The 72,089-nt window shown below is 32.3% G+C and overlaps 3 protein-coding genes and 1 long non-coding RNA gene across 4 annotated transcripts in view; 2 read left to right on the plus strand and 2 right to left on the minus strand.

The window, feature by feature from the left end:
• Positions 1 to 2,340: 2,340 nt before the first annotated feature.
• LOC134706424 (26S proteasome regulatory subunit 8) lies at positions 2,341 to 39,758 on the minus strand. Its single transcript, XM_063565344.1, has 13 exons — positions 39,653 to 39,758; positions 34,943 to 35,020; positions 34,677 to 34,746; positions 31,065 to 31,162; positions 29,490 to 29,615; positions 27,297 to 27,458; positions 26,747 to 26,910; positions 26,288 to 26,364; positions 25,726 to 25,802; positions 24,611 to 24,709; positions 24,157 to 24,267; positions 22,557 to 22,643; positions 2,341 to 2,478 (listed from the first exon to the last, which is right to left on the minus strand). The coding sequence occupies exons 1-13, from the start codon at positions 39,701 to 39,703 to the stop codon at positions 2,425 to 2,427; spliced, it is 1,254 nt and encodes a 417-aa protein (XP_063421414.1). The 5' UTR covers positions 39,704 to 39,758; the 3' UTR covers positions 2,341 to 2,424.
• On the plus strand, positions 39,730 to 51,875 carry LOC134706423 (chondroitin sulfate glucuronyltransferase-like). Its single transcript, XM_063565343.1, has 6 exons — positions 39,730 to 40,656; positions 43,378 to 43,503; positions 43,919 to 44,058; positions 46,120 to 46,238; positions 46,866 to 46,979; positions 49,626 to 51,875. Exons 1-6 carry the CDS (start codon positions 39,910 to 39,912, stop codon positions 50,720 to 50,722), a joined length of 2,343 nt encoding a protein of 780 aa, XP_063421413.1. The 5' UTR covers positions 39,730 to 39,909; the 3' UTR covers positions 50,723 to 51,875.
• Positions 51,876 to 58,104: 6,229 nt separating this feature from the next.
• LOC134704880 (uncharacterized) lies at positions 58,105 to 60,078 on the minus strand. Its single transcript, XR_010105427.1, has 2 exons — positions 59,896 to 60,078; positions 58,105 to 58,467 (listed from the first exon to the last, which is right to left on the minus strand). It is a non-coding gene; the product is annotated as an uncharacterized LOC134704880 (long non-coding RNA).
• A 10,951-nt stretch (positions 60,079 to 71,029) lies between these two features.
• The window catches only part of LOC134706425 (acidic mammalian chitinase-like), a 9,178-nt gene continuing 8,118 nt past the window's right edge, over positions 71,030 to 72,089 (plus strand). Inside the window, exon 1 of the mRNA XM_063565345.1 lies at positions 71,030 to 71,096. The gene's annotated coding sequence lies outside the window, so the exon portion shown is untranslated. The remainder of the gene's footprint in view (positions 71,097 to 72,089) is intronic.

A 72,089-nucleotide genomic window follows, 5' to 3' on the forward strand; every position in this document is an offset into this window, starting at 1 on the left:
AAGAGTGATCTTGCTAGACAAACCATCATACTGACACAGTTGCCAGTCATACTGACAGAGTGATCTTGCTAGACAAACCATCATACTGACAGTGGCCAGTCATACTGATAAGAGTGATCTTGCTAGACAAACCATCATACTGACAGTGGCCAGTCATACTGATAAGAGTGGTCTTGCTAGACAAACCATCATACTGACACAGTGGCCAGCCATACTGTACAACAGTCATACTGACAGAGTGATCTTGCTAGACAAACCATCATACTGACACAGTGGCCAGCTAGACTGTGCAAGTCATATTGACATTACCATAGCCCTTCACCAACTTTGTTTGGAGTCTTTGGAGCAAATAATTAACAGCTGTCATTTTTCTAGTAAGACTTTATTCACAGTTTTTCTTGTTCTGTCAGTTTTTGTCATACTTGAAGTATGTTTTTTATAAGTTGTCTGATCTATGGTCGGGTGGTTGTCGCTTTGACATATTCACCATTTCCTTTCTCAATTTTATTTTTATAAGATTTACTTTTTGTGTGAATTTTTTCTCATTTTGACTGTTTATAGGAGGTTGAAACTGTTATGCAGTCCATCAAATTCATTTGTTCTATTCATGTTATTTCCAATACTAGAGGCTGTGTCGCTCACCTTGGTCTATGTGAATATTCAACAAAGGACACAGATGGATTCATGACAAAATTGGGTTTTGGTGATGGTGGTGTGTTTGTATATCTTACTGTACTAAACATTCTTGCTGTGTACAATTATCCCATCTATAATGCTAGGCCCAGTAGTTTCAGTGGAAAATGTTAGTAAAAATTTACAAATTTTATGAAAATTGTTAAAAATCGACTATAAAGGGCAATAACTCCTTAGGGGGTCAACGGACCATTTTGGTCATGTTGTCTTATTTTTAGTTCTAACTTTGCTGTAAATTATTGCTGTTTACAGTTTATCTCTATCTATAATAATATTCAAGATAATAACAAAAAACAGCAAAATTTCCTTAAAATTACCAATTTAGGGGAAGCAACCCAACAAAGGGTTGTCAAATTCATCTGAAAATTTCAGGGCAGATAGATCTTGACCTGATAAACAATATCAACCCCCATCAGATTGGCTTTAAACGCTTTGGTTTTCAAGTTATAAGCCAAAAACTGCATTTTACCCTATGTTCTATTTTAAGCCATGGTGGCCATCTTGGTTGGTTGGCCGGGTCACTGGACACAATTTTTTAACTAAATACCCCAATGATGATTATGGCCAAGTTTGATTTTATTTGGCCAAGTAGTTTCATGGGAAAAGAGTTTTGTAAAAGATAACTAAGATTTACGAAAAATGGTTAAAATTGACTATAAAGGGCAATAACTCCTAAAGGGGGTCAACTGACCATTTTGGTCTTGTTGACTTATTTGTAAATCTTCCTATGCTGAACATTTTTGCAGTTTACAGTTTATCTCTATCTATAATAATATTCAAGATAATAAGAAAAAGCAGCAAAATTTCCTTAAAATTACCAATTTAGGGGCAGCAACCTAACAACCATTTGTCCAATTCATCTGAAAATTTTAGGGCAGATAGATCTTGACCTGATTAACAGTTAAACTCCAATCAGATTTGCTCTAAATGCTTTGGTTTTTGAGTTATAAGCCAAAAACTGCATTTTACCCCTATGTTCTATTTTTAGCCATGGTGGCCATCTTGGTTGGTTGGCCAGGTCACCAATTTTTAAACTAGATACCCCAATGATGATTGTGGCCAAGTTTGATTTTATTTGGAGGAGTAGTTTCAGAGGAGAAGATTTTTGTAAAAGTTAACGACGACAGAAGACGGACGACAGATGACGACGGACGCCAAGTGATGAGAAAAGCTCACTTGGTCCTTTGGGCCAGGTGAGCTAAAAATGTAGTTAACAATCCATATTTAGCCTTTGGTTGACTGAAACCTGGTATTTTTTGTTTAGATTGCTGATAAAACAATGACAGTATTTGTTGGATATCTTTACATGTGGTTTAATGCAAAAATGTAACATAAACAAACTTTGCCAATAAAGTCTAGATGTTCACATTTGGGTAGCCTTAATCTTCCAATCAGATATGAGCTTTGTTCCATGTAAGATGGTCTTAATACATCTTTAAAATGAGGAACAACAATAAAATTCATGTTTTTTGCATTTTATATAGTAATGTGTTATGAATAAACTATCACATATCCCTCCATTCCAAATATTACTGAAACATTGATATTGAATAGTGTTTCATGTCATGGAATCTTTATGTTTTTTGAATAGCATATAAAACTGGTCAAATATTAACCTCAGACTTATCCGCACAGGAACACAGTAAACAACGTGAAACATGTTTAATTCTGACATAAATGACAAATGATACCAGAGTTGACATAAAGTTATGTATATGTCTATTTATAGCACTACTTCCATTGTTTCTTGATGGACATATTCTTCTCAGAATCTTTCTGCATAACCTGTAATGATAGAAACATGAAGTGTATCTTTCTTTTACATAATATATACAATCTATTTTATAGTGATACAAATGCATTTCTTACCTGGATGATTCTAAATTTAAAATAAATATCAATATGACCAAAATATATAGACAATAACTGTTTAGTGTCTTTAAATATCAGCTGTATTTGTACGAGGCTAGGAAACAAAGTGTATGCTAGCTTTTATGGAGCTATTACACCTGTTTCGAACGGTTTACAAATACAGCTTATATTTAAAGACACTAAACAGTTATTGTCTTTATCCTGCAATTAATTCTGTATATTGTTTGTGTTTTTAAAGGCACAAAAACTAACATATTTAGCATTTGTTTTCGATTTTTAATCCCTTGAGGCCCGCGTAGTTATATCAAAATCACACATTACGCTGAAGACGGGTTCGCAAAAAAAGAATTTCGAATGGTCAACAATAATACATCGGTCAAGGTGAATAATTATCTTTTTTAACATAACAACTAATTTCAACAGTACAAACAAATAACAAAACATTGTCAAATTTGAAACAGAAGTGTACGAGTTGTCCTACGCTAGGGACTTGACATTCACTGAACATGCATGCTGAAATTGACATGGTTGATTTTGTAACACAATCATTTGAAATCGACAATTGTCATTGTAATTGGAATGCAACTGGATTACACATTCTAAGGTCACACAGGTTCAAACAGTACTCAGTCCAGCAGTGGGTGGAGCTTTAAAGCGATATCTGTATGTTTTCAGATACAGCATAGCGATATCTGTAGGGCTGTATCTGTATAGTAGGACACGCAATTGCAGGATAAAAATCAAAATCATGATGGTGGCAGTAACATTGACTTGTGATAAAACATTAACAGCCACATGCCACATGCCACACATCTTACAAGTCTCTTTCAAAAGACAACAAATGTGACAAATGTAAGACAAAAACTTGTGTTGCTGTAAATAAATCAATAATTTAATAACTGGGGATAAATCAGTCAGTATTTTCTAGTATGAGACACAACATCTAACGGTTTTTACAACCACAAGTCAAATATATTAAATTTCTTTTATAGAACTATGTCCTTACTTCAAATCATTGGAACTAACATAACAAAGCTAGCTCAAAACTTATAAGACCTTGACATAAAATAGTCCTGTTGTTCCTTCTATTGCAGAACACAATTTTACGAAGGACTCACCATTTTGTCAAACATCAGACAGGTAAGTGTATGCATAATAGGATCAACAATAGGCAAAATCAAAGAGCTGAATAGCTCTGAGGGGAAAGACGGCCCTTGTTTCTATTTAATTATGTTTTTTGGAAAGGGGGGGGGGGGGGTATCTTTTGATAGTTTTTATATGAAGAATGAAAAAGAGAACAGCTAGAGCATGTAGAAAGGTTGACAATATTGAAATCAATTGTTGTTTATGTAATTTCATTTCCTTAGTTTAGGATTCAATTTGGACCAATGGAAGAGTTCTGCATCTTCTAAATCTAAACATTTGATTAAAGTTGATAGCTAATTATCTAAAACTCAAGGGCCATTAACCATTTTTTGTGACAGTACTCTTGGATTTTTAAGTTTTTTCTTTAGAAAGTGTGGACTGAAAAATCTATTCAGTTTTTAATTTCCTTTGTTAAAGTTCCGAGTTACAACTCTCATCACAGGGAAACAGGTACTAATAAAAAACAATATGAGTGATGTAAACTGTGTGAAGCTTGTTTCCAAATCTTAATTTTGAAATATTTGTAAATAATAAATATGTTTAAACTACAAAATGCAAATTTTTATTAATTTTTTTTTACCATTACAATGATTATGTAGGTACACAAAAATTTAGTTTTAATAGAAGACTACTAATCCAATGAAATGTCACATTTGAAGTCTTTAAATACATTAACTTTTATTTTAGGGGATAATTACTCATCAATTGAGGCAGAGACATATAAATACATTTAGTATACATGTCTCTGATTGAGGTGCTCCTGAATTGGAGGAAGATTCTCAGAATTTTTACAGAAAAAAAATGGTCTCACTAGTTTCCACACTATAACATGTATAAAAACAAAATGAATGATGTGAGGGAGTGTCACTCTGGTCAACCCCATAGGGGATTGACGGCTTGAAGCCTTCTTTCCCCAATAAAAAATCAATATAGATAGATTGATTAATGTTTAATGTCACCATCAGCACTCTTGGTTTTATCATGTTGGTCGGTTTGTTTATCAATGGAGGAAGCGAAGAGAACTAACTGCCGCAATCCATATCAATTTAGATTGAAGTCCAATTCACCTGCCATATATATGCAGGATTGAAAATCACAACAACAGTGTTGACAGGATAGTGATTTAACAGATGAACTTCTTACACTTCTCACCCACCAAGGGCCTTAATAAAATACAAGGATTGTTCAAGTCAGTTCCGGCATTTCAAAATATTTCAGTTTTTAGGGATCTTCATTCTTCTGTTAGACAGTATCCATCAATGTGATGCTTAAGAGTTTTCTTAAGAAACATGTAGGAGGAAGAATTTCCATTTTCATCAGAACACTTAAAGGATTATAAGATGGATGGACACAAAATTTGTGTTTAATTCAAGCATTTGAGATAGCAAAAACTAAAATCCATTATGTAATTTGAGGTTTAAAGATAGTAAGAAGTAGACCTTCTTGTCAGGTGTCAATGTATCACTGTACATGATGTATAGTTTAAATGTACCCCCCAATTAGAATGTTACTAGACAAGTAATTAGTATTATATATCTATAATTTGTTTACTCATTATTATTCTCATACATCATTAGGACATGTCCATTACTATTCTTTCTCCATCCATCAAAATTTCTCAACAATTTTGACAGGACAGAATTTCGACCTAAATGTAAGTTGTCTGTGGTATGAATACCAATCTTTAAAATGAACATCAATAATATGACAAAATTACAATTGGGTTTCAAATACATACAATTATTCCAGCACATTTTGCTTTTGTATTTGTGTTTATTTAGTGTTCGTTATCCATTTGGCAGTATGGATTTTCTGATAATGTAAATACTGGAAAATTGATATCAATTTGTTTTACAACATTGAAACTGACATCCAAGATACAAGTTACATTTCAAGTAATTGATCTGTCAGAAACTGAAAAACTCCTGCTCTTATTTTAACCTTAATTTATTCCAGCAGACAAATGTTCTAGATATATAACAAAACTTAATATATCTGATCTATATAAACCAAAACAAGGATATGGAGAAATTTGGTTAAATTTCTAAAAATGTAAAATATTAAAATATGGAAATCAGAGTAAGAAAACTCTTGTTTCCTAATCTGCATTTTATTTTCAAGAAGTGAAAATTGAAAATCTGCCTACTGATTGTTGTAGTAAAACTTCTCCTAGCTACATAGGCTAAGAGGGCAATTCCTAACAAACTGTTTTGTATCACTTCTTAAATCAACGATACATTTTAAATTGTAAATCTGTAGACCTTAAGGATGTCCAGGTCAACTTATACCTAGCTTTTTTTTAAATATGATGAAATTATCATTTATACTGTACCATTCAGATGAAATGTGGCGGACATAATAACCTGACTGAAATCAGTAACAAGATTTCCGGATGTGAAAATCTATAGACTCGAATTAGTTTCCAAATTTTCCATATTTTTTGGTAGGAAACTATCTTCAATTAAAAATAATTTCTTTGCTATCTCTCAACCACTCCCTTATAAGTGAACCATTAGAAAAGCATATTGACAGAGGTTTGACTTTCTTGTACAGTCAAAACATTTTCTTTTTTCAATAACTTCACTACAGTAGTTTCTGTAACCCATACACCAATATGCCAAATTTCAGCCATTATAAAAAAAAGAAGATGTGGTATGATTGCCAATGAGACAACTATCCACAAAAGACCAAAATGACACAAACATTAACAATTATAGGTCACTGTACGGCCTTCAACAATGAGCAAAGCCCATACCGCATATAGTCAGCTATAAAAGGCCCTGATAAGACAATGTAAAACAATTCAAGCAAGAAAACTAACGGCCTTATTTATGTAAAAAAATGAACGAAAAACAAATATGTAACATATGAACAAACAACAACCACTGAATTACAGGCTCCTGAGTGATCAAGTGATTGATCACTTCAAATCACTTATTCCTTTGTAGTATAAAGACAGAATAATAAATGTGACACTTTAAAATAAATAAAATTGGGGGGAAAAAACACAATTTCTTTTAAAATTAAAAAACAAGTTGACAGTTGAATTACAGTGTTCATTAAGTTTTCTATGGCTAAAAATGAGCTTTCATAAGGGAATGTTATCAATATTTAGGTTTATGATTTATACCAAAAGGGCACTAGCTACAAGATATATAAAATAAATGGGGAATCACTGTGTATCATCGCCACCGGAAATTGGGTACTAATGAAGCGGAGAGAAGCAGAAAAAAAAATAAACAAGTTAAGAATTCATTCAATTTAAAGCATTTCCACTCATTTGATGAGGGTATCGCTTAAGAAATGATTTTCTGATATATAATTCTTTTAATTATTAGGCCAATAAGTACAAAATAAATACAAGATTTTGTGTAATACTCCAAAACTTGCCACGTAGTACCAGAAAATTTCGAGGTCTATCGTCCTCTGTAGCCCCATTCTCAATATATTGAACTGTTTTTCATTATTTTTCCAGACACGATTTTAGATTATTATAGTGTGGCATCATATTTACTGAAATTTGTTGTCAAAAAGATACATTTTAAAGAATATAGACCACAAAAAATAAATTCTAGGGTACGGCAACTTGCTCGTGTTGAAAAATTTACTGTATGGCAACTTGTTTTCAACTGTATGGCAACTTGCTAATTTTAGAATAGTTATTTACCGCGTCCTTTCAAAGAAAATAAAGTATTAAGTTCAAATATCTCAGATGGGGGGGTCTTTTCAAGGTTTAAATTTTTTAAAACTGTTATTTGACTGATAAATTTTAAAAACTTAACTGTTTTCGACCCACTGTCTGTAATCTGTTTTGTTAAAATTTGAAATGATGTTAACTGTTTATTTGAAATTGAGATTCTTGTTATCTGTTACTTTATACTTAAAGTGTTCACTGTTTTTGACATTATTTTCTCTGTTAACTGATCTTAACTGTTATTTACAAGAATCACATTAAAATTTGCTGTCCATCTCTTACTACACGTTGCTTCCGCAAAGGAGTGACATTAACAGCATAATTATATGTAACTGTACATGTCTTTAAAAAAATCTTCAGTGAGTATAATAAATCCTTGATTAAATTGAGAATGGAAATGTCAAAGAAACAGAAGCTCGACCAAATAGAAGAAACAACCCAACGCAGCGAGAAAATTATGCACTAGGGTGGGTGTCAAGTCACAGATAGGAAAAAAACTAAGAATTGACACTCATAATTTTTAAACACCCTCTTTCCTCTTTCCCTTCCTTCCTAATAAATAAGGCTTAATATTTAAGCTATGCATGTGTATATTTATGGAAAGAGAATCGTCCATAGATTTGATTTCCAATAGTAATAATGGTGAAATATAATCTCTTTTTTTGTGTAACTATGGCAACAATGAGCAATTATTTGATACCAAATATTGCAAAATAGGGGGTTGAACATGTCACAAAGATCTGAAAAATTTGGTCCAAAGGAAAATTTCAATCAATAAGAGTGATACCTTTCCTAATACCATAGACATATATCTATCAAGAGGTAAAAAAAAATCATATGCATTTCTGCTGTTTTTTCCCATGAAATTGAATTGAAAAGATCGAGCGTCGAATCTTGGTTGAAAAAAAAATACAAAATTTTCAAAATGTATGGCGGTACAGATAGGAACGCTTGGACGGTCAAACTGAACAATGGCTTATAAAACATGCTAAAAATAATCTAAATGTTCATATAAACCCACTAGGAAGGCTATATTATTATTCAACTATCTAAAAATCAATTCAATTGTACAAAAACGTTCATATTTAGAAAATTCACCATGGCTCGAAACTAAACTTGTATGGTATACCTGAAGCTGTCTCCTAAGTGAGCAATCAATTAACTACAAAAGGGGGTCGAAGTTCAATGTTTGTTTTTTGAAACATATAAATGAACCCAAATTTAAAAAATTAAATAAATACAAGACTTTATAGCAAAGGTTACGGACTCAAGTTGGGTCATGCAGGTGCAACAAATGCGGCAGTGTTAAACATGTTTAAAGATATCTCATGCCCCTCTTTATACGTCTAACCAATGTAGTTATTTCTGGCTTCTTTTTGAAATGTATCCAAAACGTTAAAGGGAAAGGCCACTTCTTATCCAGCTTAAACCCTGGTCAGTCCTATGACGAAAATAATTCACATGTATATGGAATGTTTGATAAGTTATATCGACCCAGAGTACCTGGACGGAATTGTGAAAAAATAAAGTACCTTTTCAATTTGCAATTCGTAAATTAACTGAACAGTGTTGGCCTGGTAGAAGAGGCCGAAAAAAATAGGAATTGGTTCTCAAATTGAAATCAAATTTGCTAGTCTAAGAAATTCAGAATGGATCTAAAGATAGACCAAGGCTTCTTTATATCAGCTCAGATGGAGATGAAAGAGTGCTTCAACTTGTGACACCTTACATGTTACTTTCTGATTTTACACTGGTTTTGATGATTTAAAATTAAAATCAGTAAACCTTCGTAATTCCTTTCAATAAAATCATGTAAGCAATGAGTCGTATGAATACCCTGACTGCAATGTAACTATAATTTATAAAAGCCCCCGTCATTAAAAAAATGTTCGCGCCCTATAGTATTCACTCATTCTATCTGTTTGTTACACTTTCCTACGCCATGACGATAACCCAAGTTTTCTTCGATTGATTGACACAAAACATTTACTCAACAATATGCATAACCAGAAGAAGCCTCCCTTTTGGTGTTTGAAGCATTTTCGATTATTCATGACATACTAGTCTTTTTTCTTAGAGTCAATCACTCCGTCTGCTTTTCCATCAGTTCAATTGTCTGTCCATGTGTCATTAAAGTTGCTGTTAACTCTTATCAGCATTTAAAATTTGTTGTTATCTGTGTTTGCCAAAATCGAGGTGTTGTTAACATGTTAACAGACCCACTACCCCCCCCCCCCCCCCCATCTAATTATGCATTAGATAAAATGCATTAGATAGAAACAGACAAAACAATTAATTCGAAATGCAATTCACGATTTGTTTCTCCTTACTTTCGATGAAAACAAAGTATTTTCTTAATTCAAAGTTTATTTTTACAAATGAGTCATTTCAGAAATTAAATAACTAAACAATTTTATGTGTCTGTCCGGATTCTCGATCTTGTGGTTCGGTGGTTGTCGTTGCTTCATCTCTTTTTTTTCATAAATTGTTTTGTTATGAGTTAGGCCGTTCGCTTTCTTGTTGAGTCCTTCCACATTTTTCGTTAGGTGCTTTGTATAGCCGACTATAAGGGACGAGTTTTCGTTGTTGAAGGCCGTACGATAGCATATAATTGCTTACATAGTTTATTTGATCCTGATGGATAGTTATCTTATTTGCTATCATACCACATCTTAACTGTTTTTATCTAAAAAAAACAAAAAACTAGCACCAACAAAAGATGAATGGACGGTTTATTTTATTGAACTTACAAAATTTCACCCTAACAACAAATAAGACAACATTTACAGTCGTTAGTTGTATAACGATATATATATATTAATGTATTTAGGATAATATGGTTTAAAGTCATAAGAAACCTCAAATCAAAAAAAATAATGCATATGTTTTTTATAACTCAATGGATAGTTTTCATTATAAAACTTATGTACATATACTTTTTTCTGAAGAAAATTCTTTAATTTATTCATATTTAGAAGAAGTTTACTTTATTTTAATTGCTTGCTTCCAGCAACCAATTCCCCCGACATATTTTCCGTATGCAAAGTGACCTCAGTGTGACCCATCTCGTAAAAATCCGGTGATCACAATACGCATGGATGTCCTTAAAATAAACTATTATCTGAATTCACATGTTAAACACGTGCTCTCTTTCCATGCTTTTTTGTTTATTTTTGTCGATTGTTGACAAACAGGTGACCATCGTTAAACTTCGGCTTCAAAATACGAACTTTAATTACCTGCCATATTTACACAACAACACTGACCGATTGAAAAAAAAAATTACGATAATACGAAATTTACACGAAAAAAATGATAAATTCGTGCACAGAAGACTAAGGCCGTGTTCACACCAAAAGCCATGTACAGTAAACATGTTTACATTTAGTTTACCGTAATGCACACTGGTTTCACATTACATTTGTTCACATCTATACACCTTGTTTAGCTACCTGTACATAAGATTTGTTCACACTTGTAAACTATGTGTCATTTAAATGTTCATTACGTAGAACCGAATGCAAATTTTTCGGACAATTTTTCTAGCAGTAAGGGAACTGCCATTTGACTTCAAAATGAGGGGGGATGGAAATATTCCGATCCCCAATTTGATAAAAAAAAGAATCTGGTCATACAGATGATAAAAAAAAATCTGAATCAAGAGTTTCCCCATACATTATAGTGTTAAATATTGAATAAAAGTATTTGATCACCAGCATCGAAAAACTAGAGGCTCTAAAGAGCCTGTGTCGCTCACCTTGGTCTATGTGCATATTAAACAAAGGACACAAATGGATTCATGACAAAATTGTATTTTGGTGATGGTGATGTGTTTGAAGTTCTTACTTTACTGAACGATTTTGCTTCTTACAATTATATCTATCATGAACTTTGCCCATTAGTAACAGAGAACTATATTTGGTAAAAATTTACATAAATTTACCAAATTAATGAAAATTGTTAAAAATTGACTATAAAGGGCAATAACTCCTTAAGGGGTCAATTGACCATTTAGGTCATGTTGACTTATTTGTAGATCTTACTTTGCTGAACATTATTGCTTTTTACAGTTTATCGCTATCTATAATAGTATTCAAGATAACCAAAAACGGCAAAATTTCTTTAAAAATTACCAATTGGAGGGCAGCAACCCAACAACCAGTTGTCCAATTCATCTGAAAAATTCAGGGCAGATAGATATTGACTTGATTAACAATTTAACTTCTTGTCAGATTTGCTCTAGATGCTTTGGTTTCATAGTTATAAGCAAAAAACTGCATTTTACCCCTATGTTCTATTTTTAGCCGTGGCGGCCATCTTGGTTGAATGGCCAGGTCATCGGACACATTTTTCAAACTAGATACCCCAAAGATGATTGTGGCCTAGTAGTTTCAGTGGAGATTTTGTAAAAGATTACTTAGATTTATGAAAAATGGTTAAAGATTGACTATAAAGGGCAATAACTCCTAAAGGGGTCAACTGACCGTTTTGGTCATGTTGACTTATTTGTAGATCTTACTTTGCTGAACATTATTGCTGTTTACAATTTATCTCTATCTATAATAATATTCAAGATAATAACCAAAAACAGCAAAATTTCCTCAAAATTACCAATTCAGGGGCAGCAACCCAACAACCGATTGACCGATTCATCTGAAAATTTCAGGGCAGATAGTTCTTGACCTGATAAACATTTTTATCCCATGTCAGATTTCCTCAAAATGCTTTGGTTTTTGAGTTATAAGCCAAAAACTGCATTTTACCCCTATGTTCTATTTTTAGCGGTGGCAGCCATCTTGGTTGGTTGACCAGGTCACGCCACACATTTTTAAAACTAGATACCCCAAAGATGATTGTGGCCAAGTTTGGATTAATTTGGCCAAGTAGTTTCAGAGGAGAAGATTTTTGTAAAAGATTACTTTAATTTACGAAAAATGGTTAAAAATTGACTATAAAGGGCAATAACTCCTAAACGGGTCAACTGACCATTTTGGTCATGTTGACTTATTTGTAGATCTTACTTTGCTGAACATTATTGCTGTTTACAGTTTATCTCTATCTATAATAATATTCAAGATAATAACCAAAAACAGCAAAATTTCCTCAAAATTACCAATTCAGGGGCAGCAACCCAACAACCGATTGACCGATTCATCTGAAAATTTCAGGGCAGATAGATCTTGACCTGATAAACATTTTTATCCCATGTCAGATTTCCTCAAAATGCTTTGGTTTTTGAGTTATAAGCCAAAAACTGCATTTTACCCCTATGTTCTATTTTTAGCGGTGGCAGCCATCTTGGTTGGTTGACCAGGTCACGCCACACATTTTTTAAACTAGATACCCCAAAGATGATTGTGGCCAAGTTTGGATTAATTTGGCAAAGTAGTTTCAGAGGAGAAGATTTTTGTAAAAGATTACTTTAATTTACGAAAAATGGTTAAAAATTGACTATAAAGGGCAATAACTCCTAAACGGGTCAACTGACCATTTTGGTCATGTTGACTTATTTGTAGATCTTACTTTGCTGAACATTATTGCTGTTTACAGTTTATCTCTATCTATAATAATATTCAAGATAATAACCAAAAACAGCAAAATTTCCTCAAAATTACCAATTCAGGGGCAGCAACCCAACAACCGATTGACCGATTCATCTGAAAATTTCAGGGCAGATAGATCTCGACCTGATAAACATTTTTATCCCATGTCAGATTTCCTCAAAATGCTTTGGTTTTTGAGTTATAAGCCAAAAACTGCATTTTACCCCTTTGTTCTATTTTTAGCCGTGGCGGCCATCTTGGTTGGTTGACCAGGTCACGCCACACATTTTTTAAACTAGATACCCCAAAGATGATTGTGGCCAAGTTTGGATTAATTTGGCCAAGTAGTTTCAGAGGAGAAGATTTTTGTAAAAGATTACTTTAATTAACGAAAAATGGTTAAAAATTGACTATAAAGGGCAATAACTCCTAAACGGGTCAACTGACCGTTTTGGTCATGTTGACTTATTTGTAGATCTTACTTTGCTGAACATTATTGCTGTTAACAGTTTATCTCTAACTATAATAATATTCAAGATAACAACCAAAACAGCAAAATTTCTTCAAAATTACCAATTCAGGGGCAGCAACCCAACAACCGATTGACCGATTCATCTGAAAATTTCAGGGCAGATAGATCTTGACCTGATAAACATTTTTACCCCTTGTCAGATTTGCTCTAAATGCTTTGGTTTTTGAGTTATAAGCCAAAAACTGCATTTTACCCCTATGTTCTATTTTTAGCCGTGGCGGCCATCTTGGTTGGTTGACCGGGTCACGCCACACATTTTTTAAACTAGATACCCCAATGATGATTGTGGCCAAGTTTGGTTTGATTTGGCCCAGTAGTTTCAGAGGAGAAGATTTTTGTAAAAGTTAACGACGACGGACGACGACGACGACGACGGACGACGACGGACGACGCCGGACGCCGGACGCCAAGTGATGAGAAAAGCTCACTTGGCCCTTCGGGCCAGGTGAGCTAAAAAACGGAATAAATACGTACGCGCGAAAAAAATCTTTCTCTGATAAAAAAAAAAAACCACCTCCCCCTTTTTTGAGTTAAGTGGTTGTTACTTTATGAAAGCCATTTTTATAATTTGCAGTAGTTTTAATATACTAGTAGCGTGATTACAGCCGAAAAAAGGATTGAGATATTAGGGATCATTACATTTTTATCTTTTCTGTTTGTTTCAAATGGTATTTCGTCTTCAAGGAGTATTTGGTAAAGGAAATTGGTAAGTTTTATTTTTTTTATTTTGAGTGCTATTTAACGGATCTGAGATACTAGACAAACATACCATTTACCTCACACTTTTTTAGTCATGCATTTATGCATAAATCGTTGTTTGAGTAAAGACCAGTGGCAAATATTTCTGCGAACGTCAAGTCGATTCGGGAAGACCTTTTCAAATGAATTAGGCAGCAACTATTTATTTCATTTTTTTGGGAGGGGGGAGGGGGTGCGTGGGCTATAGATTTTTTCAGGACAAATTTTGGTGACAAGTCGAAATCAATTTTAGCATTATATATATAGTGGCAGCTGAGGGTGAAACATACAATTTTTTTTCAGGGCCAAAAACTGGAAACATTTTTTTTTTCCAAAACAAAATCCATAGCCCCACCCCTCGTGCCTTTATGTTTTATACTCAACTATAATAGGCTCCACCGAAAATCAATTGATTGCTGCCTTATGGGTTCGGCAATGATGCTGCTTTGAGTCTTGATCAGGGGTTAATAAATCACGTTATTTTTTTTTAACAAAAAAAAACTGTAAAATTTAAACAACAATTTCTGTAAAGAACTGTACTAATAATTATCAAAAATATCAACTTTACTCAAAAAAAGTTTCCTCCTTAAAAAATATACACGGTAAAACGAATGTCCTAAATGCCTAGTTTTGTGTACACTTAACCTACACAAGGCCTACATCACGGGTGTCATTCGGTTTAACGAGAGAAATGATCGTGAAAGAATATCTAACGGCGGTCAAGAATTGAGAGACGATCGTGAAAGTTCTGGTAACGGATCGTGAAAGACATTTAATCGAGAAGACATATGAAAGGTCAATACATATTCTAATTTAATTAATTACACAGACAAATTTACGACAAAATAAAACTATCTGTCAAAATGGTTCAACATTATGATCAGTATGTGAGAATATCCAGTTTTAAAAGTAAAAAGTTATTACAAAACAACAAAAGGCAGATTGCTTCTCGACATTTCAATGACATAAAAAGTGTAAACAAACATGATTTTTTCGCAAATTCGACTAGAAAAACTACTTTAATACGAATAAGGGCATTCTATTTGAATTAATCAAATGGTTCTCATAGTTATTTTGTATAAACATAATCTGAAACTTGGTAAATAAAGAACTATTTACACAAAAATTGATTTTTCGGATCGTGAAAGATCACGTACCGCATTTTTGAAGATCGTGAAAAGGATCGTGAAAGATATGATGCTACGAAGACGTTCAAATTATTCTTCAATTATATCAAAATTAATATTTGTTATTTGTATTGAGAAAAGCTATATATATACATAGGTTAACATCCTCAATAGGTTTAAGCTTTTCAAAGTATTAATATTTAGAAAATGAAATGTAAAATAGTTGGATGATTGTAGGATGAAGCTTTTTATTGTCATGTGAAGTACTCACTTATCACGAGTTATAGGATACCCACATTTTGTATATTGCCTTATTGGATCCTATAAACTACATGTCCGTCAGACAGGATTCACCTGACCCCGAATTTGCCTTATTTCATGGATGAAGATTCATTTTTGTGGTCAAGTCCGTATCGCGGATTCGTTAAGCTTTAGGATAACTGTCTGTTGTTATGATTGTGAGGTGTACATTTTCGATTTCTGCAAGGTTTCAAATAACATCGAACTCATTATCATGCATCATTCGGCAATGCTCGTTTTATGTTGTCTAGCCTTTTGGATATATACCTGTATGCTATAGCGCCATGGTATTTCGTGGATGGTGTACATGTCTGTCTGCATGTTTCATATATGACCATGATGACGTCAATTGCATTTGATATATTGAATGATAGTAAGATGTCTATATCTGGCTGTCGGTCAGGGTTCATATACTTTTGACCTTATGTTTCGAATTAATTGGCCAAGCATAACTTTTACATTTGTCAGTTTCTAAGGCACTGTAAGGATCGGAACACATTTATTTGGTCTACGGGATATTTGTAGAGATCTGTATGTCATGGTTCATCTGACCTTGCACTCTTTTTATGAACCATTGACAATCATAATTTAAAAAAGAAGATGTGGTATGATTGCCAAAGAGACAACTATCCACAAGAGACCAAAATGACACAGACATTAACAACTATAGGTCACCGTACGGCCTTCAACAATGAACAAAGCCCATACTGCATAGTCAGCTATAAAAGGCTAGGATATGACAATGTAAAACAATTCAAACGAGAAAACTAACGGCCTTATTTGTATAAAAAAAATGAACGAAAAACAAATATGTAACACATAAACAAACGACAACCACTGAATTACAGGCTCCTGACTTTGGACAGGCACATACATAAATAGTGTGGCGGGGTTAGACATGTTAGCGGGATCCCAACCCTCCCCCTAACCTGAGACAGTGGTATAACAGTACAACATAAGAACGAACTATAAAAATCAATTGAAAAGGCTTAACTCATCAGATGGACAAAAAATACATTAAACGCATTAAGCGCATTTGCCACTTCTAGTAAAACCCTTGATATTATAGATGTTCCAAAAATTAACTATCATAAGTAAAGCAGACGAGACATTACAGCATTTGCGCTCTGGTATTCTATAGTCTGTAGTATATAGTTAAATGAATCCACATCTGCGTTGTATATACAGAACTTAAGAAAGTACTGTTGCACACAATGTTGGTTATCATTCAATCTCAAATTACTCATGAAAGATGCTGTTTTGCTGTAATTTTTTGTTTGATGGATATCATTTTGGTTTAAACGTTGCATATCCATATTATTGGCTAAACAGTGTCGGTCTGCCTGAATTGCACTTGACCGATTCTCAGAGCTGAATCTTTCAAACTTATTTAGAGACGTTTTAGTTGTTGTTTTTTTTTTAACTTTCGAGGTAAAGTGTTGAATAAAAAAAAAGAATAGCTTTAATGTTCATCCTTATCAAATAGTTACAGGCTTCAACCAGTTGCAGGTTTATCAAATGGTAAAAGAAATACTAATTTCTGATTACTAGTAATAAGTCTGGTCACGCATTATCTTTCACGATCAAAATAATGCGTTGCCTGATCTTTCACGATCAAGTTTGATGGATATTCAACAAATTCAAGGTTTTCATATACAAATTAATGCTTTTAATAGAAGAACATACCTTAATTTTACTGTACTATCAGATACACCAAAGATTTAATTTCAAATATATCACGATAAACTGAAATATGACCATTATAGGTACTAAAAGCGTGTTATTTGTAATTAATTTGATAGACATGCATTGCGCCTTTTGTGTTTTTTCATAAAGTACTGCGTATTTTCTTTATCTCATTTCACAGGTATGTTGAGGAAGTTAAACCATTTTGACAGACATTATTTTTTGTTCGGATTTGTTCCGCGTTTTGAAAATTAAGCGATTTTTTTCAAAGATTCTGACCTAGAATTTTCCTTAAATGTCTTTCACGATCCGTTACCAGAGCTTTCACGATCGTCTCTCAATACTTGACCGCCGTTAGATATTCTTTCACGACCATTTCTCTCGTTTAACCGAATGATACCCGTGTACATTGACTATCGACTGTGTGTAGATAAAACATGATTTAAACTACATGTAAACATTGAGTTTTATCAATGGGAACGCAACTGTGTTTAGTTTACGTGTGAGTTACACTAACACAACACCGAATTTAGGTCAATGTGAACACGGCCTAAGTTTATGATGTGTGTATGCATTGGTTCAAGAATTGGAAGAACATAATTTTTCACCGGTCACTCGTTTCTTATGACTTTAAAAAAAAACTTTTTTACAAAATCGAAAAGCGGAAGGCAACGAGGCCTCCTGAACTGAATTAACGGCATATATTTGATAATATTTGATTAGTAAGACATGTTGTATGTTTGTAAGCCTGTAAAGCTTTGATATCAACAAAATATCGTCACTTGATATTATCTAAACAGTGATTAATTTCCTCTTAAAATTATAATATATTGCATGACGCCGTACAGACAAAAGTTGTTATTTTGCAATTCGCCGTACAACGTCCTGCAATTCGCCGTACAACAAACAAACAGTGTTTTTGTCCATATTCTTTAAAAAACATGTTTTTGACAACAAATTTCATTAAATATGATGCCACACTATAATATTCTAAAATCGTGTCTGGAAAAATAATGAAAAACAGTTCAATATCTTGAGAATGGGGCTACAAAGGACGATAGACCTCGAAATTTTCCGGTACTAAGTGGCAAGTTTTGGAGTATTACACAAAATCTTGTATTTATTTTGTACTTATCGGCCTAATAATTAAAAGAATTATATATCAGAAAATCATTTCTTAAGCGGCACCCTCATCAAATGAGTGGAAATGCTTTAAATTGAACGAATTCCTAACTTGTTTACTTTTTTTTCTATTTCTCTCCGCTTCGTTAGTACCCAATTTCCGGTGGCGATGATACACAGTGGGAATGTCTCCTTATGATGATGCCCCCGCTGGCATTTAATGTTATAAGGGGACTTAACTCAAGAACTGTATAGGTGAAGCTGCAAAAATTTGAAATTAAACTGAGTTTAGTGGTAATAAGCATTATATATACATTTCATTAAATTTAGTTAAGACAAACTTATGGTAAGAGATGAGAAATGAAAATATTCAGCAATTTTTCCATTTGTAAATGTGCATAACCTAAGATTAGTAATCCAAGTGCTTCTCAGCACTGAATGGTAAAGATTGCTTTAATTTATCAGTTGGTAGTAAAATTGAATATTGCATTGTGTAAAACATTGGTTTTAGTTGATTCAACTACCATTCTGGACAAAGAAAGATAACTCCAATTTTCAAAGAAAATTTAAAAAAAAACCCAGATTGTAGTTGATTTAACTATAATTATGAACAAAGGAAAATAACTCTAATTTAAAAAAAAATACTTGATTTCGATTTTTGAAATTTCAGCTATTTTTCCATTTGAAAAGGGTCTAGATTAGTGAAAGGGACTGCACCAAAATTCAAACTTGATTTGTATATTGTAGTAATAGGCATTTTTTATAAGTTTCATAATATTTGGTTGAGGCAAACTTAAGCTAAATAATGGAAACAATTTTTCCATTTGTAAAGGGGCATAACTCTAAACCAGTAAAAGTGACGCCATCAAAATTTATACCTGATCTGTATTTAGAGGTAATAAGAATTTTGTATAAATTCTGTAACATTTGGTTGAGAAAAACTCAAGTTAGAGAACGGAAAGCAACTTTGGGACATACGTACAGACGAGCAAGGGTAAAACTTAATGACCCTCTGCTACCGCGGGGGCATAAAAATTTAAAATATGATTATTTTTTTTGTTCAATCATTAATGAAAGTGAAACAGTGAAGTGATAATTCTCATTTAGCAGCCAAATAGTTCAATTTTGTCAAAAAAAGTTAAGAGACATCTATGATGAATTATTCACTTGCAAGTGAATAATTTTACCTCATTGAATAGGTATTCATGTGACCTTCAATTTAACTTAGCCCCTTAGCTAGAGATGGAAAATGCATGAATTATACATGTTCAGTTATAAAAAGGAAAGAATGTGAACATTGAAAGTGAAACCAAGGTAAATAATTTGATTGACTGATTCTATCCACAAAAAGTCATTCTTATACAATTGTAAACATGTATTTTTAACCTATAATAAGAAACTCAATTGCATGAGTTTGCTATCTATTTTTTTATGTTAATATTGCTTAAATGTCTGTCTACAGACTTCAGAGGTCAACTTGATAGTCAAAAAGATGCTGCTTAGAACAAATTGCATACATAACGAAAATACTTTTTATTGAGCCCATGTCTTGTAAATTGTTTATTAGTGACTTTTATAATTTGGATATTCGTTTTAGTATATTATTGATCAAATATGAGAATTTGAGTTCAAATTAATGAACATGAATTTGACAGCCATTGCGCTTTTAAATAATAGAACAGAGTTGCAAGTTGCACATATTTATTCTATTCAAGGGGAATTACTAAATGAACACTTTTTTTCTTTAAAACTTTTTATAAATGTTTTAGAGAAATGAAAGGTCAAAATGCAATGCAATGCACTATTCAATTACTATTTTCAAGAGGCATAACTCTTTTAAAAATATTACAATGAGTGTGTAACTTTGAAAATCAGGGACTAAACTTAACTGTTTTTCTCTAGGGGCCAGCTGGGCCCCTAAGATATTTTTTTCAGGGGCCCGCTTAAAATTTTAGGAGCCCACTAATATTCATACTAAAATAAAACAAAACTGAAAATTACTTAGTATATACTTACTAACAGTGTTCCAGCTTAAATCTCAGGGCAGAAGGGTGCTTGTTTTCTGAAAGGGCACTTTAGCGCAATAACCGGGATTGTAAGGATACTTTGTATAAATAAACTTGAATATTGCTAGCTATAGGCTCAGCTGGAGAACATTAGTTGTATTTAAACCTTATTCAGAAATTAATATGTTCTTGATGTTGGTTCCAGTCAGATTTTTTTTTTATCAGATTATCATACCATGAAGCAAAGCAAATCATTTTGATGTTTATGTTAACAAACTTGTACATTTGTTAAGTGCTCCCACGTAAGGAGGATCATTCATACAAGAAGTAAAACAGGAAGTAGTCTTCATATATATGTTCAAATACAAACTTCTTTGATTCTTCTTTAAATGTATGTTCATGGTATGAAACAAAACAGTTTTTCTAATGAAGCCTTATTGTGAAATCCTACTTGTAGTCTTGAAAATGTTTTCTGTGGTAACCATTATAATATTTGAATTATTGCCACCAGAAATGTATCATAAGATTTGACAATATTTATTTTAGGTTGTTTCCTAACAAAATTATCTCCCTTCAAATTTTCAACTTCCTGTTGACCTTTAGACAATATGGCTCTTTCTTTGAACATTAAATATTATCTCAATCCAAGCCATCCTCTAATAGTGTTGATCAAAATATATTTTTCAATAAGTTTTTAATGAAGATTGGAAATCAAACTAGATATTGGGATTTTTATTTACGAGATTTTAAATTTCGTTTTTTATTAAATATTTTTGTATAAAGCGACCCAGGAACAAGTTACCGTCTAACACAGGCTTGTAATGACTCACAGGACAATAAGAAAACATCCCTTTCACGATGCTTATTGAACAGTAAAATAGAAAACACTGTTCAATAATGAAATTATCGTAGAACTAAGAAAACATGCAGAAAGAAGAAGGTGTATATATATATGCAACATCGTGACTCCGGATTGAAAACATAGCTATTCGACTGGGTTCAGTTATTAGAAATAACCTACTGGTTTTCGGAAATACTCTATATTTCTATATCGCTGTGATAAGACAAACAGGTTTCCTTTTGGGAACAGTCTTTGTTAATATCGCGAGGGAAAGGGTACAAATGGGATTTACTTCAATTTTTTTACAGTCGCCAGCTGGGCGACCATGATGACTAAATATATTCGCCCAGCCGAAAATCTGGTCGGCTCGGGCGCCCGGGCGAGCGTTAAGTTTAGTCCCTGAAAATGAGGTCAATGTTAGATGAACTGGTTTTTTTTAGATATTAACATCTTTACAATGATTCTTATTACCAAGCAAAGTTGGCCTTTTATCACTGGTCTGTGAGAAAATATCCATAAAATTAAGCCACACTTGTTTATATACATGAATATCCAACTTTACCATATAGAAGATGATACCAAAGAAAAGGCTTGTATTACCCTTTAAGGTGGTATGGGTGTCTTTCTCCATCTTTGATTGTAAAATACAGAGAACCTTAGGGTTAGCAAAACTTGATGCAAGAATGATGATTACTAATGTAAATTTTCACGAGAACAAATTTCATAAGATAATAACTTAAAACCTATAATTTTTATTATATTTTTATAAACATAAATCAATATATACTAAGTTTTAGCAAAGTATGATTTTTTTATCAGTTTTATTTAAGACTTCCACGATTGCTGTACAAGCATAACAAGTGGATATTTTATTCATCAACAGGCAACATTTATCATGTGCGGTGAATGCTTTGAAACTAAGCGTGAATGGTTTTTAAAATTACAAAAACTAAAATCTGAAGACAGAAAGGCATCAATTCCATCTTTCATCAGGGCTATACTAAAATCATATTAAACAACAATTTAATTTTAAAACTGCTTCTAATTTTTTAAGGTATAAACTTAACATTTAGCTGAACAATGCAAGTAATACTGGCCAATCTGAAGAACAAATCAATAGAAGTTTTACAATATTCTTGTATGGGGACAAACATCAATTCAACTGTAACAATAATTGATATCATTGCTGCAACAATACCATTATAATTGTGTAACACCCTGTCAATAAGTATTAGTGTAATCCTCAAATGACAAACCTTAGCTACTGCTAATTCAAAATCTTCTTGTGTGACATGTACTCTTCTTTCTCTCAAAGCATACATTCCTGCTTCTGTGCACACTCCCTACAATATCAATTATGTATTTCATCAATTAACGTTTTATGCATGGTTATTTTTCATTCAGATCATTTCTATATTCACTTAGAATAAATGTATACAAAATCTTATAAAGTACTTAAATAACGGCATTTTGAATTTTACACAGCCTAAAGCTTTATCAATCTGTTTTAAAAAACATCTGTACATGATTAAGTTTCTCTGAAGAAATGAAGTTAAGAAAATTAGATATTGTAAGAAACCTTTTCTTCATTAAGCTGTTCTAGACAATACACATAATATAAATTAAAGTAATTCCAGACGGGAGAATTAGATTTCTTGTGATGCAGACGACACTTTTCCTTGGAGTGTTTTGTTATTTTGAAAGAAAAGTAAGAAGATTTAAATGATTCGGAAATCATATTACTAATGGGCCTACTCTAGAAAAAACTAAAATAGACAAATGCTAAAAATCTGTAAATTAGTTAACAATGTTGAATTCTATCATGAACATTTTCCATAAAGGTTGTTATTAGTGGAGAAAAAAAACTGTTTATTTAATAAAATTCCAAACATGGACAGCTTTAAGATAATTGCAATTTATGTGAATGTCAAAAAAAAAATGTCAAATTAATTTCTTCCATTCCAAGCATTCATCTGTTCAAATTCCTGCACATTTACCATGATTTCATAAAGGTTTATAAGAAATTAGAAAAAATGTTCTGTAAGTATAAAGTACATATATATACGAGTCTAAATTGAAAACTACGTTAAAAAGTACATATATATATATATATATACATGATTACTTTGCACTTAATGCCTACTCATTGGCATATACAAAGTCAAATTCTATGTATTATCTAATGTCTATATGCTTGTAACATATAGAGAAATCAACTTTAAATTTTAAAATCAAATTTCATTTTATCTTTATAAGGCCTATTTTGTGAAGCCAAAAAAACAAGTGTTGAAAAGTTGTTACAGTTCAAATAAACTTGTTTGTTTTCACATCTGATAATTATTTGAATGAAGATGCGAAATTTGATGGGTATTGAATTAAATGGTTTTAGTGTGCATTATCCACTGATATCAATTACAAGAACTATTACTTCTCATACAGGGAAGCATTGAATGTTTACCAAAAGTATGTTGAGTTGGAGAAATCAAAGTCATGTTCTATAGAAATAAAGTTACTACTGTACTTTTCATGTTAAAATCAACATAAACTTCATTACATTAACTAGAAAAGCAGGTAAAAATTCAAGAAAAAGATATTATTTTTCAACATTTTAGATACGCCAGATGCACTTCAATGATTAGTACTAACAAAAACAAATTACATGACCAAACTATAACTTTTATATCATTAGATCAGAATTTTAGCAGCAATAATCTATATTTTTTAAAGGAAATTTGTACTACAGATTTTTGACAAAAGGTGATATCTGCAAGCTTCCATTACATTTGTACTTCCCTGTACAGATAATTCATACTGAAATGTGACTTTATGACCTACATTTATATGTTCTACGCTTACCTTGACCTCAGCACCTGAAGCTCCTGGCATCATTTCTGCTATTTTTCTGAGATTAATTCCTCTAGTTAAATTCATTTTTCTAGAGTGAATTTTCAGGATATCTGCTCTGGCCTGAAATTTAAACAAGCGTTTTATAATTACATGTTGGGTTTTCTTTTCCACATGAATCTGAATAAACAACTCTATTCTTATTTCTTAATCTGACAAGTAAATACTGCAATGAATTATTTATAGAAATCTGTTGTAAAGTGCAAGTATAACCAATCATTAAATAAAGGATTTTTTTTTAATGACCTTGCCACAGATGATTATTTTGAACCAAACAATGTATATTCGCCGATCAGAATCTATGCAATTTACTTTGTGTGTGTATATTTTTTTCTGACTTCATTTGCCAGACCAGCTATTCAATGTAAGAATAAATAATTTTGTGTTAGATAAAACTTTTTCTTACTTCTTCATTTGGTGGTGGAAACTCTATTTTTCTGTCAATTCTTCCAGGTCGTAATAAAGCAGAATCTAATATATCTATTCTGTTTGTTGCCATTATGACCTAAAAATGTAAATGCATTTTAATTGAATCAATAACTGCTGAAACAGATAATACATTATTTTCAACTCATATGTTATTCAGGTGGTACATTTGTACTTGTCAATTTCGAAAATGGTAATTCCTTAATTTGAAAAAACTTGGAATTTTGATAAACTTTAAAATAGCATCAAATTTGAAGAAAAAGACCCATAACTCTATAATGATAAAACCTTTAAAACACTACACTGATTTAGAAATGACACAAAAAGCTCCTTTCAACTTAATAATCATATTTTGATTAAATGAATTTTACAAAATTTATAAACAGACAAGTCTTGAAATAAAACTGATAGAAATCACCAATAATATTTTGCCCTTTGTACAGACAGAACCCTACCCATTCAATTTGTGCAGACAGAACCCTACCCATTCAATTTGTACAGACAGAACCCTACCCATTCAATTTGTGCAGACAGAACCCTACCCATTCAATTTGTACAGACAGAACCCTACCCATTCAATGTGTAGAGACAGAACCCTACCCATTCAATTTGTACAGACAGAACCCTACCCATTCAATTTGTAGACAGAACCCTACCCATTCAATTTGTACAGACAGAACCCTACCCATTCAATTTGTACAGACAGAACCCTACCCATTCAATTTGTAGAGACAGAACCCTACCCATTCAATGTGTAGAGACAGAACCCTACCCATTCAATGTGTAGAGACAGAACCCTACCCATTCAATTTGTAGAGACAGAACCCTACCCATTCAATTTGTACAGACAGAACCCTACCCATTCAATTTGTACAGACAGAACCCTACCCATTCAATTTGTACAGACAGAACCCTACCCATTCAATTTGTACAGACCGAACCCTACCCATTCAATTTGTACAGACAGAACCCTACCCATTTAATTTGTGCGGACAGAACCCTACCCATTCAATTTGTACAGACAGAACCCTACCCATTCAATTTGTAGCTTGAAAGAAAGGAAGTATGTGTACAAAACAGGATTCATAAATTTACCTTAATATTTTGTTTTGGTTCAAATCCATCTAACTGATTCAATAATTCTAACATAGTTCTCTGTACTTCACTGTCGCCTGCAAGATAGCAAGCAAATAAGTTGTAATTATGTTATTGTTGTAACCTTTTGGTATAAATGAGAAATTTGTTATACTAATTGTCATAAAATATCAGTGTTTTCTAGGAAGGCACATCGTAAAAGTGTAATTATACATATTTCCTTAAGTTCTGTCTAATGAAATTGAGAAATTGAAAATGTTCTATTGATAACATGGAATAATAACTGTACAAGAATTTATCTGAAATTCCCTATTAAAAGTGTGAAAGACTTATCTAAGGGAGATAACTATTTACAAATCCCAAAATTGTATTAATAATCTAAACTTAAATCTTATATTACTTTGTGTACTTATCTAAGAGATGCATTGATGACCTCCTTGCAAGTTTACATCTTTTTTAGGTAGATACTTTTAGTTTTATGTATTGATTGCATTTAAAGTGTCAAAAGTGTATAATGAACAAGACAATTTGACTATTACATCATTTATATGTATGTACTTACCACCAGATCCTCCCTCTAGACGTGATGATCCAATGGAATCAATTTCATCCATGAAAATAATTGAAGGAGCATGCTCTCTACAACATTAGATAATTATGGTTAAAAACTTTTCATAAATTTCCAGTGAAAAATGTTTTTAAGTTAAGAAATTGATTTATAATTTTCATTTGCTAACAAATTCAGTTTTTTTATCAATCTTTCCAAATTGTTTTAAGGTTTAAGCCCTGATGCCTCTGCATTCATTGTGCAATCTTTATAATTGGAAATTCTTTTTTTTTCAAGGCATGTTTGTGCTACTGAAAAAATTATTATTGCAATTATTCAAATAAATAACATTTCACTTAAAAAAAAAAACCACATCAATTTATATCTTTTTACATTTTGTCTGAACAAAAATGTTTCCCTTTAGACTATCCATTTTTGAATCATCACAAACTTTCAAAATACTTTTATTCCTACCTTGCCATAACAAATAACTCTCTAACCATTCTGGACCCCTCACCAATAAACTTTTGGACCAATTCTGACCCTGAGACTCTGATGAAAGTACATTCTGTATGGTGGGCTACAGCTCTTGCCAGCAATGTCTTTCCTGTACCTGGTGGTCCATATAAAAGGACACCCTAAAATAGAAAACAGACCATAAAATACAATGTGACAAATACACATTGATATGGTAGTCTACAACACAAGCTAGTGTGTATTTTGTTTTTATAGGTCATATAAAAAGTCAGCCGTAAATAAAATATTATGGCTTGACATTATAACCTTATTTTACAATTTTATCTACTTGGATTGTAACTGTGTGGTTTATTGAAACAACTGTGTATTTTCTAATAAACAGCCGTTTGGAAAAGACCTTGAAGTCATCATTAGGGGTCATATTTCATATCTTTCAGCTTTTATTGTTTTGTGCTTATAATTCTTGATGTTTTATCTTATGATATATATTTGCATTGTTCTTACTTCAGTGTGATTTATATCATTGTGACTACTCCCACTATCATACCTTTGGCTGTGCTATTCCTAATGCCTCAAATAGTTCTGGATGTTTAACAGGCAATTCTATAACTTCTTTGATCTCTTTAATCTGTTTATCTAATCCTCCCACCATCTCATATGTGGAATCTGGGACTTTCTCCACCATCATCAAACTGACTAATGGATCAACCTGTAAACAAAGGAGTTATAATAATCTATTTATCCTACAATCAACCTTTCTATATTATTTAACAGGTGCACAGATAATACTCAGTGATAAATGTATTCTAGACATAGTCTCCTGTTATACTGCTTCTGTTGCGAGTGAACAGTTAAACAAGAGTGCACACGCTGAAATGTCTCGCCTTCTTTACTAATCATTGATATTATGTTAATAGTCCTAAGTATAAAGCTTTATTACAACTGTCACATAAACTTATTATTAACCAATATAACTAAATAAAGGCCCATGAACCATTAGAATGAGGTCAAGGTCAGATAAACCATGCCAAGCAGACATATACAGCTAACAATGCTTCCATACAACAATTATAGTTTAAGAAAAATAGACCAAAACACAAAAATTTAACACTGATCAATGAACCATGTAAATGAGGTCAAGGTCAAATAAAACCTGTGCCATTGACATATAGATCATAAAATATTTCTATCCACCAAATATAGTTGACCTATGGCTTATAGTATTAGATAAAGAGACCAAAACTCAAAAACTTAACTTTGACCACTGAACCATGAAAATGAGGTCAAGGTCAGATGACATCTGCCCACTAGACATGTACACCTTACAATCATTCCATACACCAAATATAGTAGACCAATTGCATAAAGTATGAGAATAAAAGACCAAAACACAAAAACTTAACTATAACCACTGAACCGTGAAAATGAGGTCAAGGTCAGATGACACCTGCCAGTTGGACATGTACACCTTAAAGTCCTTCCATACACCAAATATACTAGCCCTATTGCTTACAGTATCTGAGATATGGACTTGACCACCAAAACTTAACCTTGTTCACTGCTCCATGAAATGAGGTCGAGGTCAAGTGAAAACTGTCAGACGTGCATGAGGACCTTGCAAGGTACGCACATACCAAATATAATTATCCTATTACTTATAATAAGAGAGAATTCAACATTACAAAAAATCTGATTTTTTTTTTCAAGTGGTCACTGAACCATGAAAATGAGGTCAAGGACATTGGACATGTGACTGACGGAAACTTTGTAATATGAGGCATCTATATACAAAGCATGAAGCATCAAGGTCTTCAACTTTCTAAAATATAAAGCTTTATAGAATTAGCTAACGCCGCCGCCGTAGCCACCGCCGTAGCCACCGCCGTAGCCACCGCTGTATCACTATCCCTATGTCGAGCTTTCTACGACAAAAGTCGCAGGCTCGACAAAAACTACTTCTGTAAGAAATCAAAAAAAATATTTGCCAGTGACTTTAGCTTATAAGGACCATTATAGTGTAATATTAAGTAAAGAATCTGACTAACCTTATTAGGTAAAATGTTGTAGTGTTATGTGAAGAATCTGACTCACCTTATTGAGCAATATTTTGTAGTGTTATGTGAAGAATCTGACTCACCTTATTGGGTAATATCTTATAGTGTTATGTGAAGAATCTGACTCACCTTATTGGGTAATATCTTATAGTGTTATGTGAAGAATGTGACTCACCTTATTGGGCAATATTTTGTAGTGTTATGTGAAGAATCCGACTCACCTTATTAGGTAATATCTTATAGTGAAATATTAAGTAAAGATTCTGACTAACCTTATTAGGTAATATTTTGTAGCGTTATGTAAAGAATCTGACTAACCTTATTAGGTAATATTTTGTAGCGTTATGTAAAGAATCTGACTAACCTTATTAGGTAATATTTTGTAGTGTTATGTAAAGATTCTGACTAACCTTATTAGGTAATATTTTGTAGCGTTATGTAAAGAATCTGACTAACCTTATTAGGTAATATTTTGTAGTGTTATGTAAAGATTCTGACTAACCTTATTAGGTAATATTTTGTAGCGTTATGTAAAGAATCTGACTAACCTTATTAGGTAATATTTTGTAGTGTTATGTAAAGATTCTGACTAACCTTATTAGGTAATATTTTGTAGTGTTATGTAAAGAATCTGACTAACCTTATTGGGTAATATTTTGTAGTGTTATGTGAAGAATCTGACTAACCTTATTAGGTAATATTTTATGAAGAGCATAACTGTCATTTCTCAGCGCCACTCTACAGTTTGGTGTTACATCATTGATGTCAATGTTTTTGTCCAAGTCTACAACAAACTTTCCTTCTGGATGCACCTGAAAAAAGAATGTATAAATGGCACTGTTTACTTTTGAATGCCCAATGTAATAACTTGCAATGGATTAAATCCATTGCTTACTTAATCCATTGCTTACATATCTATTGCTTAATGGAATTATAAAAGTTTCTACCTTGAAACAATTAAAATGTAAATGTGTTAAACAAAATTTGTTTTGTGAGTACTCAAACTTCCCTGAGCATCTTGTAAGTTGTACTTGTTAAGAGACAAATGGTCTTTCCTGAACAATCTGAAAGTTTACCACGTTGATTTGTTCTAAAGACCACACTGTATGACAATTTTTTTTTCATATACAGGAATACAACCTTACAGCTAATGATTTGTTCTATAGTTTGCTTATATGAGGGTGTTATATATATCATTTGAATTTAAGGCAAGTCACAATTGTGCACAACTACGCTGTCCTTAACCATTTAGTGTATATGGTTGCCTGTTATATTATTTCAAATCAAAGCAAATCAAAAACATGCATGATTATTCTGTCCTAAACCATTAAGTATTGTTAAGCATATTAGGTTGTATTTCTTTACTGAAATAGAATAAATTCAAAACAGTGTGGCTGTGGCTATTGATTGACAGATTAAATTCATCCATTGACTGGGACAATTTATGTGAACGTTTGTCTGTAACGACCACTGTTCACGACGTACCTATGATAGACATTTAAACTGTGGGGTCACCAAAGGTTTCTAAACGCCTTTAATTATAAAATAATTCGAAAAATTAATCAGGAATAATCTTTATGTTTTGATTTATATAATTGATATAAATCAAAACATCGTGTTATTTCAGATTAATTTTTCGAATAACTTTATTTAGGTGTTGAGAACCTTTGGTGACCCGTAAGTTAAAGAGTCTTTTAAAAGTGCATAGTGAACACTGGTCGTTACATACAAACATTCACCTAAATTGTCCTAATCAATGGATGAATTTAATGTGTCAATCAATGGCCACAGCCACACTGTTTTGAATTTCATTCTAAGTTCTTTGTCATACAAGGTGGTCTTATTATGTGAGTGCTTGCACATGTTTGTCATAGATGACTGAATTGTTATCGTTTAATAACTTATTTAGCATGTTTAGGGGATTTTTGTTTGTTGTTAACTGTCTCACAGCTAAACACATGCATGTCATTAACAAACTATGTGTGAGAGAAATCTGTTCATCACAAAAAACAATTATTACCAATTTGTCAATTTAATGGCAATTCTTTGCTATTTGTTGCATATTAATTTTTCAAAAGGACCAATGTTCTTTACTACTTTTTTGGAGCCTAGTTTACTACTGGCATTGACTTTGACTACTTGTTCATTAAAACATACTGGCTCTTATCTTTATTTTGATTGTTTGTCATTAAAGTTGTTACTGCCATTGTATTATGTAGATAATATCACTAGACATATGTTGAGATATCAATATTTTATACCTTAACTAACACTTTTTTCTTGTCCATTGCTTTAACTACTTCACCAACATAGGATCCTTGTTCTTGTAGAAGTTGTAATTCTTCTCTCAACATTCGAACTACAGTAAAAAAGTTTAAGCCATTTGAATTTCAAATCATTTGATAACATTCATTGACATTGTGAAATCAATATACTTTATTACAATTCTTTTAAATGTTTATTAACAAAAGAAGAAAACTTTTAATATATAGGACTAAGGTCACCTTTAATGAGAGACTGTATTATGTCCTTAAATCTGTTTTTTTTTTTAATTTTGTTATCTTTTTTCCCTCAACCAGCACTGCCTAGTTTATGTTGAGTCAGAGGTTTTAATTAAAAAATATAAAATATGTGTAAATTAAAGAAACTTATAAAAGTAAACTTATTATCCTCATGCCATAAAACTTATTTCAACAAAACAGCAGCTTAGTGGTCATTAAACAAAACAGACTGTCGAGATGTCTCCCCTGTCTGCAGAAAACTAACAACTAGAGGCTTTCAAGAGCCTGTGTCGCTCACCTGTTATCTACTGTTTTTTTTTTTTAAATGTTAAAATCATAATTAATGGTTTAATTTGGCCCAGTAGTTAAAGTAAACGTAGGTCCTCCTATTGTCCATATCATTATTTAAATAAGTTCTCTCAATTTGGCCTAGTAAATTAAGTCGAGAAGATTACAAAAATTGAATATAAAGGGCAATAACTCCTTAAAGGGTCAATTGACAATTTTGGTCATATTGACTTATTCGATGTTCGTGCTTTGCTGAATCTTTAACTGTTAAATATAATAATTTAAAATAGCAGCCAAAAACTGCAAAATTTACTTAAAATTATCAATTCAGGGGCAGCAACCCATCAACCTGTTGCCTGATTCATCTGAATATTTCACAGCGGATAGATCTCAACCTGATAGCTCATGTCAGATTTACTCTATTTAAAATGCTTTAATCTCTGAACTTTACCCCTATGTTCTATTTTTATCCACGTTGGTTAGTTGGCAGGGTCATCATACACTTTTTTAAACAAGATACCCTAATGATGATTGTGGTAAAATATATTTAAGTTTGGCCTTGTAGTTTCAGAGAAGATTTTTGTAAATGGTGATGGACGGAGAAAACCTCACTTTGCAAATCGGACCAGGTAAGTTATTTTTTACTTTGATGAACAGCAAAATTGGATATTTATTCAAAATCACTTAAACATGACCTACTTGGGTAGGACCTGGAAATTCTCCTCAAACTGATATTTACAACTTTATAGAAAATGTCATTTATCAATTACAAATAGTTCCCATCAAACTTCACATTGAACAGTACTGTCCAGTATTAATTCAAAGTGTCTAGACTATGTATGACCTAGGGCATAGGGCCTTAAAATAGTTGTAAAACTGATATGAACAACTTCATAGAAAATGACATTGATCTATCGCAAATATAACATTAAAAAGTACTTCCCGCTGTTAATTTAAATTCTCTTGACTATGTGTGACCTAGGACACAGCGCCTACAAATTCTCGTATAACTGATATTTACTGATAGCCATGCAACTTATAGAAAATATCTTTGATCTACCATAAGTACATGAAGTAGTTTCTTTCAATCTGCAAAAGCAGTAAACTTAACAATTGTTGACCCCATTGTCTCTGGAAAAACAACATCTATGTCTCGCATTCTATGATTGTTGTTGCAGGCAAGACAAAAAAACTGTCCATAAACAGGGTAACTTTGGCATTGAATTACTGCAATTGTAATCATATCTTCCAAACGGTTATATATTTCCGGCAAATTAAATTTTTCCAGACAATGTCCGTCTGGGATAAGCAAAAATCAGTCATCTTACTTTTCAAGAGACAGTCATTTTATCATGGTTCACCAAAAAAAATTGGGTGTTTTTGCCATCTTTTTGACCCGACCTTTAGATAACAGCCAAACATTTCGGGTCATAAAAGTGACATGATGTATAAATAGCATCAAAACAAACCCTACTATAATACCTTCTCACTATAAATCAAGGTTAATTGTTGATGGACAGCTGAACTTTACCTGTTCAGTTGACAGGTAATTATATAAACTGTAGATTGCACCAGATATTGATTGGTCTATTCAAAGATATTTTCTTACATTTCAGCAGTTAACCACCAATTTCTTTATTCAAAAAGATTAAAATTATTAGCATACGTTTACTAAAGGTTTATAAATATGATTTTAATTTTACCATTGTCAAGTCAACATCCGGTAGTACAAAAATGTGTTTTTCAAAAACAAAATAAAAATTTTTGACAACATTATTTTGCACAATTAAAGAATCTAACGCAGATATTAGTACATTGATGTTTCACACTTCCAAAGATGCACTGCCAATTAAAGAGTTTATGTCAGAACTTCGAATTTGAATCAAAGAAAGTTTAATATCATATTTTTCTTTAAATGTCATTCATTGGGATGGCCAACTGATTACCATAATTGCTTGGCTTTTGTCTATTTAGTCTCAAGGGATTAAAATCGGGGTAATAATTAAAATGTATGGCTGGCTAAAAATAACTTTGGAAGCCCTGTTTGTAATAGATATCACATTGTCACGCTTTTTTATGTCCCCTTTTCTCCATTTCTACTTGGTTTAATCTTCACTTTGGATGTAAACAGCTAATTATCAGTAGTAATCACCTCCCTTAATTCTATCATTTTAAACAATTTTCAGACTACTTTCAACAACTATGGCTCTCACCTTAGATGTTCACAGCTGAAAAATCTATTAAATTATAGAATAAAATACTTCCAAGAGTGCAGCCTGATATGACAGTAGAGGTCACACCCTAAACAGTGGGGGCAAGTTTGGACACTATTCAAGCTTGATACTGTTTGAATTTGGATTGTAATCAAATTTTTGACATAATATAGATTTCTGTCACAAAAATAAATGTGGTCAAAGATCTTGAAAATTTTAAATTGGACATTTAATTTGCCTATTATCTAAAATCTAACAACATGGTTAGCTTCAGCATGTAAAAAACACCAAAAATTTAATTTTAGTTGAAATATAACATGTTTAATGTTGGACCTTTCAAACCATGTTTATATATATTCTTATTTGAAAACAGGGCCCAAAATAAATAAAAAGAGAATGTGTTACAATGGACACAGATAATAGGGACACAGATAATGACCCCACTTGCATACACCATTCTCAAAGGGACATCAAGAACGATAAAATTGATGCTAACCAACTTTGTACTTGATTGGAGTTTTGTGGTAATAATAATAGTAATAAGTATTGTGTATAGGTTTCATAATGTTTGGTTGGGGCAAACTTTAGTAAGAGAACAGAAACTAACATTTTGCAACTTTTGCATTTATAAAGGGGCATAACTCAAGAATGGTCAAAGGGAGGCCATAAAAGTTCAAACTTGGTCTGTGTTCTGTGGTATAAATAAGCATTTGGTATAAGTTTCATAACATTTGGTTGAAAAGAACTTAAGTTAGAGAATGGAAACCAATTTTGGGACATATAGACAGACAAGGGTACAACTTAATGCCTCCTCCGCTACGGCAGGGGAATAAAAATCTACAACAATAAGATTCAGCATATCATAGATTACCTTTTGCATTCAATTCATTTCTTTGGGCCTCTAATCTTCTTAAATTCTGTGTCTTTTCTGTATTTACTAACTGTGAAGAAAAATATTTCATTTGTATCTAATCAAATACATCCTAATTATGTAGCTGATTATATGGTATGGCTTTTGTTAAATTTATAATTGTTAATGTCTGCATCATTTGGTCTCTTGTAGAAAGTTGTCTTATTTCTAGTAATGTAATACTGTTTGATTCAATACTTTTGTCTTTTAGTGACTACATTTGTTACCTGTAAATCTTCAATTTTACTAATGTAATACTGTTTGATTCCTTCATGGTTCACTGAACTGTCATCAACTTCCATTTTCTGCAATGAAAGACAGAAAGTTATATACTATATATAATAGTTGTTATATATTATGCTACATTGCATGCAGTACAGGCCAAAAATAAATGCATTTAAAGATAATTTTGTAATTCATTCTTGCCACATGTTTATAAGTTAGACCTAATTTATTTATGTTTAAAATTATGAACAACCTAAGATGATGATTTGAGTGTCAATTGTAGTCAATAACAAGCTACATTTGCAAAGTCTGAGTCTTCACACTTAACCACAAGATCACCAGTCCAGGCTTGTAAAATTCATTTAGACTTGTAAAATTCTTTTCTTCCACTCAGGCTCCAGACATTGAACAGAATCCAACAAAAATCATCATAAATCACTGGGGTAAAGCTGATGACCGTAACTGCATTCACGGTCATCCCAAGATGTCGGACGAAATATTAGGTCAGTTTCTGTATTGTCTGTTTAAGTGTTTCTATATCATTTTCTTTACAAATCATACATTGAAACGATGTAAATTTATAAAAGAATCACTCGGAAATCACTAATTACTTCCGAGAAAAGTGCAAGAAACGGGAAATTCGATTTGAAAAAATCGTAAAGATGACCGTAAATCATAATCAAAATATTTTCAAGATGACCGTAACATAAAACAAGGATGAACGTGATTGGTAAAAAGATGACCGTAACTTGTAAAGGATGACCGTAATTTGTAACTAAAAACTGACTGTAATTTATGTAGGACGACCGTAACTTTTATAGGATGACCATCAATTTTAAGAAATATCCGTATTGTATTCAAAGCTTTTTTATTGAGTTTGTCGATCTCAATTGGGGCTCGGTTAGCGGATATAAATATGTTTCATAAATTTCTTTTTTTAAACTATAATATAATTGGCCGTATTTTGGATTTATGACAGTGATAGTTAACTTGCATATTTCTCGTAAACAATGAAATATTTATTGAAAACGACGTTAAAATTTGACAGCGATATGACGAAAATTTTAAGAAATATGAATTTGTCCCTAATACACGGATGCCTCATCTACACTATCATTTTCTATGTTTAGTGGACTGTGAAAATGGATAAAACTGTAATTTGGCATTAGAATTAAAAAGATCATACCATAGGTAAATTGTGTACTAAGTTTCAATTTTATTTAACTCTAAGCGGACGAACGTACGCACAGACAAGAAAAACTTAATGTCAATAAATGGAGCATTAAAAACATTAATAATACATTCGAATATTAGGTAATCGAGCCCATGTGTATGGTTTCAGAGGAAGCAGATTAAATTCTTAATTTGTCTTGATATCAATCTAATTGAAATGTTGATCTCTGATTACGTTATAGCTCATATGCAGTATATAACGTAATCAGAGATCAACATTTCAATTAGATTGTCTTGATATATGCAGGCGGAGACACTTTTGAAATAGAACAAAAGAATCGAAGCTCTTTGTTTATCGAGAACGCTCTTTGTTTATCGAGAAAGCGATAAATGTTTACTGTAATGTTTGATATAGTAACAAAATCATGAAAAAAAATCCCCAAAACAGGTAGCGATTGTATCGGAAAGAGAAAGTCGAGTGCACCTTTTTATGTTAGGGCATGTTTGGTGTATATTTTGTCTTACAAAGCAAGAGTATTTGATATAGCATCTCACTTCAGATTCTATCATTTTTATATATCAAAGCTGCAGGTTGATTTTATAACGTCAAAAAACAACAGTACTAAAAGATGAAATATATGGGTCAAGTGAAATACCTTTCTAATGAATCACAAAAACAGAGTAGGTGTGTTCGAATAGCTATTTTTTCTAAAAGTACCTGACGTCAGTCTTTTAATTTGGATGATGAAAATGGATATCTTCGAAAAAATATGACTTTCTTGTGTGTGATAACTAGGGTTTATAATCTTCAACCACTGAAAATGTTTAGTCGGCCCTTCCACGGCACGAAATATTGAATTACAATTTATTTAAATGCTTAAGAATTTTCCAAAATTCCACCGGACATCCGAACAGACAATATCTTTAAGTTGAATCAATGCAGACAAGATCATTAACTGATGCTCATTAGCTAGTAGATACATTTGTCTTTTAAGATATAACTGATATATAACGATCGTCCGATCGTAATGGTACTATGTGGATGAATTTATCAGTTTTCAAGAGCAAAATTGGCAGAGCGTCATCCCTACAATGGCCAGACCATTTCTACGATTGTGAGCATGAACTGGCGTAATGGGGAGACAATTTTGAAGAAGTAGAATCCTGACTGTATGAATAACATTTCTATATATATACAAATTGACAACGTTCCGCCTTGTGATACGTATAATATTTTCAAAATATTTCTGTTATTTTATTTGCACAACAAAATGGAAGACGATATAATATCAATGGGTTTACATGCATTGAAATTTTTAAAAATGTGTATTTATTATATGTCATTAAAAGGAATCCTAGAAATAAAAAAAATCTTTTGTCGAGCAGTTGGAGGCTGTGCACCGCATTTTTTTCATTATACTTGTGAGGTGTCATTTTATCGCGCTTTTGTAGCATGTCATTTTGTAAAGTATTTTAAACATTAAACCCTCTACTGTAAAAAAAAAAAAAAGATACACATGGCAATCTTTGCATTTGAAGCACGACTTATTTTCTTCTAACTATAGGATAATACTCTCATATTAATATGTGTATACCAACACGATTAATCATTTGATACAAAAAGGTAGTTATAGAAATACGGATATTTCTTAGAATTGAGGGTCATCCTTTAAAAGTTACGGTCATCATTTACAAATTACGGTCATCTTAAAAGCAATTACGGTCACCCTTGTTATGAATCGCTGATTCTGTTACGGTCATCTCGATTGTGATTTACGGTCATCTGAGCGATTTTTTCAAATCGAATTTCCCGTTTCATGCAAATTTCTCGGAAGTAATCAGTGATTTCCGAGTGATTCTTTTATAAATTTATATCGTTTCAATGTATGAATTGTAAAGAAAATGATATAGAAATACTTAAACAGACAATACAGAAACTGACCTAATTTTTTGTCCGACATCTTGGGATGACCGTGAATGCAGTTACGGTCATCAGCTTTACCCCAGTGATAAATGGAGCTTCAGGTTTGTGGATTCAAAAGTCAGTGGTGAAGACTAGTAAAAAATATTATCTTAAAGCACATACTATTAATGTCATTAAAAATGTCATAAACCAGTAACCAGGAACATATTTCTCATTTAGTAAATTGCTTTGCTGAGCACAGCTGGATATCACTTCAGAGGTCCAACCTAGAACAGTTGGGACAAAATTGGACACAATATTTGTGCTTGATATAGGTATAAATTTGGATTAGAAATGTCATGATTCCATTGATGAGGGTAGTAGTTGTCCTTTCACGTCAGGCGTCAAATAGTCATTTTCGGCTTCTATAAGGGTCAAATTAAATTGGTTAAAATTTTACTGTGATTTGTCAAAATATCCTTGTCGTGATTCCTCAGAGGTCTCAAATAATTATTGTTACCTTCATTTTTGGAAAATAATTAACATGTTACAACAAAATCAGTCGATGTTTATATCGTCTTAAAGAAAGAGTTTATTTTATCGTCATACACCAAAAATTACCTTTAATGTCATTTGGCAAAATTTTTTATCGTTATTCGTCATGAAGGTACCCCATTACGGTATCCGGATCATTCGCCCTGATTACATATTCGCCCTAGGTTCGTTCGCACTGAGTTTGTTTGCCCCGATAGTCCGTTCGCCCTGGGTTCGTTCACCCTATATTCATTTATGATTGTATATATATGTTACATATATAAATATAATATTAAAATTTTTGTATATCTATTAAATTTATTTTCCAAATTTATATTAATTAAATAAAATTCTTGGATACATTGTTATACTTTATCTGCTTTATTTTATAATTATTTTTAATTACTGTTGATTGACTGTCGTAACAGCAAGACAACGTCATAATAACTTAGTCTTTAGTAAACAGAAACTTATATTTCCTAGTAACGTAATAACATACAGATACAAACTTAATCCTCAATACAAGTAACAATATCCTTTAGTACTGAAATTAGCTTTAGACAAGTTAACATGATGTACATCGTAAATATTTGACGAAATTGTTGACTGACTTCAACACATTTAATCATATACACTCAACGCAACATTATACTAAAAAATAAAATTAGGGCGAACAGATATTAGAGCGAACACAAACTAGGGCGAACAAGAATCAGGGCAGACGGACCCAGATTCCCCCATTACCACCCTTATTGTCTATTGATGATTGAGTTGAGGTCCCAATCATTGACATTGTAGTTATAATCAGAATAAGCAATTTATTGGGCTGATAATGTTGAAGCGATTATGTCTGAAACAACTGCAAATTCATTAATAAATTAAAACCTTTTGTTAAGAATATTGTGTGTAATATTTACACCACATAAAATGAAGCTGATGGTGAAAGACTAAAGTCGTAAAGAAAAATCTTTTAGCGCAGTTGGTCACGGGTCGCTTACTGACAAGGGTCAGTCTATCATTGTCTGGTGAAGACAACGTTATGGGAGGGAAAACATGCTTTTTGAAAAATTGTTCGATAATTTGTCGTTAGTTGGTATTTTACCTGATCCATTTTCGCTGAGTAGTTATAGATCTTGGTTGATTTGCTCTTCATAACAACAATTAAATACGGCGTCTAAAAGCGTCTAACTGATCTACACATTAATCAATGACGTATTTAACACAGACACTTGTAATTTGAGATACTTTGAAGTACTTTAACTTAGGAGAGGTGTTATAAAAGTATGGTATCCAAATTTTAAACAAGCCAGATAGTTCTGATTGCCAAGAGAACAAATAAGTGTTTCCCAATTTCTCGAAATGTCATTGTTGGGGAGGAACAGCTTTGTTAGATCATGTATACCTGTTTTGATAGGGATTTGCATGGGTATAGCCCTTAATATGATGGTGGCACCATTTCTTGATGATCTCTGTGATCCCATAGATACAAAAGATACAGAAAGTTTAATTAAATTACGAGAAACAAAGATGATCCATGAGTTAGATACTAAAAACAAGGACCAAGAACCAGGAAAAGGTGAAGCGAATGACCAAGAGACTGAATCAGACGGGAATGATTTCTACATTCATGAGCAAAAATATCAGCGTGAAGAAATAAAAGATGGTAAAAAATTTGTTCGTCCAAGATTTGCGTCAACTGAACTTGGTATAAAAGAAAAGCTGTTTGTTGGAGTACTGTCAACTCCTCACACAGTCAATTCATTTGGAATGGCACTGAATAAAACATTTGCACACTATGTCACAAAAACAGTTTTCTTTACAAATGGTAAAAGTGGAATGCCTCCCCCTGGGATGCAAGTCATTAGTTTTCCTGATCAGGACAATAAGAAACTACCAATACATGCACTTAAATACATAAAGGAACATTATGCAAGTACATTTGATTACTACTTGTTCATCACTGATCGTACTTATATAAGAGGAGAAAAACTTTATGAACTTGTTGGTCACATCAGTATCAGTGAAGAGGTACATATGGGAGCCATATTACATAGAGGTGACCAAGGAGACATGTGTACACTTGATGGTGGTATTATTCTTTCACAGGTAAATGTAAAATTGAGAAAGGAAATGGTGAATATGTCAAAGCGACAACCACCCGACCATAGAGCAGACAACAGCCGAAGGCAACCAATGGGTCTTCAATGTAGCGAGAATTCCTGCACCCGTAGGTGTCCTTCAGCTGGCCCCTAAAATATGCATAATAGTACAGTGATAATGGACGTCATACTGAACTCCTAATTATACACAAGAAACTAAAATTTAAAATCATACAAGAATAACAAAGGCCAGAGGCTCCTGACTTGGGACAGGCGCAAAATTGCGGCGGGGTTAAACATGTCTATGAGATCTCAACCCTCCCCCTATACCTCTAGCCAATGTAGAAAAGTAAAAGAATAACAATACGCACATTAAAATTCAGTTCAAGAGAAGTCCAAGTCCGATGTCAAAAGATGTAACAAAAGAAAATAAATATAATGACAATAATACATAAATAACAACAGACTACTAGCAGTTAACTGACATGCCAGCTCCAGACCTCAATTAAACTGATTGAAAGATTATGTCTTCATCATATGAATATCAGGCACAATCCCTCCCATTAGGCATGTTAGGGGTTTAGTATCATACTGTCATAAAATATATGAGAAGAACATAACCCGTGTCATGCCAACAACTGTTTTTTTAGAAATAAATGTGTTTAGTTCCGATGCAAAGACCCTATCAGTGAATCAATATTAAAGCCAAAATATGCAATCTTTATTGACCTGACAACAGTGTTGTAACTATATCCCCTTCTAATAAGTCTATTTAAAGGTTTTGTTAGTTTCTGAGGAGAATACTGACATTTTTGTGCTTTATAAAGAATATTTCCATAAAAAATTGGATGTGAAATACCTGAACGTATAAGATGTCTGCATGTTGAGTTATATTTACGAATTATTTCCTTATACCGGTGATAAAATTTAGTAAATGTTTTGACCAGTTTGTGATATCGAAAACCCTGGTGTAATAATTTTTCAGTAATACATAAATTTCTCTCGCTAAAATCTAATACGTTGTTACATACACGAGCGAATCGTACAAGTACAAGTACATGCATTTAGACAAGGTTAGTTAGACAAATAAATCTTTAATAATTATATATATTGACATTATATCAAACATAACTTTAGATTAGACTTTCAAGAGCAAAAAAGCAATAAAGGACAACCAAAAAGAGTTATTGATACATGTACATTGTTAACAAAGATTTGTTCTGCCTAACAGAAGATCAACTGGGATTTTTATTCAAACAATGTCATTAAGATTATAATAGGCATTTAAACTTATACTTCTGTACATTTTGTACATGTATGATATTTCAGAACATTCACAAATGGTAGAGTTTAGACATTCAAAATCCTTGTTGAAAAGATATGAGACCTTTTTCAGAGTTCGTGAACAGTGGTTGACCTCAGAATTTTACCACCAAAATTTTGCATCTATAGGACTGACACCATTTTAACTAGTATTTTTCAATAGAATAAATATTGAGGACCAGCAGATTTTCTTCAATGACCACCAGGGAAAAAATATTTCGTAAACTCTGTTTCTTCTGAGATGCACACAGCTGTCTGACTCAAAAACAGAGAATCAGTGTACATGGGTTCATTGGTCTGGTTCTAGTACATGCCCCTAAAACATATTGCCATGTTTAATTTGGTAACAAGACTACGTCCTCTATGTTGAACATGTCCTCAAGCATAATATTTGACATCTTCATCTTACATGTATCTGATGAATACCAGGGTTTATTTTTACTATTTTTTTACATTTCCACATTAAAGAACTTCATACATGTACCTACATTAAACAAATGTTTACTTTAAATTTGATTTGTGGAGAAAGCCATGAAAGTTTAGAAACTTATTTAAACATGTTAAAGTGTGATCACTTTATGATAGATTACAACATGTACATTGATACATGTAATACAATATCTTAGACATGTTAGATATGACCAAGGTCAAAATCAGCAATTTTATAAAATCACATATCAGTTCAGTGATTATACAGAATAACCGACATTTCAGTCTTCACACAAATAACACCATAAAATCACTACACATCTACAGGCAAATATTCAGTCATCACACAGATGACACCATAAAATTACAGGGATTTTTACAAATTCACTGTAACCAAGGATTTGTACATATAGCATGTACAATGTCAATGAATGTATAGAACAGTAAGATTTACTATACAAATCCTTGCTGTAACCTACATGTATATACTCAAAATTCGAAAGACCACAATATGAAAATAGTCTTTTGATTTTGGGACACTACCTCTAGTTAAAAAAATTCGAGCTTTAGTTTTAGGATAAATGTGGTATACATGAACTTGCCAATGAGTAAACTATCCTACAGAGTATAAATTAATTAACTGTCTAAAACTGTAGCAAGCAATAAAAGGCCAACACTGCCTTCAACAATGAGATAAACAAATATATTGTACATGCTGAGAAATACTACAGTGCAGATTTCATGTCCAACATCATGCCATATTGATAAAGAAATCACCACAAAATGTGACCAATACACATGATGCAAGTGGGATGTTTTGTGCACAATGTATATCTGTTATGAATGTGTTACCACAATAATACTGGTTATTTATGATCAATAAGGAAAACTTTTCACACTGTAACTCTGTTTATATAAATTTATACTAAAAAAATTATTGTAATGATTTCCTATTTTTCATGTTTTTCTGTTTCAGAGTGTTTTGTCAAAAGTATATCCTAAAATAGATTCCTGTTTCTTGAAGTCAGAACAGAACCCAAGCCAAGCATTTGAAGCTTGCATTTTACAAACTGCCAATTCAAAGTGTTCAGAGAAAGGAGGGGTAATTTATGTTTTAGATTCTATGACATCTAAATATTTAATATTTTTATTTTGTTGAATCCCCTATGCCGGGCAGCCTTTTGTTTTAGAAATTTAAGCAATTTAACTACATTTTTATTGTAAATACGTACACCATCATCATCACCATATACAAACAGATTTACAGATAATATTGAAGGCCATACCTAGACCTATAATGGTTTACTTTTATAAATTGTTATTTGAATGGAGAGTTTTCTCATTGGCACTCATACCAAATCTTCTTATATAGATCTATAAGTTTCAGAGGTCCATTAAATACACCTCACAATTATGAAGAATGAGATCCTACATTTACTTCAGTATTATGTATAAAGATATAAACTGTCTTTGTTTTCTTCTATTGTAGTTTAATTTGTAGAATTTATATTTTTTAGGATAAAACCTTTCGATCTTATAAAGTAGATGATTTTGAATTCGAAGATGACATTCCAAGTTTACGTAACGATGCCATGTTTAACAGTTCATTCTCTATATATCCAATGCCAGATGATATATCTCTGTATAAAATACATAGGTTTGTAGCTTGTTATTTATACATTACTTAGTATATTCACAATGATTATGATGATGCCATGTTTTCGTTATAAACAAAAGAATGGTTGAAAATACATCAGTTAGGCAGCTTAATGACACCATAAAAAAACTACACATCCAGAGACAAACTGTAAGAAACAAAACGGTTGCCTCTGCTTGTGAAGCGTTTTGATGGAGTCATCTGTGTAAAGACTGAATGTTTGCATCTAAATGTGTAGTTTGTTTATACCATAAAATCACTACACATCTATAGGCAAATATACAGTCTTAACACAGGGATCTTAAAGACATGAGGCTCGCATAAATTGATACTCAAAAGTATGTTTTGAACATGGGTGTTACATAGCCACCAGGTCTTGAGAACACAGTTTTATTTTACTGCAGTAATCAGATTATTGTTACTTCAATAAGTTCACAGTGTTTTTTAATATACTGTGGATTCATTTATTTTCGTGGGTACCAATTTTCGTGGATTACGAAAAACTTGCATGTTCCTGGGTATTTAATTTCGTGGTTTTGCCATGTCTGCATTTAAGCCTATAGAAAATTTGTTATTCGTTGAACATTTAATTTTGTGGTTCACCTGTACCCATGAAAATTGGTATCCAACAAATAATAATGAATCCACAGTAAATGCTGAAAGAACTAATTTCTGAAATATACTATGATTTTGTTATAAATTGTTTAATTATGAGTTAACTTTCTGAATCAAATGATGTTTAAGGGGGCTCGCCGGTCTAAATCGATTTTTTTTCTTAATAAAGGATTCGCTATATTTTTCTATAAATGAACTTCATCTTATACTTAAAGTCATAAGAAACAGGTGACCGGTGAAAAATAATGTTTTTCCAATTCTTGAACCAATGCATACAAACATCATTAAGTTAGTCTTTTGTGCATGAATTTATCATTTTTTTCATGTAAATTTCGTATGATCGTCAATTTTTTTCAGTGTTGTTGTGAAAATATTGCAGGTAATTGAAGTTTGTGTTTTGAAGCCGAAGTTTATCGGTTGTCACCTGTTTGTTAACAATCAACGAAAAAAGCAACAAAAAAGCATGGAAATTGAGCATGTGTTTAACATGTAAATTCAGATAATAGTTTATTTTAAGGACATCCATGCGTATTGTGATCAATAGATTTTATAAGAGATGGGTCACACTGAGGTCACTTTGCATACAGAAAATATGTCATGGGAATTGCTTCCTGAAAGGAAGCAACTAAAATAAAGTAAACTTCTTCTAAATATGAATAAATTAAAGAATTTTCATCAGAAAAAAAGTATATGTACATAAGTTTTATAATGAAAACTATCCGTTGAGTTATAAAAAAACATATGCATTATTTTTTTAATTTGAAGTTCTATGACTTTAATCGAAAAATTAAATAAAAAAATGTGGTCACCGTTCATTTACGCTCACAATCTGCCTTCCAAAGAAGCATATATTTTTGTAAAGGTACCTTTCTTCTGTTGAACTAATAGGAGAAATAGAGATAATATCGAAATGAAAAAAGAACTAAATTACAGAAATCTATCAAATTTTATAATAAATTAGTTTAAGTTTATTTGAAAATAACAATCAAAATATAGGTCACCGATGAGTTATAAAAGATATTTCAAATTAAATGCTGAAAAATTGCATTTTTGCACCAAAGGGAGATAATTTATGAGTGTTTTCAATGATATATATACATTTTAAAAGTCATCTGGGGCCAAAACTATTTTTTTTAAACGATGTTTGTACCATATGATAAAGTAACAGCTAATAAAGTAAGAAATAGAATTTGCAGTGAAATTTTTTTTTCAGATTTTTTTATTCTAGCCAGCCTTATTGTGGGGATTCAAACTTATAATATTATGTATATAAGAAAGAATTTTAATTATAAAACTCTGCCTAACAATAACTTGCAACACCAATGGCTTATCATGACTATTGTGGTGAGATCCACTGTGATATAACTGATTTTTAAAAAAAATACATTATAGCAAATTGTTTTCGTAGTGTCTTTTATATTGTGATCGATGAATTACTATTTTCAGATATTTTTGTCAGTTGGAAATCAACCTTACTCGTCAAGAAATACAGAAAGCCAAGGACAGTATAATTGGTTTGAGTGAATTTGCACCAGGTGGAAAAGCTTCTCTTCAGTGGCCAATAGGTATGCGGATTCAAACTTCTGTTTTTCACAGAAAGTTAAAAAAGTAATTTCAATGGGTTTTTTTTGTGTGAAAAAAGGGCATTGTATTCAACACATGATGCATTTAATTTTCTTGTGATTTCTTCCATTATTTTATTGAATTTTAAATTCATTGTTTTCCTCCCCTTCACAGAGGTAATTTATCTTGTTTAAAATATCTAACGGATTGAGTGTATCCCTCAAGTGATAGAAAATAGAAATGATGATGCAACTATATATTCCTTTTCTTTTCAAAATCATGAAATCTCAATGCATGCAAAACCTTGGAATGTGTTTTATGAATTGATTGCTTGTTAATGATCCAAGAAAAAGTAAAAAAATAAGCTGTAGGTCAAATTAAGTATATGCTTGAACATTTGAATAAGCCAATAATGTCATGTTTGTTCTATATTATCATTATATGAGAATTTATCAAAAACACAAATTTTATATATCATTCCCAGTACAAAGCGTATTGTATTACCTTCCTTCAAGATAAGGTAAATATGTCTTTGCTTGACCTTACAAAGCAATAAAATGAATACCATCATTATTTTAATAAAATTTTTAATATGTTCAATAATTGATTATGTCTTTTCTACATATCAGGTGTGCCTGAAGCATTTAAACCAAACACCAGATTTGATGTAGTACAGTGGTCCTACTTCACAGATACACATATATATTTTGATGATGACTTTACCAACATTAGACCATTGCAAGGTAACTTCAACTGTTTTACATCTATACTTTAATGATACTTAAATAATCCACCTTTTATTGGAGGAAATAATTATCCCCAATTAATGCAGCACATTATGGGGGACATTGAAATATGTGTGGTCTTGTTAGGGCTCTCTTGTGAACAATTCTTGCCAGATTTTTATGAAATTTATATATCCTAGATTTATATCAGCAATGTCTTGGATGATTTGAAAATCAGTGCAGATCAATTATTTATTTAAAGAGTTATGCCCCTTGGAAACATTAATATATTGACAGGGGTTAAGAAATTTTGTATTATCTCACTAGCCCACGGCTAATTGGTAGCATGATTTTACTAGCCCTGTTGGAAGAACTACTAGCCCAGCAAAACTGACCTGCTAGCCCTAGTATGCCTCACAAATTCAGAGTTTGCTGCAATAACAATGAATTATATAAAGTTAACAATTTTTATCCATTGTACAGTAGATTTGTGCAAATTGGATACCCACAACTTGGCAAAACTATCCAATTACTGGCATTAGCAGATATATTCAATTAATTGATAATTGAATATTCACTGAATATTCTGTAATAATGAGTTACCCAAATCCCGACATGATACAAGTCTTCACCACTGCTATACATGGGTATATAAAGGATTGGTTTTTTTTTACAAGATACATTATCGCTTTGTTTTAAAGAATTATCAGTTGCTTAATTATGTAATGCTCATATTTGTTATCAGTTTATAAAATTCTAACCACAAATATTTATGTAAATAAATATCACCATCAATAGCTTTGGTCTTTTATAATTGTTTTATAAATGAAGTACTGTAATGTCCATATTTACATTTATCACGTAAGCTATTTGTGGGCTATAAATAGATTACAACCTGCGCACAGTCTTTTAACTGAACTGAAATTGTATTTGTTAAAAAAAATTATTTCTTTAAAAATCGAATTCATTTGAATATCAAAGAAGATTATCATGATTTATGAAAATTTATTGCATCAAGTTTACCCTGATGCTTTTTGTTATCTATTAATCATGTATTTCTTTGTCTAATATGTTCTCCTATTTATTTGTATTGTACCGTAGTCCTGTTATATTATGTTGTCATTTCAAAGTTATATTTAACATTGCCATTAAAGTGCAAGGTTTGGCATGCTACAAAACCAGGTTCAACCCACCATTTTTTTCCTTTAAAAATGTCCTGTACCAAGTCAGGAAGATGGCCATTGTTATATTATTGTTCGTTTCTGTGTGTGTTACATTTTAACGTTGCGTCGTTTGTTTTCCTTATTTTTTAGTGTAAATTCACATTGCGATAAGACGTGTCACGGTACTTGTCTATCCCAAATTCATGTATTTGGTTTTGATGTTATATTTGTTATTCTCGTGGAATTTTGTCTGATGCTTGATCCGTTTCTGTGTGTGTTACATTTCAGTGTTGTGTATTTGTTTTCCTCTTATATTTAATGCGTTTCCCTCGGTTTTAGTATGTGACCCCGATTTTGATTTTTGTCCATGGATTTATGAGTTTTGAACAGCGATATACTACTGTTGCCTTTATTTAACTTGTCCCAGACTGTTAATGTTTAGATCATGGTTCTAGAGGCTTCTTTACAGTATGTAAATAATAACAAAATGGCGTCCATAACATTTAACAGTTATATTTGACAAAAGTCAGGTTTCTGCTGTCAAAAAGGATTCACATTTATATTGCCATAAATTATTCAGAAGGAGGTGCAATCAGGTTGCATATAAAGCCTGTACTGATGTACTGATACATCAATATTGAAAGTTCGGGATCCATTCAGAGTTATTTGTTCTATTTTAAAACTTGTACAAAATAAGTTAACATTCTGATGACGTAGTCTGAGTTTCCCCTTTCTATTTTAGAAACACCAAGAATTTTTTGTCACTAGTCCGTCGGGCATATTGGGTTACAAATTTGGTTGCCCGAGGCCTAAATGCTGTAGTCCCGGGCGTCGGGCTAGTGGATTTTTTAACCCCTGATTGAAAATTGCATCATTAGCACTCTAATTTGTACAATAATTAAGGCTTTTCTACCTCAGGAATAGATTACCTTAGTTGTATTTGGTAAAACTTTTAGGAATTTTGGTCTTCAATGCTCTTCGATTTCGTACTTTATTTGGCCTTTTAAACTTTTTTGGATTCGAGCGTCACTGATGAGTCTTTTGTAGACAAAATGCGTGTCTGGCGTATATACAAAATTAAGTCCTGGTATCTATGATGAGTTTATTTCCAAATTTTAGTGAAACTTATATCATAGGTTTATATCAGCTATGTCTTGGAAAAGTTTGAAATCAGTGTTGATCAATTATTTGGAAAAGAGTTAAGGCCCCTGGAAACATTGATTTTATAGAGAATTGCATTGTAAGTTCTCTCATGTGTTCAATTCTTGACAGATTTTGATTATCTTTATACATATAAAATATGTGCAACTCTGGGGACATTAAAACTCTGTTCTTTTATTTAATTTTAACTAAGTGTGAAACTTAATATCATTATTAGTAGTTTTATATAGAGGACACATATTCATTAATGAAATTTTATTTTGTTAATTGATTTTAATGCTTGCAAGATTATATTTCGTTTATGTAATTGTTAACAAACCTTAATATTTCATGGTTTCAGGAGCTGACAAACTAGATATACAAGAAATTCAGCAGATTGCTTTTGAGAGATTAATCAGTATTTATGGTGACAAATTCAAACAGTTCAAACTTATAAACGGATACAGAAGATTTGAGCCTTCGAGAGGCATGGAATACACATTAGATTTAGAGCTATATGGGAAACATAGACATGAAAAGACAGAACAGAAACGAGTTCATTTACTCCGTCCTTTAGGTAAAGTGGAAATTGTCCCAATGCCTTACGTGACAGAAAATTCACAAATACATTTAATCCTGCCTGTGTATGAAAGTGAGATGGGAGATTTTGGGAATTTTATGGAAGGATTTGCAAAGACAGTGTTAGAAACCAGTGATAATTCCTATCTTTATGTTATATTTGTGTATGAGAAAAAGGAGGGAAAAAGTGGTGATCCTTTTGCTGTTCCCAAAACTGTAATAGATTACCATCTGAATAACCACCCTAGTAGGAAGGGAACTATCACATGGAAGATATTAGAGACTTCTGATAAGTCAGAAATAGGTCTACTGGACTATGTTGTCAGAGATTTACAATCGGGAGATCTAGTCAGTGTTTGTAGTATTGGGATGGAAATGGACATTGACTACCTGAACAGAGTCCGTATGAATACCATACCAAATGTTCAAGTCTTCTTCCCAATAAGTTTCTGGCAATATAAACAAAATATGGTGTATCAAAAGCCCCCCTATCCACCTGGTGTTGAGCTTGGTCAGAGATATGGTCATTTTGATGTGGATTCTTATGAACACAGCTCATTTTACATGTCGGACTATATGAACAGTAGGAAACATGTGTCACCAAGTGATTCAAAGAAAACTTCATTGATAGACTTATTCTTAAAGGTTCAAAGTCTCCATGTCTTCAGAGCTGCTGAACCCTCTCTCAGAATTCGTTGGAAATTACTTGATTGTCCAGTTAAAGATGATGATAAGTTACGCTGTAATAAAAGAAAATCAGAAAGTTTAGCTAGCCGTTCACAGCTTGCAAAAGCAGTGTTTGATTACGCTGAAAAGAAACATTTATCTGTAGAAGAGGTTGTCATATCAGCCAAACAGCTTACAGATACCATCCGTTAACAATCTACTTTTTATTAATCAATATATTTTGTTTCTTTCATGTTATGAACATGAGTATAATAAGATGTACATTTTCAATCATCATGATCATGAAACTTCTTGAGAATAGAAGTACATGTACTAATTATAAAATACTTGCTCCCAGCTTTATGCTTTTTTGCCAATCAGCAACAACAAAAATGAAGAAAAAAACTAGATGGTTCAATTGATTCAAACAAAAGTGGCTGATCATGAACTACTAGTACAAAAATATTTTAGAAGTTATAAATAATTTATTTACATATGATTAATAGCATGCTGAAAATACTTGCCCAATTCTTATTGCCAAGCTATGGGTGATGCCCACCATCTTTAAAGGCAAATAAAGACCTGACTGGAAAATTAAAGCCTTTATGAAAAAAAAGTAAAAGACTTAATACATGTATAACTTAAATTACTTTTTACTTTCTTATTTGCATTGCTTAGAGCTTTATGGGAAGTTTCAGCTTTTTTCTCATTTCTGACATCCAACTTCCTTTTTACACTGCTTGGGTCTTTTAGCAGTTTCTTTTTTCTCATTTAATTCTACATAAACAACATGAACAATGAACAAAACATACTTTTTTAATCAAACATGTCCATTTTGACATCAAACCTGCCATTTGTGCAATACAGTTCGTTTATTTCAGTATTAACAGAATTTTATAGTATTGAAAAATGTATCTTTTTCTAAGAAAAGGTTAGAGTGGTTCTTTTTATAATATTTTCAATTTTGTAGTTGATTGTGAGATTTCTAAATATTATTCAGTTATTTTGAAAATCTCACAAATCTATGTCATTCAGAAGTAAAGCGACTACATAAATTATTTACTATTGTTGAATACAATGTACCATTACTCTCAAAACTAAAACCAACTTTGTTGAATATGACAATGTGTTGAAAGTAACAGATAGATCTAAGTTACAAAGAATCTCTAGAATTCATCTACTGAAGGTTTATCATTTTATAGCCAGATATAAATTAGCTTGTAGTACATTAAATGTACCTGCTGGATAAAATCTTGAATGTTGTGCCAAATATACATAGCATATATATACTTACACATTTATTGATGTGCATGTTTTTAAACATGTTATCTTTTAAAACCTTTTAGAATAAAATTGTTTCATTTTCTGAGGTCTTTTTTTATTTCATTCACAATAGTGAGAAATTAAAAGTGTCTTCTGATTTTTAAGCAAAATGGCAGAATTCAACCAGTTGTCAATCTGGGTGGTACAAGTATCACTGAAGGTAAATATGATATCTAATGAAATGTTTCCCTGGAGGTTAATGTGATGACTAGTGATATGTTTCCCTGCTGGTTATTGACACATTGAACTTATAATACAATATATACCTCATCAAAACGATTATGTACAGATATATAATATTTAATCTTTCCTGTATCATTTGTATGGTTAACTTCATCATAATGATGCACAAATAAAAGAAATCAGAAATTACACAGTTATAACACATTACAACTGATCACACCTACCACATAATTCAGGGGCGGATCCAGCCATTTTAAAAAGGGGGGTCCTAACCCAGGACAAAGGTGGGGTTCCAACTATATGTCCCCATTCAAATGCATTGATCGTCGAAAAAAAAGGGGGGCTTCAAACCCCCGGAACCCCCCTCTGGATCCGCGCCTGACATTTCCTCTTAAACAAACAATAAACAACAAAGCTTCAAGTTGTCTTAGGTTTATCCAATGTTTGACAGCCTTTTTATGACATGTTTGGGCTGTTGAACCCATGGACTAAAGTCTTAAAAGCTGGAAAAGCAAACTCAGACTTCACTATCCTTGCATGGTATAGTCATAAAATATGGTCAGGTTTTATGTGAGTAAATATTGCCATAACAGTTAAAAAAATGTCCAGCACTCCAGCAAACACCAGGATTTATACTAACTCAGAAAACAGGGTTGTGGTGGCAAATGAAATTGTATATGGTTAGCTAGTTAAACAAGACGAAACTATAAAATCTGTTTCAGTTTTTTCCCTCATACTTCGATTGATTTGCCTGAGACAATGTAAGACACCATATGTATTAGGGTAGTTGTTATAGTACAACCTTAAAATTCACAACATAAATTTATGTTAAACAAAAGTGTAATTTAATGGTTCATTTGTTTGGTGTTTGTAGCAACAATCCTCTATCAAGAAAATCATGATCGGAAATGCAAGCACGGGAATATCGTATCAATTGGGAGATATGTGAGGGGGATAGGACCTTTATCGGGACTCCGGGATCGGGTGTTTTTAAGCTCGGGATCCGGGAATCCTTTTATTCAGATTTCGGGACGCCGGGATTTACTTTATTTAAATTCGGGATTTCGGGATCAGGACCCCTCCTATCCCCCCTCATATATATACCCCGTATACAGGTGCTGCTGGAATGTTGCTACTTAGAAATGGAAAGTTCACTATTGGAAAGCTGAAATCGTCTCTTTTGTCGTAAAGTTTGGTTTTCAACCGACCTCATTGTCATTTTCTAGATGTAAATAAAGATATGATGTCGACTTGCTTGTCTCTATAGGCACTGGGGTAAAGCTGATGACCGTAACTGCATTCACGGTCATCCCAAGATGTCGGATGAAAAATTAGGTCAGTAGTTTTATTGTCTGTTAAAGTGTTTCTACATCATTTTCTTTACAAAGCATACTTTAATACGATGTAAATATATAAAAGGTTCACACGGAAGTCACAAGTCTCTACTGAGGAACGTGTATAAATCGGGAATTTGGATTTGAAAAATTCGCGAGGATGACCGTAAATCGTAATCGAGATGGCCGTAACAGGATTAGCAATTCATAACAAGGATTATCGTAATTGGTTAAAAGAAGACCGTAATTTATAAAGAATGACTAAATTTAAAAGGATGACCGTCAATTGAAAGAAATATCCATATTTGTATGCAATGTGTCAAGTTTTGTTGAGTTTGTCGCAATAGGGTCTTGGTTAGTTCTTTTTAACTATTTGGCTTGTAGTTGGATGCTACATATGACGAACCATATATTTGAAGCACGTCTTATTTTTGTCTACCTTTAGGATAATGTTGTTTTCAAAAATTACACCTTTGTTAAGCCAATTTAGTCTTACTCAAATGATAGATGAACCTACTCATTTTACTGAATCGTCGTCATCATTGTTAGACCTTTTTATAACAAATGATGCTCACATAATAAATTACTGTGGAGTCGGGCCACCTTTATTAGACCAAATACGTTTTCACTGTCCTATAATTAGTCTTTTTGAACTTTCCAAAATGTCGTCAAAAAACTTTTAAGCGGAAAATTTGGCTATATGATCGAGGAGACTATGACAGATATCGTAACATTTTATCTGAAAAAATTGGGATTCCGTAATAAACTTAAATAACGTTGAACAATTTACAACCGAAATAACAAAAACTATCATAGAAGCTGCTGAAAATTGTATTCCAAATAAAATAATAACTGTTCGCAAAAATGAACCTTCATGGCTAACAAATGATGTTAAAAAAAAGATAAGGAAAAAAATAGAATCCACAGATAGGCTCAAAAATTTAAAAAAACATCGGAGTGGTCAAAATTTAAGAAAATACGAAATGAAGTTACTAGTTTAATAAGAAAATCGAAGGATGATTATAACAACAATTTAATTAAAAAAATCACGAACAGTAAACCACTACTTACTGGTGGAAAACGGTTAAACAAATATCCGGATTAAAAACAAACGACGCAAGTGTACCCCCATTAACGGTTTTAATAACGACTTAACATTTGATGAAATCGAAAAGGCAAATGAATTTAATCGGATTTTTTTCTTCCCAGTCAAATATTGATGATTCAAGTGCTGTGTTACCTGAAGAACTTCATAATATTAGTGATGACAAAAGTCACATTAGTTATATAGAACTTACTGTTACTGAAGTTCAAGATATAGTGAAAACTGTTAATCCCACAAAAGCTTCTGGCCCAGACCTCATAAGTCCCAAATTGTTAAAAGAAGCATATTCTGTTTTAAAGTATCCACTATGTAAACTATTTAACTGATCAATGGAAAAGAGCAAATGTTACCCCAGTTTATAAAAATAGTAGTGTTGTCAACGGTTAACCGGTCGAACGACCGAATACCGAATACCAAAAACGCAAACCGGTTAACCGGACTTTTTTTCAATTTTGATAGTTTTGATATAAATTTGCATGGAAATCATTAAATAGTTATGTTTTATTTAAAAATTGTCGTCGTGGTTATTAATTTGACAGATCAATTGTCCAGTATATTGATTGCTATTGTTGATCCTAAATACATATAATTTTTTTTTTATAATTAATCATTTCAAATTGAAACACTCCACATTATTTTCGAAGACAACAAGAAAAAATTAAACTGATCGGTTTCAGACAAATTCAATTCTACGAGATCAAGACGGGTTTTTTGTTTATATTATTCAATCTGAAGTTGGTACAAATGCTATAGTTGATACGGTGTATTTGTTTATTAAAAAGCAAACTTCTCCAGGAATCCTCACAGACAAGCTTATAAGTACCGATTATCAGGTTATCTGCATGTTGATATCGTAAAATATCAGCTGCGAGACATGATATGAAGCTTTTTGTCGAGTGAGCGTAGCGAACGAGATCAAAAAGCCTTCATATAATGCCAAGCAGCTGATATTTTACAATATCAATATGCAGATAATCTGATAATCGATTTATCGGGCTATATTTGCGTGTTTCGGAAGTGTTTTCTTTGTTACGCCAGCACACAAAAGATGACTTGATAAGTTCGGGTCAAAGTTATTAACGTCGGTTCAAACATTATGACGTCGCTGATAAGTCCGGGTCAAAGTTATTAAGGCCGGGTCAACGTATTTGACGTCACAAAGACATGATACGGAATAATATTAAGAGATGAACAAAGTGATATAGACAGAGGGACGACCGATAATGCCAAAGGACAAACTTCAATTCTTTGATCGTAGTGACGTTAAGCACGTTATTGCGTCAATGCCGTGAAATGCGACAGAGCAATTTGATAAATAGCTCTTCTATGAAAACTAACTAGTTCAGCTTTATGAAATTTATATCCATAGATAAGGCAGGTATTACTGTTTCCAAAAATATTAAAAATATTCTTTAACTTTTCACAATAGTTTCAAATAATGATACAAATATTACCAAAACGTCAAAAATATGCGTGTCAGACGTAACAAATTATTCGCAAAATAACTTTTGCGGGAATTTTTGTGGTCTAATAAAAAGTTTTAAATCCGCGAAAATTCGCATGAATGATAAACGTCTATTATTATTTATGACGCCTTTGCTGTTTTTTGTGTTGATCGAACGGTAAAAATTTATTTTTTCAAAAATGAATAATCCTCGCCATGGTCAGGTTTCTGAAAATGGTAAGTTATCAAAATTTATCGCTTTTTAAAATATCAGATGATATAAAATTCTGTTTTTATAAATTATTCCTACAAATGTGCTTAGATAGACCATTTCAAATTCGGAATTTTACAGCACTCGCACCACAAATAAAAACGCATAGGCCTCGGGAAAAAGTCTTGCAAAATTGTCCAATGTCGAATTTCGCCGCTTTTTACAAAACACTGTAAGTTTAAACGTCATTTTATTAAATATTCAATTTGTAGCATATAAAACAGTGCTTTTTCGTAATTGTGCTTTCACCCCACAATACGAAAACATACTTTTTGATAAGCTGTTAAGTCGAAATGACTTCGTTTATTTACAATTCAAATGTCTTGCAAGTTTGTCCACTGAGCAATTTTCTTACGTTTTGAACTTTTTCGATTCGGGACGCTATACATATATGTGTGTTCGAATTATTTCTAATAGTTTGTTCTTTGTTTTGGTGCTAAACACCACATCATGTATTTTATTTATAAGCGACATATGTTGTATTTTATTGACCTGTCTTCAAAGGTAGGAGAAGCCGGACATCAGGCGACCTTAAGTTAAAATAGTTGCAATAACTGTCGATTAGGATCGGATTCGAACAAATCTCGCCACGAGCGTATCTTAAAATTACCATGCTTTTTATCACTTTATATGAACTCATTAGGCCAATCCTCCTCCTAGGCCATCGAATTTGAAAGCAGTTCGTATTATCACAGTGGGATTAATAGAAAAGTCACTCTTTTTATGAAAGAGATAGAAAAGGTCTAAAAACAGGAGAGACAATTTACGCATAAAACCCGATATGCATAGGGATGAATATCTCTTAAAACACAAAACCATTATATAACTTTTATACAACCACTATAAATAAAGTATATGTTAAAGCTAAATGTGTTAATATATGATTTTTTAATTGCCAAACATGCTGTTAATTGAACAACCTATTGTTCAACATAGGGGTGTGTAAAAAACTGCCACATTTGACTGCATATTTTTCTTTTTTTTTGAAAAAAATATATATCAAACCTTAATAATGTAGCTTTCTGGGTATCCAATTTTTAACGTGTTCCAAAATGTAGTTTCGTCACAAGAATTTTTCAAAGTTGTGCCATTTTGTCTATATGAATGTAGGTAAATTCGTATGATCGAGCACACCGACAAGTATATCGTTGGGACAACTCGATATAATGTAATCAATATACGTGAAAGATTACCTAATGTGAAGTTTATCAAAATCATCATAACATAATTGATCAACACATTATGTTTGAACAACATGAGTCCTACAATATAAGATTTAAAGGTGCATATCATTTACATTCAACGTTTTTGTTGGATTTTTTTTTACTACAATGTAACCTCGAGGTTCAACGTTGATAGTAAAAAAAAAATCCCATAAATATTGTAAATGATATGAACCTTCGAATTCTTATAACATCGGAATAGAAAATATGTGATCCGAATTAACCATGCACGTGTGTTACAGAAGATTATGAACTTTTATGATGTACAGGGGGTAAGGGTTTTTCTTAATCAATATTATGATCCCAAATTTGATGAATTTTGTTGGCAATACTTTAATATACACACTACATACATTGACATATAGCAAAGAATATATTAAATCTCAATGTATTATTATTAGGAAAAATGTTTGATTTTGTAAAAAAAAATCTTCCCCCTCCCCCGTACTGCATGTAATGGTTTAAACCTAAAGGATTCGCACTAACTGCCTAAAAGGGGTCCGCTCCAGTCTTGAATCAGTGATTTTGTTTATCATATATCATAAACAAAATATTGTCTCACACTGAAAGGGGCAGCCGGGCAACATGCACAGCCCGGATTGTCAAAACAACTAAGATTTACAAAAATGATTACAAACAAAAACCATCAGTTGGACAATCTTACTGGAATCTGATTATCTCTACTGATAAATAATGCAACACTAATGACACATTTAAGTTTTGGAATGATTTTATTCACAAAGAATGTTTCTCATTGGTATACATTTCTATGCTCTTGTCTTTTCAGAGTTTATATTGGAAATTAAAAATTGCTGCATGAAAGACACTAGCTCCACATTCCTATGCATATGATTTTATATGTATGAGAATCATTCCATAAAATATCCGTTTGATATCCTTTCAATGCATGACACTGTCTAGTGGTTTTTCTGCCACAATTACAAGGAAAACCTGGCTAAACTTGTGCTAAATCAAACACTTGAATCTTACATCGCTATTGATGTTAAGCAATTATTTAAAGGGCCATCCGGAACTGTTGGGTTTTATGACAGTCTTCCTTCCATACACACCATCGCTGCAAAATAATTTGAACATTCAATTAGATGATTATAATATTATTTGGCAATCCAAAGAGAACCTGAAAACATCAGACCACAATAAACAGAGACCCCAAAAAAAGCCAATTTTACTTTACAATGAAATTGAAAAAGTAGTTAGTTACATGTCAAATCATCTTTTGGCTGTCGACAAAAAATAAATAAAATCTAAATTTCGTAGCATTTTACCCCCCCCCCCTTTTTTTAACTGAATTTGTTCAACATGTAGCTCTAATATAAAGCAAGTTTCTACGATATTCTTTATCATTTGACAAAATACTATGCATCTGAATTAAATTGTTTACTATTTGAAAAAGCGCGCCTTCTTTTACTTTAATTTACTTCCCTTTATTTCACATAGCAACAAATATTAAAAACTGCCACATTTGACTGCATATCAATTTTTTTTCCCAAAAAAAATATATGTCAAGCAGCATAATTAACTTTACAAATTGGGAGAAAATCAAGATGTTCCGACTATAGGTTAGTTTTAAAAAAATAATAATGAAAGGTTGGCAAAATTCCAGGTTTGAACCCTGACGACACTTAAGGATGTATTCTTCTGACTTTTCAGTCTCGTTCAGTCTCGTTGAAATCTCGTTCTTAAATTATTTCCAAAACATATGATAGAAGTGGAAAATATCATAGAATTTTAAAAATATTATAATCAAACATAACTCTGTGAAAAAATTGTGTATTTACCATGAACGTTTTTTGAATAATCCACTTTTCAAATTTTACGACCATCCAAGTCAGTATTTTTAGTCAAAATTTTGAGAAAATGGGTGAGGGATACAAAAAATGATTTTACAAGAATAATATACATCCCATCTCATTTTGGTCTTTTCAAATTTCTTAGATATGTATTTTTTCAATCATATATTATAACAAAAAAGTTGAATTAATATGCATTTTGTTCTTTAAAATGAGAAAAAGCATAAAAATACAAAATTGGCAGTATGGTAAATTTTACACAAAAAAAGCATCAAAATATGATAAAACTTTCTTATATTAACACCTACCTATAGTTTTTGTAAGTTAAATTTATTCAGATTGGTCCACTTCATCTTTATGGATAGTATGAAAAAAAGTTTAATTGTGGAACTATGATTTTTTTCACGATAATAGCCCAAAAATAGGTAAAAATCGATGAAAAGTGAGAAAATCATCACAATTGGACATTTTCAAAGGGCCGTAGCAAAAAAAGAAGCACACCACCATATGATTTTTCTTCACCAATTGTTTTGTTACAGTCTTATAAACCTAAAAATCAGGTTAAGAAAAAAAGTTTAATTCTAGAAATTTTTGGCTCCTCAGAGGTGTACATCCTTAAAATCGAAAATTCACTTATTTACCTATCATATGAAGATACGATGATGTGATAAACTTAACAATTAATAATTTACCTGGTGCATTATCATATTCAGATTACGTTGACACGTCTCAGTTCGTCTGTGTTAGCTCATTTCAAGCTCGTAAACAATGTACACCATTTTCCGCTATTCTTTACCGATTACCTCTAGTCAGAAGAGCCCACTGTTTACAGGGGCGATAATATTTTGTCACCAGTTCACGCACTGATCATATTATATATGAACGATATTTCATTGTTTTTAAATAACAAGTACGGTTCGATTTTATGTTTTAAGATCAGAGGACAAAACAAAATAACCAAATTACAAATTTCGAAAATAGATAGAATCATAGAAACCACGATAAGAACTGCAATATATAAAAGTAGTTATAATCAATTAAAAAATTAATGATTATCTAAAATGAAAAAAAAACATACGGTAATTTGTCAATAAATAGGTAAAATATTAATTACAGAACAAAAGAATTTCATATCCGAGACAGAGAAAATTAAATATTGTAAAGAGATAAAGAAACTAAAAAGAAAAGAGCAAAACAAATAAAAGTTACAATAAATATAAAGAAAAATACAACACAAGCCGAATCAGAAGTCCGAAAAGTTTATTTGCTTGCGTATCTACCAGTAGCAAATATTTCATACATATTCAAGACTTTGAAGTATCCATATCGATCAAAAATGATTATAATCAAAACGAACAAAGTATACTCGATTACCGATGTAAAACGTCAAATTTTGACGTTACCAATTGGGACACAATATCGTGCGTAACGTCAGTATTATGACTTGGATGAAAGGTTGTCAAATTGACACTCATACCACATCTTATAACGATGTGTACATGTATGGTACTATTGATAAGGCTTTCAAACGACAACTTAAAACTACCGGTTAACCGGTTAATCTGTCGAACGATTATCCGAGTAACCGGTTAGGTAAAAGTGTACGATTTGACAACACTAAAAAATAGTAAACCGAATGACGTTAAAAACTATAGACTTATTTCCTTGTTGAGAGTAATATTATAAGTTATATGGTTCGCTACTGACCCCATACGGATCCATAGAGGGTTAGTAAAATCCATAGGGGGTGAGGCCGGAGGCCGAGTCCCCTATGAATTTTATTCACCCTCTATGGATCCGTAGGGGGTCAGTAGTTAACCGTATAACGAATTTATCGGACGCTGGACTTTTTGTGCGGCGTTTTGTTGAAAAATAAACAATTAAACACAACAACATAAATAGATGACGTCGCCATTAACGCGTCACGAACCCCATATGAATCTTACTAGCCCCATACGGTCTCATAGGGGGTCACCACGTGACGGCGTTTAACCAATCACAACGTGATAATTCATCTGTGGTCCGATAACAAAGTGTATGGAACGATGTGTATATAAACATGTTTACAATCACTTTATGCGCAATAATATTTTAACGAAAAATCAGTCGGGCTTTACACGGGGGGAATCAGCAGTTAATCAATTAATTAACATTTCGAATGATTTTGGGAAGGATTTAGATAGCGGTAAGGAAATAAGGATAGTATTCTGTGATATAAGTAAGGCAGCAACCATTTGATTTTCTGGTTGCTGCCTAAAGCGTTTGATCGAGTCTGACATAAGGGACTGCTATTCAAACTTCAACAAGCGGGCATACCGGGTTCTTTACTAAGGTGGTTTGAAAATTATCTTACAAATAGAGTCCAGCGAGTGGTTATTAACGGTTCAAGTTCCGAATGGTTACCTCTAAATGCAGGCGTCCCACAAGAGTCAATTCTAGGCCCTCTCCTTTTTTTGATATTTATAAACGATATTGTAGAAGATTTTCAAGCTCAAATTAAGCTATTCGCAGATGACACTTCATTATATATTATGGTTGACAATCCAACAGAAACAGCTAAAATTTTAAATGACGATCTAGATAAGATTTATAATTGGTCAAAAATGGCTTCTTAATTTTAATGCCCAAAAAACTGAAAGTATGATAATTGCAACCAAAAAAATAGACCCTTTCATCCTCCATTTAATATGAACACCCAAGAGCTACAAACAGTAAGTAAACACAAACATCTAGGTGTCTTTTTTTTCTAAAAACGGATCCTGGAACGACCATATTGAACATATAGTTTCTAAATCTTACAAAAGAATAAATATAATGAGAAAATAAATGTTCTTGATAGATTTTGACTTGAAAAAATTTCGCCCAATTCTTGAATATGCCGATGTCGTTTGGGACTCTCAAAATCAGAATTTGATTGCTAAACTTGAAAGTATTCAGCTTGACGCAGCGCGTATCGTCACGGGGGTACTAAACTTAGCAGTATAAACAATTTATATGTTGAAACTCGACGGGAAAAATTATCTGAAAGACGACGCAATCACAGACTAACTCATTATCACAAAATTTTGAATAATAAAACTCCAGAGTATTTAAGAGACTTATTGCCTGATTCAGTAGGCAGTAGGCATGATCATAATACAAGACAGAGAAATAATATTTCACAAGTCAACACACGGACCCATTTATATTCTGAATATTTCATCCCTGCAACAACAAAACTATGGGACACTCTTAACTTAAACATAAGAAAATGTGAATCTTTATCATAATTCAAAAAACAAATTAGTACCCAAAATAGTAAGATCCCAGCGTATTATTATATAGGACATCGTTTTGGTCAAATTCTTCATGCTCGCTTAAGAATGGATTCAAGTTCATTGAATTCTCACCTTTTCCTTCTTAACTTAGTAGACTCTCCAAATTGTCGTTGTGGTGATGTAGAAACAAATTCTCACTTCCTGTTATCTTGTTCTATATATACTAATTTAAGAAAAGAACTATTGGATTCTGTTTCAGTTCTTCCTGCCCAAGTTAGCACAAAAACTTTCTTTTTTGGATCAACGGTACTCTCAGATGAGCAAAATAGTCTTTTATTTAGTTTGGTGCAGAAATATATTATCGGAAGTAAACGTTTTAACCCTTGATGTTAATGCTTCATCACTCAATAGGAACCAAAGCATTTCACACTGTATACATTACAACAATACATGTTTATTTTTATACGCCCGTAAAAATTTTGACGGGACGTATTATGGTATACACATGTCCGGTGTCCGTCCGTCCGTCTGTCCGTCCGTCCGTCTGTCCGTCCGTCTGTCTGTCCGTCTGTCCGGCGTAAACATGTCGCACCGTAACTTGAGAACGACTTATCCAAATTTAATGAAACTTAATATAGTTGTTTCTTATGATGGTCAAATGATCTGTATACTTTTTGGTGAAAATTAGATTTAAACTTTTTGATATACGGCACTCTGTAACTAAAACAGGGGTGTGTTTTTTTTCACATGTCGCAATGTATCTCAAAAACGATTCTTGATTAAGGCTTAAAACTTTAAACACTTCTTAATTATATTAATCTTAATATCTTTATACTTTTTGGTGATGATTCAAAATTTCATTTTTGAGTTAATGAGTATTTTGTAAAAAAGGGGGAGGTTTTTTTTACATGTCGCGCCATATCTCAAAATCGATTTATGATTATTGCTACAAACTTTACACATGTCTTTGTTATATTAATCTTAAGATCTGTATACTTTTTGATGATGATTCAAAATTTCATTTTTGAGTGTTTGAGTATTTTGTAAAAAAGGGGGAGTTTTTTTTTTTTACATGTGCCGTATCTCTATAACAATTTATGACAATTGCTTAAAACTTTACACACTTCTTTGTTATATTGATCTTAAGATCTGTATACTTTTTGGTGAAGATTTAAAATTTAATTTGTAAGTTATTGAGTATTTTGTTAAACAGGGGAGTTTTTTTTTACATGTCGCGCCGTATCTCAAAAATAATTTATGATTATTGCTTAAAACTTTACACACTTCTTTGTTATATTAATCTAAAGATCTGTATACTTTTTGGTTTTGATTCAAAATTTTATTTTAGTGATATTTAGTTTTTTGTAAAAAAAAAAAACAGGGTGGGGGGTTTCCCGCCGTGTCTCAAAAACTATATATGGTTATTGCTTAAAACTTTCTCAGAAACTATTTATGATTATTGCATATAACTTCCTCATAAGACGTCGGGCGTTTCATGCGCTCATGGCGCAGCTGTTTATTTTTATTTTTTTTGTCATTAATTTTTTTCTTCTTTTTCTTCTTTCACCTTTTTCATATTCTTGTATTTATTACAGAGCATGCCAGTATTTATATTTATGTATTGTTCAATAAGTGTATTATTTTTGTAAAGGAGACAGATATGTAAAAGCAAATTGCGTGTTTCTGAATCCTGAATATTATTTCCTTTGTATAATATCGTATCATGATGAATTATCTGAATAAATATTGTTTAAACTAATGTTGTCTTATAAATACGTCTTTCACCAACACAATTAATTATTTGATACATAAAAGGTAATACAAATACGGATATTTCTTAGAAATGACGGTTATACTATGAAAGGTACGGTCATCCTTTATAAATTACGGTCATCCTTTCGAAATTACGGTCATCATTTTACCAATCACGGTCATCCTTATTCAATGTTACGGTCATCTTGAAAATATTTTATTTACGGTCATCTTAGCGAATTTTTCAAATCCAATTTCCCTTTCTATACACGTTCTTTGGTAGAGATTTGTGACTTCCGTGTGAATCTTTTATATAATTACATCGTATCAAAGTATGCTTTGTAAAGAAAATTATGTAGAAACACCTTAACAGACAATAAAAATACTGACCTAATTTTTCGTCCGACATCTTGGGATGACTTACGAAGGCTTAGTGTAAGGCCATCATGATCTATACATAGGTAAGAATACTTGTTGTACAAGGCCTCGCAGCAATATCGACGTTTACACTGCAGTTTGGAAGGAAGTCCGAGTACAATATCAGAAGACGGATAGGAAGAGTCCGATGTCAGAATACGGATAACAATAGAAACAAAGTATGATGACAATGATACATAAATTAATAAAGGAATACAAGATGTTCAGCCCCAGTCACACCAGATCGTACGATTTTTTGTCGTAGAAGATCTATAAAATAGTTGTCGTGCAAAATGTCGAAAGAAAAAAACCGAGTGGTCGCATCAGCTACGACATCTCCACAATGGTTCCAAGATAGGTACACGACAGAAAAAAAATGTAATTGTTCTGTCGTGGATTTGTCACAAGTCGAATGTGCTACAGTTGTACGATAATCGTGATTTTTTTGGGGGGCTATTTTTCAGGTTTCCATGTCATTGGATGCGCGTCTTACTGTCGTGTCACTGTCGTGCCACTGTGGTACGATTGTCGTACTACTGTCGGCTCGCACAACAGTCGTGGATCACTTGCGAGTTTGACTCCGAAATACTTGTATATAAAGAAGGCCCGATTTATTGCGTACCATTTGCCATTTGCTTTCAATATTGTTCAATGTATTTATAAGTTTGGTCCAAACAAGGATTTGTATAGTTAGTCTAACTATACAAATCCTTGGTCCAAATAAACAAAGGTTTTCGTATTAGTTTATATTATAATTCTTCAGCAAATTTAAAACGTTCGATCCATGGCCTTACTCACCAACGTCGGGGCTTTCGCGGGTTCCCAAACTGTTCACGGGGTCACATCAACGCTAACAAGACCATAGTAAGCTCTTGTTAGAGTCCGACAAGACGCCTATTCAGCAGGGCCAGACATAATCGTTCTGCCGGGTGGAATAGCCATCCTCTGTAAACAGAAGACGGTATGTGTTTCCAAACATTCATTCCCGCCGAATTGTCTATAATAAAAATATGTTGCACGACGAACGTACCACTGTCGTACGACAGACAATCAATGTTTTGCGAGCGTCGTACGAAATTTGGTATTAGTAAGACAATCGTGCGAATGTATTACGACTGTCTTGCGACAGTCCTGATATTGCGTACAACAGTCGTACGATTATTTTAATTAAAATGATTTATGTTGGTCCCACGACAATGTGTATAATCGCACAACAGTCGCACTACTGTGGTAAGACGCTCTAACGACAGTCACAAGACACATACACGAGAAAAAAATCGTAAAGCAAAAAAGGTACATGTCCAATTTTCGTCCCACAACACACGACATCGCCACGATGCTTAAACAATCGTGCGACTGTCGTGCGAATGTCGTACGACGATCCACAGGCACTATATATATGGACACTATTTTCTTCCCATTGCCAATATTTTCATGCTATTGACAGAACGTCTATAGTGCCTTTTTGTATGTCGTGGCGCTGTATAGATGTGTCGTGGGTTCGAAGTGACCAGGGCTTTACTGATATGCCAGCTCCAGGTGTTAATAAACTGATTGAAAGATTATGTCTTCATCATATGAATATCAAGCACAATCTCTTTTGTTAAGGGTTTAGTATCATACTGTCATAATGAGAAGAACATAACCCGTATTATGGCAACAAATGGTTTTAGAATAAATGTGTTTATTTCCGATGCAAAGTCCCTATGAGTGAATCAATATTTATACTAACATATGACATCTTTAATAACCGGACAACAGTATCGTAACTGTATCCATTCTGAATAAGTCTGTTTAAAGGGTTTGATAGATTTTGCGGTGAATGTCTACATTTTTGTGCTTTGTACAAAAAACTCCCATAAAAGACTGAGTGTCAAATACCTGCACGTAATATAAGATGTCAACATGTTGATTTATATTTACGAATGATGTCCTTGTTCCGATGATAAAATCTAAATGTTTTGACTAGTTTGTGATATCGAAAAACCCTGCTGTAATATTTTTCAGTAAACCATTATTAACCATGTGTGCATTCTTAAAAATTGTAAAGAACTTCTGGATAATTTTAAATCTCGGTCTGTTTCTGAAATAAGTTCTAAAATACTTTTGACTTTTTAACCCTGTATATCACTATTCCACAAATGAAATTATAATTTTCAGAAAAAAAACCATCGAACGGCAAAAAAGCATTGCATGTGGTTTTTAAATTAATTTGATATAATGCATTTTGTGCTTTTTTGTTCAATATTTGTTTGTTTTAAGATTGCAACTCAGTGACGACTGCTGTGCCCATATTTTTTAAAAACTTTTTTACCTATTATGTCTGTTTCAGGGTCGGATCCAGCCATTTTAAAAAGGGGGGTCCAAACCCAGGATAAAAGGGGGGTTCCAACCCCGGAACCCCCCTCAGGGTCCGCCACTGTGTTTTGTTCACGCATCATTATGAATATATTGGAGTCGAATTTGATGCGATTGTTATACAAGTAAGCGGTTTAGGTGGCACGGTAGTATTTGATTTCCAGAATTTAGGTTGCTCATTGCCAAGAATCTGTCCGGTTTAAGGGAGATAACTCAATTTGATAACAATTAATTGTATCGACAAGGACGATAACCCATCCTCGCTCCACATGAGGTTACTTGATAATTTGACATGTGCGATAAGACGCACAATTGAGGGGTCGAACACCCGCTGTTTTGTAAAGATAATTTCAGTGAAAACCAATACCAGATGTTATCTATAAGATAATTTCGAATCATGTTTTCTGTATTTTGTTGCAGTTTGTTAAATTGATTGAAGGCCGGAGAGATCTTCGATCTATGTTGAAACCCGGGACTACTAAAGAAGATTATAAGTCCTATTTAAAACGTCTCACGATGTTTGATCTCAATTGGTAAATGTAAGATGCATATAAATAAAAATAGATATTATTTTTTAAAATGAATTGAGTATCAAACTGATTGAAATGTAATTGAAATTTTAGTACAACTATTTCACATGTAATTGGCTGAAAGGCTGTTGTCTTGCGATTCTTTTTTTATTCATATAATCTGATGTCCAGTAGTTGTCGTTTGTTTATGTGATTCACAAGTGTTTCTATTTTTTTATATACATTAGACCGTTGGTTTTTCACTAGTAATTTTTGTGGCCCTTTATAGCTTGCTGTTCGGTGTGAGACTACGCTCCGTGTTGAACACCGTACCTTGACCTATAAAGGTTTATTTATACAAATTGTGACTTGGATGGAGAGTTGTCTCATTGGCACTCATACCACAGCTTCCTATATACCTGGTACCTCAAGAATTCGAAATGTTTTTCATTTTATTTAATTTCAAACATTCATCGACAGTTCAAAATTATTAAATTTAACAGTATACTTTGAGTGCGGATAACAACACAATTCCTCGAGTAAAATAAAGTGTTGTTGGTTAATGTCGGTCATATTTTTTTTTCGTAAACTGTTTTGTTATGAATGTAGTCTTCTCAATTGAATAATTTTATATTTTTTCATGTTGGGTCCTTTTATAGCCGATTAAATGGTATGTGTTTCTCATTGCTGAAGGCCGTACGGTTGCCTATAATAATTAAATACGTCCACTTCATTTGAACTTTGGAGGAAAGTTGTCTTATTGGCAATCATACCACATCTCTTTGGTTTTTTTTAAATATTTTTTTGGATGTGTACTGGTGGATAATTTATCTTCAAATCGGTACTTTATAGATCTTTTGTATTCTGTAGATAAGTTTCGTACCAATCTGACATGGAAGCCTTTTCTACTAATTTCAACAGTTTTGTCGTGTGTTGTGCTTTCATACCACAGATATATTTGAGCACTCACAAACATTTTAACCCCGCTGAATATCACGGTTTCTAGTTCCGTTTTATAAAGCCAGGAACAAATTACTTTTAACTATATATGTGGTTGTCGTTTCTTGAAGTTGCTGTCTGAAATATTTATTTTCTTGGTGTTATTGATTAAGCATATACCTGTTCGTTTAATTGGGTTTCCCCCTATTTTCATTGTTTCGACATTTAACATGAGATCTGTTATATAGCACGTTTCACCCACCGCATTTTTGTGCTTGTCCCAAGTAAGGAACATCTGGCCTTTGTTAGTCTTGTGTGCGTGCGTGCAAGGTTTTTTTTAAAAACTTTGGTTCATTTATGTTACGGAGTTACATGTGGCGTTCTTTTTGATGAAATATAGTTAACTTTGTGTATAGGGGCAAACTAGCGCACGCGGAATATTCTTGTGTTGCATTTAAGACCAATTTGTGGATTTGGGCTATTTTTTGCTCTTTGGTCGGATTGTTGACTATCTTTTTTACACATTTTTCGTTTCCATTCTCATTGCCATTCATACCACCTCGTCTTATTTTGTAAATTATCGTATTAACTTCTAAGTTAAACCAGAGATATAAATAAGTAGATATACATATATCTATGAATATCTATGGCTCTCTTTAAATCATTTATGAAGGAAAAGAAAGTGTTTCATACATTATGACAGCCAAATTATTCAATTAAAGTTTACAGAACCCTATATAGCAGTAGCCTGTGAATTTCGTGGGTGGAGAGTAGGTCATCCCGTTAAAATTACATAATTAATATCTCAATAGAGACGTAAAAAATAATCAGAACAAAGGACGAAACAGATTTTTGTCAAACAAAAACATTTTATATATGTATATGAAATAATTATGTACATTAATAATAGAGTATATATCATGGAGGACAACTTTTCAAAATAAATCATACATGCATTAAGATGATAATTTCATTTACAATGATCTAATTGAATTAAATTGTAAATTTTACGATCCTGATGATTTTTTAAGTGAATATCAATACAAAATAAACAAAAAAAAAAGTCTAAAATATTTATAGTTAACGTTTAAAAAGCCAACCTCACCACTTCCTTATATATATACAAATATTAAAATCCGAAAATGTCTTTTAAATTTCCAAACGCATTTAATCCCATTAATTAAAAAAAAAAAGTGATTGTGTATTGATAATTAAAACAATTCGTTTAGATTACGATTGCATCCTCATACTTTATTTAATATCGGTTATAAGCACGTGAAAACAGACACAAACAAAAACTTTGATTATAAATAACTTCAATTATAAAAACGTGAATTTCATATTATTTAGTGTTTTGTAATTCCTTCAGCCCTAAACATAGTTAATACAAAACGTCGTTTAAACTATATCACATGAATTATTATGTCTCAGCGTGACTGTATAAATAAGATTGTGTAACAGGCTGCTATCTGTTTACACAAACAATGTATCCTGTTGTCAAATAAAAGTTGATAGAATAAAAACTTAAAATCGCCTACTTTTAAATCAAATTTGGTGCAAGTAGACAATGACCAATTTAAAAATAAACTACACCACATTAAACTATAACTTTTCATCTTTCTCTTGGTCTCAACAGGTAAGGAATGTCATCAGTAAAAGTATTTTATTTATTTTTTCAAAACTGACCACTTTTCCTAAAAATGACATTTTCTGCAAGAATAACGGCAATTGTAAGCCATTTGACATCCCTTTATGAAAAATCTAAATTTGTTGCATTAAGTTTAAACATTAATTTAAAATAATTTATATCATTAAAAAGAAGACACATTAAGGATTATGGTGATCTCAACAGTGAAGAAAAGAACTGAGAAGAAAACCGAATATCGTCTGTTAAAGATTATTTTCCATACAACTTCTATATAACGATTGTATCCATGTAGGGTATCTGAATTCACGCATGCGCAATGTCGACCGGACTGATTCTTGACAATGTCTTTTGTGTACCCTACTTAGGTATCAACTGAACATACTTTCCCAAACTGAGTGATGAATGATCATGAATCAGGTGTAGAAAAATATGAAATAATTTTACATACAGATGAAAATGAATTTTTGAGATTTTTTTTTAATTTTGCATTCACTGCACCATAAAAGACCTAAAAGTACTAGTGGCCTTAGGATTTTAAAGATAGCAAAAAAAGTAAACGGTCATGATACATATTCCAATTCATTTCGAAATGGTAAAATGAAAGTACTTCATTTAACTGTGAATGTATAATTTTTTGCAGTGTTAGAAAGTGGTGAAAATTCTAAAAAGGCTATCATTATCCCTTATGGGCCAGGAAATACTACCGTGCCACCTTTACTGCAGTAACCTATACAAATATGATATTTGAAATGAGAATTGCAGGTTTGTTTTGCCGTTCGATTTACCTTTTTCATAAACTAATTGTGTTCAAAATTAGAAATAAAGAGTTAAGCCCAAAATCATATTAGTGGATAATAGATCATAATATACAATTATTGCTTGAGACATATTCGTCTGCATCCGATATTATAATGTTACGTACGGAAATGTTAATCCGTATCCTACTTTGTTTATTGTAAAAATAAGAAAACGAAAATAGACCTGTCTATTTTGGTAGTTTCACTTTGTTCTCTGTAAGTAAAGGTGTCTTTTTATTTCTATTATAATATCTACATCAAACAATACATGTATTGGATCAGTTCTGCAACGATCTGTATCTTAATATTTATAATACAGACGAATACACATTTAAATGTCATTTTATTTTTGAGTTTCCTGATCACGAGATCATTTGTAATGTGTTTACACAATGGATGTGTTTTTCTGTCATTATTATTTTAAGTACATACAAACCTGTAAAACTTGAAATTTTTTCAAGTCTAGTCGGACCTTAATATAATAAAGTTGTGTAGTTAGTCAATGACCATAATGAGATGTTTACAAGGTAGACGACATGCTCATGTCTTCTTATGTTAGAGACTTATAGGTTCTTACTTTGGTCATATCTCAGATACTGTCTTATACATGTATTCTATCATGTCTATCACAAAGTGATAAAACCTAATTAAGTTTCTATACTTTCACCACTCTTAAGATTTAAATCTAATTAAAGTGATATATGTTTAATGTAGGTATAAAGTTCTACAATAAGGAAATGTGAACAAAAATAGTAAAAAACATTATTTGTCAGCTAAAGATATCAAATATTATGAATGTCTTGAAGACATGAACAACATGTAGTCTTGTTAGCAGACATGACATTTTGTAAGGGTCATACACTAAAAACTAGCTTGAACCCACTGATGCTTTGTTTTTGAATGTCAGCTGTATCTATTGACAATTTCTTACCTTTTCAACAAGCAGTTAAACTGCCTTCCATTTGTGATGTTTATGAAAGAATAAATCATGTAGATGTGTACAAAATATGTGTCCTATCCAAAAGTAGGACAATTGTGTAACAGATTTCACCCAAACTTATGCAATAACAAGTAAATTGTAGTCTTAATAGGCTGTTGACTGCTCTGTGGTCGGGTTGTTGTCCCTTTGACACATTCACCATTTTCTTTCTCAATTTTATTAAATATATTTCAAAATCATTTGTTTATTTGTATTTATAAAATGCATTT

This window comes from Mytilus trossulus, chromosome 2 (assembly GCF_036588685.1).
Source record: "Mytilus trossulus isolate FHL-02 chromosome 2, PNRI_Mtr1.1.1.hap1, whole genome shotgun sequence".
In the NCBI taxonomy this organism is placed as follows: Eukaryota; Metazoa; Mollusca; class Bivalvia; order Mytilida; family Mytilidae; genus Mytilus; species Mytilus trossulus.

Excerpts from the sequence above, each read along its gene's own strand:
- LOC134706424 (XM_063565344.1), bottom strand. The coding sequence starts at position 39,703 with ATGAAGAGCAAATCAACCAAGATCTATAACTACTCAGCGAAAATGGAT. Across the intron at positions 24,710-25,725 it reads AACCAAAACAAAATATTAAG|GTCATAATGGCAACAAACAG; the intron begins GTAAATTTATGA and ends TTACATTTTTAG. Across the intron at positions 24,268-24,610 it reads TTCCACCACCAAATGAAGAA|GCCAGAGCAGATATCCTGAA; the intron begins GTAAGAAAAAGT and ends TTTAAATTTCAG.
- LOC134706423 (XM_063565343.1), top strand. The coding sequence starts at position 39,910 with ATGTCATTGTTGGGGAGGAACAGCTTTGTTAGATCATGTATACCTGTT. Across the intron at positions 44,059-46,119 it reads TCTCTGTATAAAATACATAG|ATATTTTTGTCAGTTGGAAA; the intron begins GTTTGTAGCTTG and ends TACTATTTTCAG. Across the intron at positions 46,239-46,865 it reads TTCTCTTCAGTGGCCAATAG|GTGTGCCTGAAGCATTTAAA; the intron begins GTATGCGGATTC and ends TCTACATATCAG.